The sequence below is a fragment of the Melopsittacus undulatus genome, chromosome 7 (assembly GCF_012275295.1).
Source record: "Melopsittacus undulatus isolate bMelUnd1 chromosome 7, bMelUnd1.mat.Z, whole genome shotgun sequence".
In the NCBI taxonomy this organism is placed as follows: Eukaryota; Metazoa; Chordata; class Aves; order Psittaciformes; family Psittaculidae; genus Melopsittacus; species Melopsittacus undulatus.
In genome coordinates, this window is record NC_047533.1 from 38,037,214 (window position 1) to 38,109,302 (window position 72,089).

At 37.1% G+C, this 72,089-nt stretch overlaps 2 protein-coding genes across 5 annotated transcripts; one reads left to right on the forward strand and one right to left on the reverse strand.

The window, feature by feature from the left end:
• Positions 1-14,803: 14,803 nt before the first annotated feature.
• CEP44 (centrosomal protein 44) lies at positions 14,804-29,817 on the reverse strand. Of its 3 annotated transcripts, none has more exons than XM_031045806.1 (11): positions 29,801-29,817; positions 26,708-26,848; positions 25,957-26,104; positions 24,847-24,993; positions 23,896-24,003; positions 22,325-22,456; positions 21,734-21,943; positions 18,255-18,324; positions 16,119-16,246; positions 15,804-15,841; positions 14,804-15,007 (listed from the first exon to the last, which is right to left on the reverse strand). In XM_031045806.1, the coding sequence occupies exons 2-11, from the start codon at positions 26,794-26,796 to the stop codon at positions 14,950-14,952; spliced, it is 1,128 nt and encodes a 375-aa protein (XP_030901666.1). In that variant the 5' UTR covers positions 26,797-26,848; positions 29,801-29,817; the 3' UTR covers positions 14,804-14,949. The 3 variants fall into 3 exon arrangements, with proteins under 3 accessions (XP_030901666.1, XP_030901667.1, XP_012983593.1); XM_031045807.2 differs by having other exon boundaries at positions 16,119-16,240; positions 29,669-29,817; XM_013128139.3 differs by having other exon boundaries at positions 29,669-29,817.
• Positions 29,818-29,877: 60 nt separating this feature from the next.
• On the forward strand, positions 29,878-48,808 carry FBXO8 (F-box protein 8). 2 transcript variants are annotated; one of them, XM_031045792.2, is made up of 6 exons: positions 29,878-30,061; positions 35,372-35,708; positions 37,943-38,069; positions 45,520-45,638; positions 47,180-47,376; positions 48,172-48,808. In XM_031045792.2, the coding sequence occupies exons 2-6, from the start codon at positions 35,383-35,385 to the stop codon at positions 48,357-48,359; spliced, it is 957 nt and encodes a 318-aa protein (XP_030901652.1). In that variant the 5' UTR covers positions 29,878-30,061; positions 35,372-35,382; the 3' UTR covers positions 48,360-48,808. The 2 variants fall into 2 exon arrangements, with proteins under 2 accessions (XP_030901652.1, XP_005145582.1); XM_005145525.2 differs by having other exon boundaries at positions 29,929-30,061; positions 35,375-35,708.
• The last annotated feature ends 23,281 nt before the right edge of the window (positions 48,809-72,089 follow it).

Here is a 72,089-nt window from a genome sequence, read left to right on the forward strand (position 1 = left end):
AGCTTAGCTGAGGGTTAGACCCTCAAGTCTCTGCTGACAGATGTTTCAGTAATACTTTATTTGTTTGCTTTTGCAAGAAAGGGCTGAAATTGCTGACAGGAATCTTAAGAGTAACTTGAATTTGCAATGGTACCTGTTTCTCGCAGGTCATCTGATGCAATTTTATCTATATAAGTAAGTAGCTCTGAGTCTTCCTGAATTTCATGAGTAGCCTTGAGGTCTCACACAGACAATTTGTTAAAGCTTACTACCAGACAGAGGGCCTCAAAAACCCAAAAGAAAGAAGATAAAATGCATAAAGTTTTTCTACTGAACTGACACCACTGTTAAGCGACCTGAGTGATCAGTTTAAATGTGTTTATCTTTTTAATGGGACTTTAAATGTAAAATAATTACCCCTAAATTGAAGTTGTTATTAAGTACCAAAGAGCAAGTTATGTTACACTACTCACAGTATGAAATTAAGTTCCCTTTGAAGGGTGCTGCACTCAGTTCACAGTTGTGGTTTCTGCAATTATGTGAGAGGAATGTTCATTCATTAGAATCCATCAAGTTTATCTATATTGTCTTCTTGCACTTTTCTGTGACAAATGTCTAACTTTAAGTCCTATAAACATTAGGTATGCAATATCCTCAAGGGTCTCAAAAGGAGAAGCAGAAGCCTTTTTAAGCATCTTAATTTTAAAGAGAGATTTAGGTGAGAATTTCTGTTTAATACTATACTTTCATTATTCCCCATTAAGGCTCACAGTTCATACAGAGCTAACATGCCAAAAGAACCCAATATTTGTCCTAAGAAATATAAAAAGAAAGTGAAAAGGTAAAACTGTTTCACCTGGGTAAATCAAGGGAACAGTTAGAAAAACTGAAATATAGGGATCTACAAGGCTGTAATTTGGAAAAAGCTCTGAATAGACATTCCTGAATTTTTCTTTCAGACAATTATCTGAAATTTCTAGAGTGACACTTTGTTAAGGGTCAGACAACGAAAAGGTGAAGCAAGCTGTCAGGACAAAGACTTTCTGAAATGCAAGGCATAAATGAAAGTACTGGCAAGCAAAATATATATTCACCTGGTACTGTGGTAAACACCATTAATAGTTTACCTTTTGCTTACTGAAGGAGAGAAAAAGGTATCAGCTTAAGTGCAGTGTTATTCAGAAAAGTTAAAGGGCTTAAAGTAACAGGTATGCTCAAAACCATGTTAGAATAATACAGCTGGAAACAGTATTTTTTAACATTTCTTAAAGATCCTGGGTTTGGATCCTTTTTCTTTCAAATAATCATAGAGTAAATTCTGTTTATCCTAAGATATAGGCAGTGTTGATCTTTCTCTTTTTTCATTTTCAACAACAGGAAATATGAAGACAAAACTAGAAAGGAGAATCAGCTGTAGTACTGGTAGCAAAAGCAATGAATTATTTTTTCCTCTCTTCTCCCAGATAGGTACTCCAGATATTAAATGCAAGAAGCAGTTTCTGGAAACAGAAAAGCACAGCTTCAACTTGTAAAGAAGGAAAACATTAGCAGGCTGAGTATGGGAAAAGTAAAGGAGAAGAGAGGGGAGTAAGACTCCCTTTCAGCTACAAAAATAGTTCTAACTGAACTTATCGTAAGGACTATGTAACGTAATTGCTAATAACAACAGTAAGAGAGCTAGAACTAAGTGGGCCTATCCACCATTATGTGCAATAATTCGTCATTGCCACCAGGAAAATATTTCTTATTGAGGGAGTAGACAGGCATTTAGAAATGCAAGAAATAAACAAGCAATTTCTACAGAGATTTTTGAGAAAGCACTCTTGGGCATCTTCTCTTAAAAGTTAAAAGATATTAAATATCTGCAGCTCAGGGTCAGTATTATAAATAAGGGCCCACATGAACAGTAAAGAGTGAACATAAAATTTACCTGAAAAAAACTCCACAATTTTGAAATATTCTCTATATTGCAGAACAGTTTAAGCTTAAGCTTTTTATAATAACTTGTATAATTTAACATGTTTATCTGAAGGTGATATTTCTAAGCTTCTGAAGATTTTTACATGGAAAAAGAGCTGATTTTGTCAGCTTGTTTGGGAAGTTCTTTAGTTTTTAATCTTCCCGAACACAGAGACCTTGCTGCAAGCTCACATGGTCGTTTCATTATTCAAAGCTGTTCTTACCTTCTCTATGACTTAGAAAACTGCAGCTAATCATTTTCCTGATAAGACAACCTTGGCTGCTGTTGTTTGGAAAAAGCAGCAAATGCTGATCTTTTATAAAGAAAATGTAGCTTCAAGACTAAACTGTTCATATCACCATAAGTCTGTCTACCTTTGCCAATAAACTACACTGAAATAGAAAACATGTATCATAATTTGTGATTTATTTAGACGAAGATGCTATAGGTTCTATGTGCAATAAGAGTCAACTTTTAATTCTATATAATGACTAACACCAGAGCAACAAAAAAAATAACAATCCTTTAGTAAATTATCTGACTTAATGTTCAGATTAAAAAGCATTATTTGAGCATTATTAATTGGCTTACTTTACATGGAACAACATATTATTCCTTAAATCACTCCAAATACAAAATCAATTTTCAACAGGATTGCACTGAGCCCATTTAAAAATAAAAATCTTGAGTTCAGATAAGCTCAGGCAAGTTCAGGCTTGGTAAAAACTTATTAGTTTTAAGGTGTTATGAAAAAGCTCAAAAGATTATTTCTTACCTTATTTTGTAATTTCTGGAAAAACCTAATATTAACCAAGTTATGTTTTTGATCTTTTTATTCATATTTTAAAATGTATTTTTCCCTTCAGTTCCTGTAGTGAAGCAAAAATATACATATAACAACAATCATTGTGGGATGCATGGGATATTACAACTGCGTAACATGAACTACTGAGAATATCATTTAACTTCAGATCCCCTATTCAGTTAATAATATACATGCTTCTGTCCCAGTTAAGACTGGAGTTATCAAACTAGCCAGGTTATCAGCAAGAGGACAGTTACACCAACAGAGATTAGCATGCTCTGGCCAACAGACTTCCTGCGTCTTGTGGGCTGTGATGACCTCAACATTACAAGTCAGTAATTGCAACAAGTCAGGACCCGAGCTCCTTAATTTACTGATAACTCAGGTATGCTTACATATGCTACAGTTACAGTTTTATTTAGATAAACTTAAGAGTGAAAAGACTAAAGACTATCTAGGCCAGCTTAATGTTGCTTGCTGAGTATACTTAGGGTTTAAGTGTCCACATTAAAGCTAGTCCAGGCATACAATAAACCTTCCCCCCCCCCCCAAACATTCTCCTCCCCTGTCCAATATTAAATAACAGAAATACATACTGTTAGCATACCTGATGGACTCATACTCTGAGATAAATGCAGAAGACACTACAATCGAAGAAAGTGCGAAATGAGTAATCAAGACAACTGAGGTGGATTTCTTTTAAGTTATCTATGTGCTAAAGTGTGCTGCTGAGGGTCAACACAGGTCTTACAGGTCTATGACCCAAAGTCCAGAAATGCCCTCTGACACCTGTGCAGTTTTAAATAACCTGCCAAATTAACTTGTCTCCTCTCATTCACACGTCTGTGACGTGTGCAACATTCAAGATACCAACTGTCATATTCAATCCTCACACAGATTAAAAGTCTATGAAATCATTTGCTGAAGCAGTATTACTGTCCTACTACTGAGACAGTATGTGTTACATAACCTGTAGCACTTTAAAAGCCTGCAAGAAAATACAAGAACAGACTTGCACAGTAGGTAATGTTGGTGTAGAATAAAGCATACAAACACCACCATATGATCAGAAGACACACAACAGGTTCCCTGAGAAGATGCAGTGATGTAGTCTGACTATCTAGTAAGCCAATCTGGTCCTGGTCCTGCTGCTTTTCTCAGGGAACTCCTGCCATCCTTGCATAGGTGCTCAGCTGTAATGGTTTCCTGCAGGGACAAAGCACCCGTTTCAATGACAAAACATGGAACTCTGGAAGAGTTCTCTTGAGGTGACAAAAGGCTTAGGAGAGAGAGTGAAACCTTGCAGCCAACTGTGGGAAAAGGACTAGGATCTTTAAGGAGTATGCATCTGTTACATCAGTTCAACAACAAGCACCTAAATAATGGATAGCTGGAATTCATTTTGCTGTATTTCAAAGGCTTGAAGCTAATTCATTTTGTGTACTAATCACTGTTTTAGCATTGAGTTTCTCACTTTGCTAGTGTTTGGTTTACCTTAACAATTTATTTCACCTTTTCTAGCCCATTACAAAATGAAATAGTTTAGAAAACATTAGAAGGTGTTTAAAAATTAATGAAAGTTAAGTGAATGTTAACTAATTCACTGATCAAAGGAGAGTGTTTTGTGTGTTTTATAGAGCTAGGAACAATGACCATATTTACTATTATGCTTACTACTCCTATGTTTCATTATTACACAGCTATGTAGTCATGGCCATCATCTTAAGACAGGAAAATATAGACATATACTGTGACACACAACTCCAGCTGTCTAGCAACACCTAAAAAAAATCCCCCCAAAATCAAGAACAATGCTTTAGTTTTCACTGTATTCAAGGTGACTGTGATATCTGTGACACTAGACCTGACGTCATATAGATCCTAAAATGCTACATCACTCAAAAAAAAAATCACATCAGACCAAAAGAAGGTTCAGAAGAGCCTCTCTGAGGAGGTACTATAATAGGAGACCAAAGTACAAGAGTATTCACTCACCTCATAAGTCATAAAAAGGACAAATTAACCTGTGCAAGCAACCTAGTAACAAGAAGTAGTAGTAAAGGGATGTTTAATCCCTAGGAAACTGAGTATGATGTGCAATAAATATAGTAATGCAACAATATCACAGTTTGTTGCTGCCAACGAGGGTACACACCCCCAGCTTGATTGGGTGCCCCACAACTGCTTACTCCTGCCTTCTAGCTCTGGTGTTATTTGACTTTGTGCTTAGCCAATTCAGTTTCCTGAAATCTCTTTCCCTCTCCAGCAATGAACTGGCCCAGTTTGCACTGTTCCATGCACAGTTTCCTGATATATAAAATGATACTGGAATGATAGAATGGTTGGGGTTGTAAGGGACCCTGAAGTTCACCTACTCCAAGCCCCCTGCCATGGGCGTGGGACACATTTCACTAGAACAAGTTGATCAGAGCCCCATCCAACCTGGCCTTGAACACTGCCAGGGACCGGGCAGCTACAGCTTCTCTGGGAAACCTGCTCAGTGTATCAGCACCAATTAGCAGAGATATGCCCCAAAAAAAGCTAGAAAGCAAAAATCAACTTCATGAAGCAGAGAAAGTAATATATATATATATATATATATATATATATATATATATATATATAAAATAAAAAGAAAATATACTCAAGATCTTTGACACTCCATCTGCAAGTCAGAGGGGACCCTGAAGAGCTGTCCATATGGCTGTCAGCAAAGGATGAAAAACATGCCAAGGAAAAAAATTGCACTAAAATTTCCATGAAATTTATATTCAGGTATTTGCTAATGCTAATTTATGCTATGAATATTGGACCATATATTTTTTAAACAAACAAAAACCCCATTCCATCCCACAAAAGCCCTTAATACACCTTACCAATCATGCGTGAACTGGACACAAACTCCTCCTTGACCTTGAAGACTATGTTCTAAAGCATGAGGTTTTGATATTTTTGTTTTAGAGAGTTAAGTATTCTGATGAAAACATGGAGAATGTGGAGGGGATAACTAAAATCCTGGAAACAGAGCAAGAGATAAAAGCTTTGAGCACAAACACTAGTTCAGATTCCAAGTCTAATCACCTCCCACCAAAGGGATACAGCCTCATTTTTTTTTTGTGCTCCTCAGACACAAAACAGAATTATGTCAAACATTTTCATTTTTACACCATTGCTCACCACTCTTCCAGCTTCAGAGGTGTTCCTAGGTGGAAAGCTTGCTGATCTTCTGAAGAGTCTAGGAGTCTGAACTTTCTTCTCTCTACCCATACATTACCTTTGAAGATTATATTGTAATTCTCATGTCACGGGGAAAGATATGTTCCATTGTATTTTCAGTATGACGATCATCCTATAGTGTATTTGGCCCACTCATTTGTACAATTTTCAGATGGTTCTCAAAATTATTGTATTTCAGGTTGCTTGTCAGACACATTACGTTATGAACCTAACTTCTTACACATTATTTTTAAAAAATGTGTCCTGCTGGCACCTGCTTTTAGTTCACCCAAAGCCATTTTCCTGTTTTGCTTACAGTTCCATTTTTATTTGAGAGAGCATGCAGCAGGCTCACTTCCCTGGACTTCAAGAGAGCAGACTTCCGCCTTTTCAGGAACCTGCTTAGTAAGGTTCCATGGGATGTAGCCCTAGAGGGCAGGGGGGCCCAAGACTCTTGGTTGATATTCAAGGATCACCTACTACAAGCTCAGCAGTGTTGCATCCCAACTAGAAGGAAATGCAGCAGGAGGGCCAGGAGACCTCCTTGGATGGATAAGGAGCTGCTGAGGAAACTTCAAATGAAAAAAGAGGTTTATAAAAGGTGGAAGCAAGGACAAGCAGCCGGGGAAGGATACAGGGATGTTGTCTGGGAAGCTAGGGACCATGTTAGGAAAGCTAAGGCCCAGTTAGAATTCAACTTTCCTAGGGATGTTAAAGATAACAGGAAGAGATTCTTTAGGTACATTGCAAATAAAACACAGATGAGGGACAACATCGGCCCTCTCCAGAAGCTATCAGGAGAACTGGCTACCCTGAATTTGGAAAAGTCTGAGGTTCTGAATGACTTCTTTACCTCGGTCTTCGCTGGCAAAGGCTCTGACCGCACCACCCAAGTCTTGGAAGGCAGACACAGGGACTCTGGAAATGAAGACCTTGGGCCCACTGTAGGAGATCTGGTTCGAGACCATCTTAAGAACCTGAATGTACACAAGTCCATGGGACCTGATGAAATCCTGAAGGAGTCCTGAAGGAGCTGGCAAATGGAGTTGCTAAGCCACTGTCCAGCATATTTGAAAAATCATGGCAGTCAGGGGAAGTTCCTGATAACTGGAAAAAGAGAAATATAACCCCCATTTTCAAGAAGGGGAAAATGGATGACCCAGGGAATTACAGACCAGTCAGTCTCACCTCTGTGCCTGGCAAAATCTTGGAGCAGATTCACCTGGAAGGCATGCTAAGGCACATGAAAAACAACAAGATGGTTGGTGACAGCCAGCCTGGCTTCAGTAAGGGGAAATCCTGCCTGACCTATTTGGTGGCCTTCTATGATGGGCTACAAAAGTGATGGACAGGGGTGGAGCAGTTGACGTCATCTACCTGGACTTGTGCAAAGCATTTAACACTGTCCCACATGACATCCTTGTCTCTAAATTGGAGAGACATCAACTTGCTAGGTGGACCACTCAGTGGATAAAGAACTGGCTGGATGGCCACACTCAAAATTGAGTTGTGGTCAATGGCTCAATGTCTGGCTGGAGACCAGTCATGAGTGGTGTCCCTCACGGGTTGGTGTTGGGACTGGTTTTGTTCAACATTGTTGTCAGTGACATGGACAGTGGGACTGAGTGTGGCCTCAGCAAGTTTGCCGATGACACCAAGCTGTGTGGTTCCGTTGATATGCTACAGGGAAGGAATGCCATTCAGAGGAACCTTGACACGCTTGTGAGGTGGGCTGATGACAACCTCATGAAGTTTAAACATGCCAAGTGCAAGGTCCTACACCTGAGTTGGAGCAATCCCAGGCACAGCTACAGGTTGGGCTGAGATTCAGTGCAGCCCTGCAGAGAAGGACTTGGGGTTGTTGGTCGATGAGAAACTCAACATCAGCCAGCTTCAGTGTTCACTTACAGCCCAGAAAGCCAAATGTATCCTGGGCTGCGTCAAAAGGAGCATAACCAGAAGGTCAAAGGAGGTGGTCCTGCCCCCCTGCTCTGCTCTCGTGAGACCTCACTTGGATGATTGTATGCAGTTCTGGGGTCCTCAACATAAAAAGGACATGGAACTGTTGGAACAAGTCCAGAGGAGGGCCACGAGGATCATCAGGGGACTGGAGCATCTCCCATATGAAGACAGGCTGAGAAAGTTGGGGCTGTTCAGTCTGGAGAAGAGAAGGCTGCATGGAGACCTCATAGCAGCCTTCCAGTATCCGACGGGGGCCTGTAAGGATGCTGGGGATGGACTCTTCATTAGGTACTGTAGTGATAGGACAAGGGGTAACAGGTTAAAAATTAAACAGGGAAGTTTAGATCGGATGTAAGGAAGAAATTCTTTTCTGTAAGGTTGGTGAGGCACTGGAATTGGTTGCCCAGGGAAGTTGTAAATGCTCCAACCCTGGCGGTGTTCAAGGCCAGGTTGGACAGAGCCGTTAGTGATATGGTTTAGTGGCAGGTGTTCCTGTGCATGGCAGGGGGGTTGGTACTAGATGATCTTAAGGTCCTTTCCAACCCTAATTCTTATGATTCTATAATTCATGTGTCATGACTTGTCTTATTTGTTAACACAGTAATACTGTACCTGTACAGCAAATCTCACAAACCTTACCAGAACACCATTGCAGCTTCTTGTAATTCTAGATCAGAATTAGTTACTACATATTTATGTCAGTCTTTTAAGTTGGGGTCAAGGCCATCACAAAACTCACTAAATCAAACATCCAACGTTATATCAAAACCATGCCTGTAACAAAAATACTTTCACTCAAGGCTAAATCTGTGAAATCAACAATGCAGTAACTAAAGAGATCAGATCTCTTTCAGTGCCCTCACAGTCACTAGAACAATTGCTGGGGTTTTTTTCATGCTTAAATAATAAAACAATTGTGCCCCCTCTCTAGAGATAAGAAGGTATTTCACATTGAAGACAATTTATAAGTGCATCAAAGCAGTATTATACAAATAGAAGTCAGCTTCAAGTTGACATTCAATCACAAAATACTTAGAGCAATAAATGTTTGCTAGTACATTCTCATGAAAAAAGGCTGCAGGTAATATAGAGAATACAGAAATGTTGCAACAGTCAAGGGTAAAAGACCTTACAGGAAACTTGAGTAAATGGTCTTAAGTCATATCACAGCTTAAAAAAGGAATTTGATAAAGTATTTAGGCCAGCAATCTTCCACCAAATCAGCACCTATTTTTCTGTAGTTCACACAAAGCACAACTACTTTATCTGAAATTATCACAGCTGTCAACTACTTTTAAAACTACAAGTAGCTGGAGCTTAAGTTACTACTAATACATAAGCTCAAGTAAGTTCATGAACTCACCCTTTAGTTCATTCTATAGGTTCAAATGGTTGGAATGGTTTCAATTAAGAGAACTCTTACTACCCCAGTACAGTTTTTTGCATTAGCTTTCCCCTCTGTAATTCTTAAAGTGGGCATACACAATGAACCAAGCCACATAATACTCTCAGGAGGAAAACAAGAGTAATCACCTAATTTTATAGTTGGAGAAAGCAGACAAAGAAGTTACTATAAATTACTTGTGCAATGATTTAGGGATAAAAACTCTGTGTAATCCCAGACCATAAGTCAGGACTACAGGAAAGGCATTCAACTTGATCACCTATAAAATAAATAAGCATGCATGGATAAAAACCACACAAAAGAAAAAAAAAACAAACACCTCACAACAAAAAACAAACACCCCCAAAACACAACCAATATTTTCAGAAGAGTATACTTAGGTAACAGCAGTTACAAAATGCAGCTCATAGAATAATCAGATGGGAATGAGGAGCAGTGGGAGGAAATCCCTTAAACCGCCAAAAACTTCAGCTTTGTGAAACTATTCTCAGAATACACAGAACATATTCAAGGCTCTCTAACTGCAGCTCTCTTAATCCCAGTTCATATTTCAACATGCACTCAATGAAGCGCAGCAACATCAGGTAAGATGAGAACTGACATACAAGTGTGAAAGCTTATGAAGACCTTGCAGTATTGTTTCTGAAATATAGTAGTATCTTTGATTAAAATACCCTGAGGCATAATATTCTTTGATATAGCTTATGCTAAAAATGAATAATTATAAATCTAACACTGGCAAAATGATGCTGCTGTCATCAGAAGTTACTTTGCTTTATGGCATATGAAGCTTCCTTTACAATAACTGGAAAGATAATGGGTAGGGGAAACCAACACACATAGCTGTACTGAACACCAGTGCTCCACACTGTTGTGCACTATTATGCACCTATAAGTAGAGCAGTTTTCTCCCAGATAGTAAAAAGTGTTACTACTTGCAAATCAGCTCTGGACAGAGTCTACAAAGGATAAGTTTTGTAACCAGTCACATCACATAAACAGAGCTACTAAGCTTACTACACCTCATGAAATAAACTGCAAGATGCTTGAGGGAAGGAATATCACTGTTTTAGTGTGATGACTTCTCCACGTTTGGCACTCAAGTGAGAAGTGTTTTAACCACTGTCCTTGTATCAACTGCTCAAATGACATAACTGATGGACTGCATCATCGTAAGTATCCTATATAGAACACAACAGAGATCTCTGTCACACAGAAATCTGCCTAAATAACACAGAAGCAACATATTATCATTAAATAATTTTGCAGATTTAATATCTTTCCTGAAGAAGCATTTTTTCCTGCCTGAGGATTGTAAGTGAACAGCTGAGACTTGTCACCACAGAGTTAAAAAAAAAAAAAAAAGAAATCAAAGAGGAATTATAGGTAGTATAAAGTGCTTGGAAAGATAAACGTAACGCCAAATAAATAATTTTAAGGTGGAATATGTTACAACTGTTTAAACTGATGACGAACTTCAATGTCAAAACAAACAGCTGACAGAAAAATCTGTTTTAACCCCTGTTCACCAATGATTATTAAAGAATGTTAAGCATTTAAAAAAAAAAAGTAACTAAGTAAATTCCACAAATATTAGCAGTTTCTCATCTATTTTGATAAGCTTACTTTTCTCTTTTTCCAGAAAAGCTAACTTACACAAGACAAGAATGAAGTTCTCAAACTCCAGTGTGTCAATCCTTAATGTTAGCTCTTCATTACTATAATAAAATAAAAATAGATACAACAGATCAAACAAAAAAGCCAGTGAGCAAAGGAAGGGAAAACAGCAAAATAGCCACTAGGAAAAAAATTTGGCTTAGCATGAGCAATAGGTTTATGTGCTGATTCTAACCATAGGTCGTAATAGCAACTTCAACAACACATAAAATTTGCTGTGAAGTCATATGGGCACCAGACACCTACCTCTACAACTCAACTCATACTGTAGTTTAAGGAATTATAAAATATAGCTCATTTGAAAGAACTATCACCTACTTGATCTTCCACAGGGAGAAAACTGCCATTCTCCTCAGGTATATATAAACTCAAGTCACAACACCACATGCTACCAGCAGCTAAAGCCAACAAAAAAAAAAAAAAACCAAAACCACATGCAATATTTTTCACATTGGTATATTTCTCTGAAACTCTATAATAAGTATACCACATCACCAGGGGAAAAAAAATAAAAAAAAAATGGGCAACAAAATTATTTTTATATTACAGCTCAAACAAGTTGGTTCTACTAATCACTGACAGATTGATAGTGCAGGAAATACAAGGAACCTCCCTCTCCATAGAGTCTAGATGTCAGTTCTGCAAATTCCATAAGAGGACCTGATTTCAAGACAAGTACTCTGTATCAGGCAAATTTAAAAGAAAGTAAAACATTTTCAGGCCAGGTTTCTTCTGCACCATTGCTATTGAACTAGAAACTGAATTGAGCCTGACATGAGATACGAGACTAAAGCAGGGCAGAAACACATGAAAGAACTCCAAGGATAAGAATAAGCATAAGAAAATCAGATATACTTATAAAAAAATAAAACACAGCAATTAAGGCTTTGAGCTTTGGCTATGTTTCTGATGATGCCAGCAAATTCCAAGTTAGGCATAAACACCACAACATAACTGAATTTGGCCTGTCTCATATTTAGGTAAAAAAAAAAAAGACTTGAGTGATCTACAATACAATTTAAGTATCAAATCTTAAACACCAAAAGTAACATCATAAAGAATATATTCTTATTTATAATTGCAATAATTTTCTTAATATTTATGACTCTGAGCACTAGAATTCCACAACACATGGCAGTATATACACAAACTGAAAACATAACTGGAAGAGGTTATCAGACTGCTTTTCAATATTACAGATTTGGGGTGAGAAGATTCTTATGCTTTCTACAGCATGTTGTAATTCCAGTAAACTAATTAAAGTACATACTGACATTACATAAAGCAGAAAGCAAAAATAAAAAATCTGTATGGGAATCCTGTAAGTTTTATTAGATTTAGAATCTTGCTACAAAAATTAAGTATATAGTCACAGAAGCTTCAGTTTTAGCATTCTACTTTAATGCAATGATGTTTCATTATCCCACATAATACAGAAATACTTTCAGTAATATAAAGTGTAATTATCCTATTGATGTTAAAGGAAAGTTGTCTAAACAATTTTTCACTACAAAATTTGAGATTTTTAAACTAATAAACTCAGTAACTTTAAGAAACCATGGTAATTCACTTACTGATTTAAAATCACAGAACATACATCTTGAACAACAGGAATTTTTCCAGTCACTGGAGAAAGCTAGACATGATAGAAACTGTAGTGAGGAATATTCTCTACATTTATGTAATTTGTGTTTCAGAAGGTAACTAACATTTGCCTGTCATTCAGCCAGATCCACCCATGCAACTGTTTGCACATACAGAATGTCAGCTCTTTGTTGTGGCAATGCTCAAAGTAGTATTGCATAAGTAGTTATTAAAATACTGTTGCTATTTTCAGTCTTGTCATGGTGAAGTTTCGGGTGAAGTTTTACTGTGACATATAACATTACAAGTACTAACTGTTTCCAATGATAGAACTGAATAATTGAATATTTATATATATAACTCAAAAATACAAAGAAGGTTTGAATGCATTATGAATATTTCTTCTTCAGAAAATGGTACTACCTTCCACAAATTTAATTTTTAAAAAGGATCAAATGTCAGAAAACCAGCAGCTGCCCTAACAGTAAGAAACCCTTGGCTTCAGTTTGATCAAAGTGAGCTCCTGTTTGGTCTTGAAAACAGAAGCAAAGCCATTAATTACACAGGCTAAATCCCACTGTGGGGTACTGAATTTAAGCTTCTGGAGGAATAAAATAGTTGAACTCTGGATATTCAGTTTAGGCGTACCAAAGAGAGATTGTATTAAATTGCACACTTACAGAAAGACTTTTTTTTTAATACTTTCTCATCACTGCATTCAGTGTTAAATCCCTGTAACCTGAATCATTTGTATCAACTAATACTTCTCATCTTTGCCATAACATAGACAAACAACAGAATTATTGTCTGGTTCATTATCAAATATAATACAATATAACTACCTTGCTTAACATAAATCCTATTTGATTCCAATGCAAACAGGTAAAAATAAAGGCAGGTAATATTTTAAAATATTTGATCATTACTAGTTTAAAGCAATAACTTAAAAAAAATAACCATATAGGAATACACTTTTTTCCTCCTTTGGCAATTACTCTGTATGAAGACTTCCACAAGATGGTGCTACAGTCCTATTTTTGAAAATATCACATATTTCCAATGAATTAGCCTAACACTCAGGAGAAAACCTCACTTCATAGTTAGGAAAATGAACAGCAATATGCAAGGCCTATTTTCAATCAAGGAGCATAACATGTTCTTATTCTGTAACTTTCCAAATTATTTTTTTTAAACAACAGGAAAAGTTCTATTGCTAAAGTCCCAAAACTCTCATCTAAAGTTTATGTAACATAATGGATCACTGTACGTTTTTCTGTTTGTATGCACAATAAAGTCAATTTATATTCCATATGGTTATAGAAAAAAAAATCATAATTATTGTTAAAACATATAGATCACTTTACAGCATAATGTCAAACAGCTGCTTTTGTCTTCATTTGCAAACCACCAAAAACAAATAAAATCCACTGGTTTTGTGATATCAAAGTCCAAAAATCCTTTTAAATGAAGTGAGCATTATAGCACAAAGAAACCTTGATATGGTAGGCTACCAATTTACAAGGACTAATACACATATGAATAAATCTTACCAGACCTTGCACATCTTTGGTATGATTACATGATGTTTATGCAAGTCTTATATCTACTTATATCTTTAAAAAGAAATTCTAAAACGGCTCTAAATAATAAAAATGTTTCGTATCTTTGTGTACTGGATGGTCTCCATCTGTGCTGCTGGTCTTAAAATGTGTTGGGTAAGAGCACTAAAACACTCAACACATCTCTCTGCAGTCAAAGCCTGTAGACTTACTTGCATATTTTAGTGTTTAGGATCAAACTGACCCTCGCTTTGTCAGTGTTAATGGAAGCCATAATGTGCTGGTACTCTCCAGCTCAGCATGAAAACTTATATTAAAAAAAAAAAGCCAAAAAAACAGCAAAAAGTACATATTTGAAATTGTGTATTTAAGTTTTCATTAAGACTTATTCAGCAGTACAGATGGTAAGATGGTATGCAAGAATGCCTCTTGGGTGTAATACGCAAGTTCCAGCTGGAACGTTTCCAACAGGATGTAAACCATAGTCCTCAAGCCTGCACTTTAAAAAACATATTACTTAGCACACTGCTAACAAATGTCAACACAAAAATACACTGCTATAATGACTTCACTTTACAAAAGAGGGAGGGGTAGATATTTGAACGGTTTTTAGAAAACCAAAATTGAGGCTGAAGAAAGGGAAACCAATACACAGATGCATTAGACAAATATTTATTCAAAGGAATAAAAGCACTGGTGATCATTACAAATTTGACATATTAAAAATTCAGTGCTGTACAAACATACATATTAAGTCTGATATCCATAAGTCCACAGACACCAGGTCTGAAAACCTGTGCTTTCAGGTCTTCCCAGAGGTGTTGCTTGATGTTTTCAACAATTCTGAGGTTTCTTCAATTCTGAAAATAAATTTTGTTTACACACACACACACTTACTAAAATATGGTAAGAAATAACTGACTTGCCTTTAACTTTCTAATGTACCCAAAATATTAACAAGCGTAATGAAACCTTGTTTCCACTCATCCCCACTTTTCCTCTGGAACTGGTCTGTATTTTAAATGCCTACCACATATCTATAAATCTTAACTGTACATAAAGTAAGCTACACAGTAAAATTAAATAACAAAAAAAAGGCTACAGCGTTTTTGAGACCAGGCCCTTATCAAACAGAAAATCTCTCACTAAAGAAATATTAGACAGCAATGCATTTCTCTGCAAGTATAATGAAAATATTTCTTACGAAAAGAAATTCATAACAGATCTCAGGACTAGGACCAAATACACCTTAGAGTTATCACAATGCTTAAGCTGACACTGGTTTTACTTTACTTAAATAACAAAAACAGAGTTAAAGTAATGGAAAAAAAGTTGCAAGTACCTGGGATTTCCTATCAGAAGATAAATAATATTTCAATTCCTTGTCAACTATATTCTAAACACCCTTTAATCTCTTTAATCTCTGGTTAATACTATTAAGAATGTTTTCTACTGCTTTTTAGAAACCAAAACAGTGACTCATCCCACAAATACAGAACTGTAAGTGGATTTATTATCCAGTGGAGTCATAAGGAAATGCCACACCTGATGTAGAGACCTTTGAGGTTTGGAACACATGTACATTCTCTATATGCCTCAGTCCCGTACAACTCCCTACTGGGAAATGAAATCCTGCTGCCCTTTCCTATTACTTACATTTTACTTATCCTTTCCATTCTTTGTCTTGTTGTCTCCTGCAATTTAAAAGCAACAAAGTTAGTGAATTCTTCAAAGCTAACATTCTTCAGATGGACTTTCAACCTAAAAATTCATAGAGAAAATGTGACTTTAAGCCCTGCTTGCTAAAGAAACATTAGAAAACACACCAAAAAGATTTTTATGAGACAGACCTAGATACAGTTTTGCAGTTTCCCTGTTTTTCACTAGTAGTATATACAACTAAAACTAATGCTTACTTGTTCTTTTGATCTAGGAAAAGAAACCAACTAAGCATTTGACAGCTTTACTTACCTTCGAAATGTCTGTCAGATCATGAGAATTACTGGTCACAGCTTTGGGAGATGGGTCTGTGCATAATAGTGAACTGTATCCAGATAACTGATGAAGACACTCTGGCATCTCTTCCTTCCTCTCTGTATCTATGCAGAAACAGTTGGGTTTGAGTCACCTTTTCCTTTTGCTCTCTTATTGCAAGGTCAGCTATCAAATAAGCTTGATTTACAGTATGCAATAACAGAAGAGAATGCATTGTTTAGAGACGGAAAAAGAAAAGCTAGTGGTGAGAGTCTAAAATAGGTTTCTCATTTGCTTAAAATAAGATAAATGCTGTATAGTATGTATAACACATATAAGGCAAATTCCAAGATTACTAGGTATGCTAACTTTATCCTGATTATAATAAAATCAACACTTACAGTGTAATTACTAGGTCAAACATTTAATAGTAACTTAAAATAGGTTATGTTCTTTTTATTGTAAACTGCCTGTTCAAACATGTCACTAATTTGTGCTAAGTAACCTGTCTTATAAGCAGCAGAAATAAAAAGATAATACAACCTTCTTGCTTAAAGTTGGATGAAGGTCTGGCTGTTTCCCTAGTTCTTTTCCTGTTTGGATAAGTTTAGCATCCATTTAGCAGAAAGAGACTTCTCTTTTTACATTGGGAAGGCTCTGATACTGTTTGCAATTTTGGAATACTATTGCTGGAGAACAGAATTTAGCATTTGGAAAAAAAGTGATCCCTTGCTCTTCTTCTAGTAGAGCCACCATCTATGGATCATACCCTTAGAACTTTTCTAGCTTTATTATCCTGTATTTAAAATAATATTATATTACTTCTAATTTATTAAAATTAAAAACTGTTTCTTCTGTACAACTGTTACTCCTGGAGAACACTACAACCAAAATGAACATGATAGCATTTCAAGTACTGCACATCTCAGAAGACTTAGAACTGGACATGTAACTTGTATGCCTAAAATTTCCTGAATCATATTTTAGAAAAGCAGGAATAATAGGAATTCAGAGAATTCCAGAAGTATGAAAAAATTAAAATTCTTTTTTAAATACCATCAGCCTGCTTGCTGATTACAAAGACCTCAACTGTCAGTAACATACCACTAAAGTTATGAAAGGAAGTAAAGATGATGCAACTTTTCAAGGTCTGTAAAAAGGTCCTATTTCTAAGACTTGAAAATTTAAATGAATTTTGCCATAACCAAGAAACTGCCTTCCTAATTTTCATGAAAACTTAATTACTGAGATTCCCTTTCAGTTTAAGTGTAACAGCCCACCAGTGGACAAAAACACCTAATAAGTGAGAATGGGAAAGAGAGTAGCTTCCTTACTAGTGTTTGTAGGCATAACAGCTGCCATGAAGGAAACAGGAGAAATTAATAAAGAGAATGATGCAGAGTAAGGGCTAAAGAGCTACCACTGAGGCAGACAGAAGAATTAAATACATTCTCCAGGCCATAAGTAATTTCTCACTTCAGGCTGTTTCATTTACTACTTGTATATTAGCAAAAAGTTAGAAAGGAAGAAAAGATTTTGTCTTGCTCTTCAAAATAAGAGTTCAACAAAAATGATACTTGGATAGCGAACTCTTTCAAAAGGGATGAAACTATAGAGAATATTCAGCATTGAGTTGGAAAACACCACAGACTGCGAAAGAAACGGCTCTGATTTGTCCCAAGCCATTATAAAAGCAAAAAACATAATCAAAATAGTGTCACATTTATGATGACAACAAAGCTGTGGCAGCAAATATCATTCATGTTTATGAACAGCTTACCTTAAAAACATCATTACAAGTCCTTTAAAGAGCAGACAACATTGTTTTTCACAGCTTTAACTATAGCACCTTAATTAAATTTGCATCTTTATGATTTTTAATAGTTATTTGTAACCGTTAATTACTACATGTTTTCAATAATGCTTTAAAAACTATTTCAGTAAGTACAGCTGCTAAAGAATAAATTACAAACATGAAACAACTGACAGGTTAGCTTGTAGTTTGCAGCATCCATTTAAATTCAGAGGTCACTAAATTGCAATTGTCTCCTTAAAAAAAGCCACTTTTAGTTAAGGTCAGCAAAAAATGTTTAGCATATGATGTTAATTAAAAATATAATCATTAATACTCACCAGGGGAAACTGGAACCCTACTAGGAGAACATTCTTGACTTATATTGCTTAACTCTGTGGGTAACTCTCTCTGAAATACAAATTTACTACATTTTAGCCATACACTTTATTTAACTCATCCTTTGAACAAACAAAAGTATATTTAAGTACTTTGTAATTTAGTACTTAATTACTAAAATTAAGTAATTTAAGTACTAATGCATGCATCTGCTACACCATCCAGATATGCTGGGACTGCACAGATGTCTTTACAGGACTGAAAAAAAATCCAACATTTCCATACATACATTGCACTTGAAAAGTAGACTACTGCTGTTTATAAACAGTTCAAAACCAAGTGCAAATATAGTGAGATAGCTTAGGCATTAGCAGAATGAACAATCAGACCATTCTTGGTCTGTGCTAACAATTACATCTTGACACTGTCTGCTGTTACCTTAACAAAATAAGCTTACCTTCTACTTTCAGTTGATATTCAGAAACGCAGCTCCTCAGTCCTACAAAAATTAGCCTATACATGAGCTGAAATTCATACCATGTAAGTGTTTAGGGCTCAAAAGTATATTTTAAGTTAGTCTCCCAGGCTCCTAATTGAGAGAGGGCTCTTTTAAGAGAGGTTCCAAATTTAACTCAATCTAGCTTAGAAAAGGTTGTTGAAGGAAGAAAAAATCATACTAACAATAAATATTCTGCAGTGCAATTTTCTAATTTCAAATTTAAAAAAAACCAACCCAACACTCACACAACATCTGGATTTTTTTTCATGAGTGAGTTATTATTTGAAATCTCATAAAGTGTATCACTTCATATGCTGCAGTAACTACATCAGTTAACAGGGGAATATTACACCCAAATAAGTGAATGAGGTTGAAATACTAGCTATTGTATGAGAAGAACCTGGAAAAAAAGACTGTAATAATGGATATATTTGAGAGATCTGCACTGACTACTTCTGCTCAATTCTTTCCATCGAAATTGATTTGGTAGCTTTCAGACCTTGTCAGAGCTAAATGCACAGCTGCAGCTACTTTGGCAGCAATGCAAGACAGATCTTAGTGCTCCTGCTACACTGGCTAGATACCAAAAATTCCCTGAAAAAAAGTTAAAAAAAAAAAAATAAAATGCAAGAGTAAGAAGAAAGAAGCAATTCTGAATTGTTTCTCTATATGTGAAACACAACTTGGATGGAATTTCATGAAACAAAGAAGCAGCAATTCCCTGGGCCAAAGGATTATTTCTTGGCAGTTTTCAAATGCCTATTGCAAAAAAGTTAGGTTTTGAAGACATTTTTTTTTTAACATATAAAAGCCATCTTATTTTGCTTTGAAAAAAGGACAAGAAACAATGCCACACAAATTACATTCAAAACTCTTTCAGCAGTGACTTCTTTCAGTAACATGCAGTAAAGAAATACAATTATCTTATTGGAATTTTTAAAGTGGTATTAAAGTTAAGTATTTTCTAAATATTTTCCAAATGCTATTCCAAACCTTTGAACAACTGAAATAAACTGTTACTGAAGTAATAATAAACCAAATTTACAGAAAATAACAAGCCTAGTCTGAAACAGACTTTCCTGTGCTCCTACCTCATAAAAGCAACACGTATCTCTGGAGAATACACTTCTACCCAAGAGTAAAACTATGGCTATTCAGCTGAAGGCCTTTTGAGATTGCTGACATACAAAAGTCTTACCACTGGTGCTGTTATTTGGACTTATATCCACTGATAATTAAATTACAATATCCATACAAAATTGATTTTAAATTGTAAATCACTTTAGCTGTTACCAACAAACTGTGTTTAAAACATAAGTGATTGAGAATGTCAATCCTTATGAGTACAGCCTTTAGAATAATCTAGTGACCAGTCTGAACACTTCGTCATTTTGAGACCTTACACAACTAGCACACCTGCAAGGCACACAGAAAAAAACGGTGTCTTGTATACACATATTAGCAACACTCTGAAATCTGCAGGGCCAGCAACATACACAGAGCTTCTGGTTACAAGTAAATTCAACAATTTTTACAATTACAGAGACAAATGCAATACTGATCAAGTATTTTCTACAAGGGTTTTCAACTTCTGGAAAGCACCTGACAGCATATGAAGGATATACATGAGATACCTAAGCAAATACACTTTGAAATTAAGCATGTGAGCACAAAATTGATGCTATGGCTCACTGCATTTCAGAATATCTACCTGTGCACATACATAAAATTATATAATGCACATACAACTACTTTATCACTCTCTACAACTACCTGAACGGAGGATGAAGTGAGGAGGCGACTGGTCTGTTCTCCTAAGTAACAAGTGATAAGAGGTAACAGCCTTAAGATGCACCAGGGTAAGTTTAGACTGGATACTATGAAAGGGTAAAGGGCCAGGTATTGGAATAGGCTTCCCAGGGAAGTGGTAGAATCTCTGTCCCTGGAAGTGTTCAAAATCTGTGTAGACGAGGCCCTCAGTGACATGGTTTAGTGGTGGACTTGGCAGTCCTGAGGTAAAGGTAGGACTTGGTGACAGACTCACAGACAGAACCAATTAGGTTGTAAAAAAAAAAAAAAATCTTTAAGATCATAAAGTCCAGCCTCTAGATCTTATAGGTGTTTTCCAAACTAGTTGATTCTATGATTCTACAGGGACCTTTCAACAATGCGAAAAACAACAGAGCCTTAATGCAACAACTACTTGCTTTCACAAATATGCCCAACGTAGCCACATCACAACTGTAGCACTTTCACATGTTTAAAAATGTAACAAATACCATGACAAGGAATAGGAAGGGGAAGGAGGAGGGTGAAAAAAAAAAAAAGAAAAATCATCGGGTTTGGGCTAGAAATTTCAGAGCCACAAACTAATAGGACTAAAATAAGAACTTTTCCATTAACCTTGTATTTTCCATTAAGCATACCATCTATTTTTGTCAACATTAGTTATAGAGAATGAAGACTTAATCTTCCAAAGAGAGTATCTGTATCTGATTAGTTTGGAGAATTAAAAAAAAATTATTTTTAACAGCAACATTTGCTATACAGTATAAGAAATTGAGAAATATGCATACCAAAACAAGAAAAACCTTAAACGTATCACTAGCATGACAAAATTCTCTACAGAAATACTGAGCTTTCAAAGACAGCATAAGTCTTTTAAAAAGCTTCCTTCTATAAATTCACGAGGAGATAAAACACACAGAGTCATTGCTGCTGAAAATAGGCTTCACTATACCTGCTGTTCCTGCAAGGAAACAATTTCCAATGGAGAGCTTTGCTATACAAAGCATAAGAAAACAGTAAAACTTAACAATTAAGAAAAAAATACAACCAACTCCATAAACAGCAAGTCCATTCAGATCATGCTTTTAAAAATAGCAAAAAAAGCATATACAAGAGGCAGAAAGAACAGAAACAAGCCAACAACATTGTGTCTGGGCCATTTTTGTTATAGAAACAAAACAGAAGTTAACATACCTTTTTGGATTGCAACAACAGTTCTGTTTCAAGAAGCAAAACTCGACTCAACAAGTTATTCCAGTCCTTCTCGTCTATGATCACCTTTCCTTCCAGTTTCTCTTCTAAAACACGCAATTTATCTTCCATCCAATCCAGCTTATGAAGCTTTTCCTGGCAATCATCAAGCTGACTCTTCACGGCCTCAATCTGAGAATTATCTTCTATGATCTGAAAATATGGACAAGAACATGTCCTCTGATTACAAAACAGACATAACTCATCAATTGATCAATGAAGTCAAGTGGAACCTTCCTCAAGTTTAGTAATCAGATTCTGCTACATTAGAAAATTCTTTCTTTTGCAGTTGTCATAATATTCCTATTCATGGAAATCAGCTTTTAAAAGAAACTGTTGACAGAGCTGGCTCTTGAAAGGACAGTACAATTTAATTGACACTTTTCAACTTTCTCAAGATATTTGTTATATACATCTATTAGTTACATTTAAGGAGGATCCAGCTACCATGTTAAAAACTTTATCCCTTTAGAAAAGTTCCGTAAGAAAAGTTAAGAATACATGCTGACAGCATCTTAAAATAGAAATTCTTACTTGTTCACAGTTAACTTTGACAACATCACGATCTAGGCACAATTCTCCTTCATTACCTCCTTGTGCTGGAAGGGGTAATGGATGAAGGTCACCACTAATTTCATTTCCTGAGTGCCGTTCCACTAAAGGCATCTTTTGAACATAAAGAAAAAAAAAAAAAAGAACATTTCAATTCATCAGCCAAGCAACTGTACAACCCTAAAAGACCAATCATTTTCATATTTATTTGAATCTGAAAAATCTTATCCCAACTGGTCGCAAAACAGACAGCAACAGCAGAGAGATTTTTTATTTTAAAAAAATCATATAGAAATGAAAAACTGTAAAATAAGCATACACTTTACTGTATGGACTGTGTACTTCAGTTTTCTTCCATAAACAGTAATTAAAGCATTAATGTCCACTCCTATTGTAAAAGCTGTTAGATTTCCAAGTGTGAACTGAGAGGTATGAATCTTATCGTATATATTAACGTATGTATAGACAGGTCAAACGTCAACATTGCCACTCAAATGTTCAAAACCAGAAAAGTTTAAGTAGTTTAAGATTAGAAATCTCTCTTTTCCCTGACAAGTGTCAGCAAAATAACACTACTAACCACATGTCATTTGCTTTGAATGCTTCCTTTGGAGAAAGAAAAATAAGAGACAAATTCTGCTTTCTTTCCAGGTGGATCAAGTCTCATTATTGCTATCTGCCATAAAATAAAACAGATTATCTAATGATTAAGAACTCACAAATTACTAGTTTTGTACAACATATTAAGACTTAGATTCCTAGATGTTTTATTGAAACTGAAACTCTCCTCTTCTAGGGAGCTCTTAATACACTCACACATACCCCCATTCAGTTCAGCCATTCAACAACCAGAAAATAAATCATTCCAGATATTTCCTTTGTTAAGTTTTCCTCATGCCTGAAAGCCGCATTTTCCTTCTAAATAGAAATAATCCACAGTTAAATGGGCAGATTCCGAAAAGTTTTGTACAATTTTACCTTGCACCCTTTTAGCATTAAAAACTAGGAAAGTGGTCTGCTCCAAAGCCCAAGAGTACCATAACACATAAGATCAAACATTACTCTTGTAAAACCAAATCCAAGCAGAAGATTACATTAAGAAATCTTTGCTTAAAAGATTCAGACAAAAGAGCAAAAAGTGTTTTGAAAGCTGCACTGAAAACACGGCAATGTTAGACAAAACACACTTCAATCTCCAAATAGGATTTTTTTTCCAACTGCATTTTCATTCCTGTCCTTCCATGTGATTTAATTTAAACAGCAAACAATAGTACTACATCATTACCACCAAGACTTTAAGATCAACTAGTCAGTACAAGAGAGAAGCAATACCCACTATATTTCAGCTATAATTTCAGTCAACCACACTTCTTCAAGAAAAGGAAAAAAAAACCAAATAAAGAACAAATACAGCCAACAAAAAAAAAGCAAAAAAAACCCTACTAGTCTGATTAAGCATTAGAACTTAAATGAAAGCACATCTCCCAGAAAGAGCCCAACTTGCTACAAATGATACTAACCTTTGATATACAACATAAAAATTATTTTCATACCTGTTTGGAGTTCAGAGTACGATCACTAGTATCAGTAATGACATTATCACAGTCTGCCCTTATTTCAGATTTAAACAATCTGGGTTTTTTCCTTGTTTGGGATTTAGCCTTCAAAGTAAAGAGGAGAAAATATTAGACTTTTAACACAGGAACACAGAAATATTTTTCTGGAGTGCAGGGAGGCAATACAGACACATGGACACAACCCATGACAACACTCAAATTTACAGAGAAAATGGATCTGGAAGTAAATGCCGCATTCATACAGTCAATGCCTATATGAGGTTGCATCAAAGCTGGTGATAAACAGAAAACAATTTGCTCCAGAGTTGAAAAACAAGCAAATACAAAAAAGGTAGTTATGCCCCAAAAAGTGACAAATTAAGTATATGGCAAGTGTAAGTAACAGTCCTGAAGACTGTTACAAACTCAAATGGAACAAAATCCTGTAAAATATGAGGACAGAAAATTCCTTTTATTAAAGAAGACTGATACACAGCCTACACCCACAAAAATGACTTAATAATGCAAAACAAATATGATGAAAATAATCAGATTTGAGATGTATTTGCATTTCAGTGGTATACAAGTGTCATGTTTAAATTAAATATTACCAGAACTTTAGCATATTTGATGGCTTTGCTTTGTTTTTAAATGAACTAGCAAAGTCTAATTATACATTCGCTATGTCAAGAAGAATAAAATAAATCACTTCTATTACAGAGTACTGGTTTTATCTTTATTCTTTTACTGTTTAAACTACAATGCATTACCAGCTTCATGTCTTTCATATACTTGATAGGGCTCAAGCATCTGACAATAGAACTTCATACTAATTTTTCCCCCTATTTTGATCACCAGCAATGCTGCATCTAAAAGGTGTTCAGCTTCTACCTACAGCATCAAGCATGTTAAAAGAAACTTATAATAAAGTTACCATTTAATCAGTACCTTATTCGAGTCACTTAATTCCTTATGTTTTTTTACCACACAGTTGATAATGTCACAAACAATCTGCATTTTTCTTTCTGCAAAGCCAAACTGAAGAAACTGCTGTTTTGTTAAAATTGGTTTATATTGAAATTGATCTCGAAGAAGCTGCAACAAAATAAGAGTCTGCTTCACTTTCAAAATCACCATGCAATCTGTTGTAGAAATGGCATGCTCAGAGGTTCTTATTTTTCTACAGTCTTTTGTTTCATTCTGCACTTTAGCAGTTAAACCTTTTAACATTTGGTTATTTATATATTCTCAGCAGTGTCTTCTAACTAGACTTTAAACATACCTCCTCCAAAACATTTCATTCATAACGCTCTTGTAAAGATTAAGTCACATTCTTAAGATTCATAAAATAAATTATTTTAGACATTAATATTTTAAAAGTCAAACAGAAACTTCTCAAAGTGAATGCACGATAAGAAGTTGTATTAATCTCAGCAAATACATCAGAGGGCTAAGTAAGGCTCCCACAGAGCTTCTTTGTAAAGGAGTCTCTGTCCTCTGTGGGGAGCAAACTAGTCTGAATAAGCTAATATAGTTAATGCGCTTATGGATATTTTTAAGAGGAGTTAAATTATTTTCATTCAGTTATGAATTTTATCCCAATTTTTAAATTGTTAAATGTTGGACATTATATATTAACACAGTGTGGTGTTTTGAAATACCTATATTTCTTAACATCGTTTTCATTATAATAATTGAAGTTTGATGTGATTTTTTGCGGATTATGATTTCTTCTAAGGTCATTTCTATGAAACTTATTGTGTATTAAATATTTCAGTATTATTCACAACTAACATACACAAATAGTGTTACTGTTTCTGCCATTGTCTCAACACTGAGATTTGGCTAACAACATCCATCTTTATTTTCATAAAAATTTATATAAAGAGTTACCACACAGTGACTTACTACACATCTTAAATCCTAACAGAATTACTGTTTACATTCATTGCAAAAAAAGCCCTTTATTTTCTAGTAAAATTTATAGTAGATGTTTTAAGTTTTACAAGGGCATACTCAAACCTATGTTTCTTCTGTGAAGAATATAAAGACAGATACCTTGTAAATAGCTTCAATAAAACGCAAGTCACTTTTTGCTGTGAGTTCCACATCACACTTTACCAAAAGCTCTGCTATGTAAGTTGAAAAAGATGTAAATGAATAGCTGATGATAGGTAAAAATGCAGCTGGATCACCTTTTACTAGCCTATTGAGAAACAAAAGTACTTTACACAGCAGAAGACAACAAAGCCTTTCATTATATGAATTCACACATTCAGTTTGAAAGGTGTTTTAATATAGACAGCATGTTATGTCCAAGTATCTCCTTAATTTCTTTCTTTTTTTCCCCACAAGCCCTTTACTGTTATCCGTAAAATGCTCAAAACAACATTTTTGTGACTCGTAATTTTAACATTGTCTAGTCTAAAGCCCTTCAGACTGCCATCTTGACATTCAACACTTTTTTCTTCAATATTTGCAAGATGAAATTTGCTAGCAACTACAGAGAAATTATAAAGGTGAGAGATTAATCAAAGAAAATAGGAAAACAGAGAAGAAAAAATGGGCAAGACAGCAATATACTTCAGTGTATACTGAAGATACACTTCATGATTACTATGAGGATTCTCAGAACAGCAAAACTACATCCTTTCATCTTCCAGTTCGCATGTAGCAAACCCCCCAGATTCCCACACACATATGCTTGGCTTATTCATCACTGGGTACAATGCCAATATTTATACATATCTTGTTTACACATCTTGCTATCATCATGTATTAGCATAAATTTATTTACACTACCACTTACACTGTATAATCCACATCTCTTGGATAATTTATCAAGCGAAGTCCTTGCTCTATTTTTCTTATACTTCCTTTTAGGTCTCCTGTTGCCATTATTCCAAATACTATTCTTCTCTCAGATTATGAAAGAAATGCAATTCTCCTCCTTAAATAAAAAAACAAACCAAAAAACAAAAACCCCACAAATTATTAAATACAATAGAGTTATCATGGAAATTCAAAGGGTTTTGCTCCTCTTTTCTAGACATGACCATTTCCAAAGTGCTACAGTACAACACAGAGCTACAGCTCAATACCAACTAATATCAGTCATCATCATTAAGTCTAAATAGGATCAATTATTAATCCTCAACCCAATCAACTATCAAAGATCTTTAAAGATATCTGAAAGCATTTAAAGAATTTAGTGCCAATTAAATCCACTGAAACTGAGTGAAAACAAGTTTCTTCTCTGTTTTAATGGAGCAGAAAGCCCACAAGCATTGAAAAGCTTTTGCAGAATGAGAATCAGCAAAGCATAAAATCACCATCATCCAAACCAGATTTTACATCTATCAAAGGGATACATAAGTACAGGAAGCTCCTACTTTTAACATATTATACCAAACAAAACTGATTAGTAAATTCTCAAATGGAACAGGAGACTGTAGAATACCTGCAACTCTACCTGGCTGGCAGACAGTAAAATTAAACACCTGCAGCAGTACCTTCAAATATCAGTACTAATAATTATCTTAAAGAACCCTGTTCTCACTCCATTGCTTCAAAATACACTTATATTTAGAGACAGCCTATGAGTACTATGTAATCTTGCAACCATTTGTTTATAAGCAGCCAATATTAAATAGCTCTCCTCCAATACAAGGCTTTAAAAGCACAGACTGGGTGACTGCCCAGCTCTTAAATCACAATTGAAAACAAAGAGCTTGCATTATAGTAATCTGGACAGGCTGATAGGACTTCAGAAAGTCTACTAGCAAATTGCCAAACTCTGTTCTTTCGATGGTTTAGAGAAAAAACAAGGGTGGGGGAGGGAGAGAGAACATTAGTGAAAGTACAGAAGTACAAATTGACACTTCACAGAAACAGCTCTCCTTCCTCACAACCTTGAGATCTGCTTGTGACTGGCTTAATCCACTACCTTACTTTCCCCAAAAGCCTCAGTAATGGTTTCAGCTATAAAGCCTTAGAACAGAAATTTAATGCTCAATTTTCTCCTTAGAACCTGGGAGATAATTGCCTGCCACTGTCTACACTGAATTTCTTTTGTTGACACAAAACATATACTTTAAGCCTACCAATCCAAGCAGTAAAGAGGCATTACCAGAAAGCATGGAAGAGATATCCTTCCAAATGTATGTCCATAGACATACAACATTTTATATAATTTTTCTTGCTGACACCTGAGATTCAGACCAAACACTACAAAGAAGTTATAGTAACTCTGACAGGTACTCCAGTTTGCAGCCTTGTTATTTGGTGATACACATTAAAGCAATGGGTCTTCCTGAAAGGAACTTTCTGACCACACACATCTACTTATGGGGGAGGGGGGAAGTTAACCAAACAACCCCAAAGAAAATAAATGTCAACAAAACCCACAATGGCAACAAACAGTTAAACCTTGCACTCACAATGGTATGGGTTTGTTTGGGGGGGGTTGCCTTTCTCTCCCCAGCCCCTCTTCTTGAGTCTCCATGATGCTTAAATCAACAATCATCAAGAAGATGAAGGAAGATCTTCACACATGTTCTGCCCTTTTTAAAGTATTTTCTTCCTATTTACTTATCAAGTTCTTGCTATTTAATCATGAGGTTCATGACAAATATAACTACACAATACTGTTTTTAAAGGCTAGGGACAACTGAACCTCAAGCATTTGGAAACTGAGGCAGCTGTTCTTCTCACCTCACCTTACACAGTGATTCACCCTGTGGTTTTGCCAACCTAACCAAGACAAACCTCAAAGAGCTTGCTGTAAAACTGAAGCACTAATCTGCAACACAAATACTCACAGAAGACACTCTCACAGGAATTCATCTAACCATACAGGCTGTTTCCCAAAAGTATCAACAATCCTTTCTACATCATGCCTCTAGATATAAAAACTGGCAACTGCCATTGCTACAAACTATATAGCTCAGGAGATCATACAAGTAACAGTTAAGTTGGTAGAAAAATACTTTGGGAAAGTGTACACTGTAAAAACTGGCATACAAATTTTGCCGAATTCATGACAGAACAGTTACAGAACACTGGCTACCTAGAGCAAAATCAGGTATAACAAAGTTTTAACATAGAACCACATATAGTTTAAAGAACAACTCTCAAAATTGCTTACAATATTCAAAGAGGCAATGAATGTCAAAAAAAAAAAAACACACACAAAAAAACCCACCCAACCCACACCAAAAAGCCCAACATGCAAATTACCAAATATTTTAGAGTTGCAAACACTGAAATGCCTAAAGAAAAATGTTTGGTTTTGTTATTCAGATGATCGTTAAGGTCCCTTCCAACGTAGTTTACGACGATTTTGTGACTCTTCTGTTACATGGGGAGGGGAGGTGCAGGGGAACACCTTTATGCCCTAATGCAAAATCATCAAACAGTGGACTTCGCCAGCGTGCCAACTACTGCAGGCACACCATGTTTGCACACGAATGAACCGCACAAGGAACTGCACGTCGCAAGCCGGTTGCCCAGGGCTCCATCAAAACACCGGCGGAAAAAAAAAAAAAATCGTGTCCCAGCCGCGGGCAAGGCCGGCCGCGGTCCTGGAGCCCCGCCAGCGCATCGAGCTGCACTCGCAGGAGCGGAGTGGGCTCCCCAGCTGCCACTGCTCAACCCTAGACCCGCGGAGGACAGGCCTCCCTTCTCCGCCCCAGCGCTCACAGTCCATGAGGAGAGGGAGTCCTCTGGGCTCGGAGCCAGCCCCTGCTCCAAGAGCGATCCCGACGCTCACCCGCGCCCACTGCCGCCCCTGCTGCTGGACCCCGTCTCCCGCCAGGCCGCTGCTCCGAAAAGCGGCTACTCCGCTGCCTCTCCTCAAGACTGCAGCTGCTGCCAACAGGTGTCGGGCACAGACCGAATCTACCGCCGCAACACCCAACAGCCGCTTCCGCTTCCTGCGCGTCCCGCCGGGGTGACGTCACTTCCAGCAACAACAGCAAACGTCAAACTTGGCAGGCAAGGAGACGGGGCGGCGGTGGTGTTTGTGCTTGCCGAGGGGCCTCCGCTGCTCCCACCGCCTCCCGCGCACGCCGGGGGCTGCTCAGCCACCTCCTGCCCGGCGAGGCTCACGCACGGACTCGGGCCGGGCTCGTCGCGGCGGCGGTTGGGACCCGAACTGGCACAGGTACGGACCCTGCGGCTTTCCCTCGGGGGATGGCGACTGCGGATGGACGGGCGGCGCACCCAATCGAGAGCCGGGGCCATTGGGACGGCCCAATGGCACGAGGGGGCGGCACCCGCAGGGCTAGGTTTGCTGGTGCCCGGTGGCTGGGGATCTGCTGTGTCTCGGCCTGCGGCAGCTGAAGTCTTAGTGCCTGTCTGTGGGAGGCGGTTTCGGGGTTCCTCTGGGCAGCCGCGGCCCTCAGCGAGAGGGGTGGTTCCTAGCGTCCCTCTGTCAGCTGGGGCTGCCCTGAGCGTGAGGGACTTGCTGTGCCCCTAATGCTGACGCGTAGTTGCCTTGAGTTGGGTTTGAAAGGCTCTTCCGTCAAGGTATCGCAGGCCTCGGTTAGCAGTGCAGCTACGATGAACGAAGCTTCAGGTTCCGTAACATCGGAGGAAGAAACATTTGCCTATTCGGATAGCTGCGGTAGCCAAGAGGCAGCTATAGGGCTCAATTGCCATGAGATGGAGGGTGTTTATATCGAGTGTCAGGTTTTATTTCATAAAGTAGAAACCAGTACCAACACAGCATTAATCTAGGATGCATTTAGCTTTTAGTATCCTTCAACATTACAAAAGAATGTATTGTACACTAACAAACCGACATGCAGAAGACATGATTAAAATTGAAAGCAGACTGACAGATAACAGACAGAGCCAGAGAAGATCAGCAATCTGTAAGCAAGCTTGTTATTTTTACTGTGACAGTTATTACAGCCAAGCTGTCAAAAGGTCCCTGTTAAATAAAGTTACATAACTGGAATTTCTGAGACATTTGAGAAACGTACATTTGAGTGGAGAGAATGGAGATTGAAAGCGTATGTTCAAAATAATTTAAAACTATAGTTCTAGACACCTTACTTAAAAGGCTTTGTAATAACAGCTAATTAACACATGTTTCATGAATGAGTTCTCAGAGGATTAATCCTGGATTCCTACAAAGTTTATGGGGAAAACAAGATGTGATCTAACAAATGGCATATAAACTGGCGTATATAGCTACACACATACAAAAGCTTGTGAATTTCCAGCACCTGGTTCTTGAATGGTTTAAATTATGTCTCATTTTGTTTCTTCTCTGAAATTTATTCAGTTGGTACTTTAAAGAGCTAATTACATTTTTTATCATTTTTTAACATTAAAGATACCTTTAAAATTATTTCTGCAGTAGTATGTTCTGTATAAGTATGTGAGTGCATTTTAAAAAGGCCGGTTTATTGAATGACACAGAATGGGGTTTATTTTCTGTCTTGGAGACATTTCTAGTGTCAAATAATTTGGAAGCGATTATTTTGTCGGTGATGTATAGCAATTAGCTTTTGTGTGGGGAGAAAAACCCTGTGAGCCCTGACAGGAGCTGTTGATAATCTTTTTAGCTCAGTATTCATTAATGGAAGGTATTTTGTGAACAAGAACTTCTAGCTGAATATTGCAATAAAGGTATTACACTAGCAACTTTGGTTTTGGATATCTGGATATTTTATTCTGGTCCTTTGTGACAACTACCAAATTCTTTACAAGTACTGTGTATCGCACACAAAGATAATCTGACTTTGAAGAGGTTTAAAAGCTGTAATAAGATTGCCAGATGCTTACCTGGTAGCATAAATTCACTTGATAATTGACTGGGCACAGCCCTTCTGTGGACTGTTTATGGTAATGCTGCTGGTCATCTTCTCTCATCTTCCTGGTGTATTATGATTATGAATCTTGTCACAGTATAATTCTTAAACCATCTTCAGATCCTTGAGTTTCCTGTTACTACTTTTTTTTCTTTTTTTTCTTTTCTTTTTCTATTATAAATAATTAGTATTTTCAGAAGATTTTTAACAGTTGGGAGATAACAAATGTGTATAGAAATATGATTTTATTGTAATAATATCAAATTATGTGAGAAAAGGTAGAAAAATATTACTAGCAAAATAACTAATCTGTCTTACAAAAAGCTATCTCAGCTGACAGATTTATGCTTTTAGCAGAATGTTCCTTTCTCTCTACTTGACTTACATTGTTTGCAAGGAATAGGTTCTCTCATTTCATCTTTTGTGAAATGTAAGGTTTAATACTGCAGTGTCATATTTCTTCTGGCTGATTTCCATTGTCTTAAGGTTAAGGACTTGAAATAATAAAAAAGGATTATAAAGCATCGCTCTTGGTTCTCTCTGTCCCTGAAACTAGTATTTTGGTCTTAGCTATTTTATTATTTATAGTCAGTGCTATATTTTCAGGCAGATTTTGTTTTCATGAAAAGCTGCACTGAGAAAGTGTGCAGATTATATTGGAGTTACACCTACATGTGTATGTATACATTTACCTCTTTCAAAACTTACGTAATTGAATTGAAAGGTCATTATTATTCAGTCCTTCAGATCATCTGATATCTTCTGAGAGTGAACACAGCCTCTGAATTTGACATGTGCGTATTTGAAAGTAAAATGCATTGTTGTCAGTGTTCAGTTTACTCATGGGGCGAAGATCAAGAATTGGTTGAAGCCTCCCAAGATGTTTAGTTTCCTTTAGATACACAGTACTGCTTACCAAGTACTGTACTTGAGTAACTAGGAAGCTCAGATACAATGACTTGCAAAATAGGAGCTTTATCTTAATTGAATCCTCTAGCACAGTGATAGTAGCCCTTTCTGAAATGTTGTACATGCTCAGAAATACTGTATTCCTTGTCTGCTCTTTTTATCCTTTGGGAAAGTTACCTCCTTCCAGCCCTTGGGTGTTACCACCTACCCCCACAAGTTGGTATTTAGCTTGGTTCTTCACTGCTCATCACTGTATCCTCTGCCAGTTTAGCACGGGCAATAGCAGCAACAGTTGGAGATGGAGCAGACCTGATGAGTTTATGCTTGTAGTCCCGAATGCCAATTATGGCACACCTACCTTTGATTCATTTAATAGCTCTTGATTTTATTCTAACAGCAGTTGGTGATCCTACTTTGGGATGAAAGTTAGTAACTTCCTTCTCCTTAGAGTGATGTGGTTGTTCAAAACCAGAAAAAGGTGGCACTGAGCAACTGCATCACTTTTAGAAAAGTTGCTACCTTTTATTTTAATATAGCTAGGCAATGAAAAATAAAGGCAGAGTTCTTGTGACAAAATATGTTTTATGTACAGCTGAAACTTTCATAATGCTGTTCTCAAGAAAATGAGAATACCTTCTTTATGCATACATTCTTGCAGCCAGTGGTATATCCTACTTATGGTTGCAACTCAGTAAGCCTTACTTTTAATTGCCTGATATTTATAGCAGTTGGTCATGGTTTAGTCTGTCTCTGTATAATAAAAAAAAAATAAGCCAAATATCTGTACAAGAAATACGAATAACAATAATGATGAATTTATGTAAAGTCTTGCATATTAATAAATTGAATATAATACATATGACTATAGTTTCTTCACAACCTTGGCCTTATATAGGAATGAATTCTTAAACTTTCCCTGAATGGATGGTTATGTAGATAACTGCTTCACTGCTTCACTATCCAGATGAACCTGTCTTGTGTTGACTTCCCTCTTGATTGTGGTGGGGTTTTTTTTCCCTGTACTTTATCTAATTTCTCCATTTTCTCCCATAGTTACTCATTGCATTCATGGCTTGTTTCTTTCACTTTATGTGGAACAGTTTCCATTCATGTGTTAAAACCCTGTTTTTAATTTCCCATGCTAAAAAATATGTGTAATTTCAGATACATGTGAGATCTTAGCAGACCAGGCCATCAGTGTTTCTTTTTTGAAAATCAGCATTGGGAACCTACAGATTACTGATATGATTACTTTAGTGATCTGTCATCATAATAAAGGTTGAAAAGTTATCTCCATATATATACTACTTGTGACAGGGTTATGATAACTTTACCATACTGAATTAGTAAAATTTAATCATACTATTTTTCCCTCTTGGTAAATATAGGTGCTTACTGAAATTTGAGTTATGGCATTCAAAAATCTTGACAACTGACTAACATTCAGGATCTGTTGTCTTTATTCTCATCTGCAGCAAAGTTTGACGAAAAATACCCCACATTGATAAGTAAAATATAGAAGTCTTATCCTGAAGTTTTTATGCTACTGTGCAGGAAAGCTTGAAAAGATATTTTGGTTGCTGTCGTGGTTTAAGCCCAGCCTGTAACTCAGAACCACGCAGCCACTCACGCCCCCTATCTTTCTCCCCCCACTCCCAGAGGGATAGGGAAGAGAATCAAAAGAGTGTAAATCCCACTGGTTGAGATACATGCAGTCCAGTAACTAAAGTGTAACACAAAACCACTACTGCTGCCACCAATAATAATAATAGTAATAATGATAAGGGAAATAACAAGGGGAGAGAATATAAAACTAAAAGGGGAAAAGGAAAAGAAAACAATAAACACTAGTGGTGCACAATACAATTGCTCACCACCCGCTGACCAATACCCAGCCGAACCCTAGCAGCGATCTGGGCCTTCCGGGTAACTCCCCCCAATTTATATAGTGGGCATGATGTGCTGTGGTATGGAATACCATTTTGGCTAGTTTGAGTCAGGTGTCCTGTCTTTGCTTCCTCCCAGCTTCCCATGCACCTTCTCACTGGCAGAGCATGAGAGACTGAAAAGTCCTTGATTGGAGTAAACACTAAACTAAATGTTTATAGCAACAACTAAAAACATTATTGTGTTATCAGTGTTGTTCTCAGACTAAAGTTGAAAACACAGCACTGCACCAGCTATTAAGAAGGAGAAAAATAGCTGCTACAGCTGAACCCAGGAGAGTTGCTCAGAAACAAGAAACAATGAATCCTTAATTCATTATCAGTTTTTAAACTTTGTATTAATGTCAGTCACAGCCTAATTTTGTGTGCTTCTCACTATTCAGGACATTGTTATATCTTCTTACATTTTATAGCACTTCACTGACTCTACATAAGCTATTTTTATTACATTTTAAAGGAAGTTTGAAGATAATAAATCCAAATGTTCTGAAGGTTAACGCTTCTTAACTTGCATAGGACATAGATACTGTTTGTTACTATTCGCAGAAGCTTAGTATTAATTTTATAACTCTTCAAGCAGAAAAGCTTTTGTAAAAATACCAGTTTTTATGGGTTTATTTTCAGTATTTATTCAGTTGCTCCACTGAAGACAGATTATATTGTCAGCATAACTTTGACAAAACTCACTTTTTTCCTATTTGAATCAATCCTACAGTTTTATTTTTCCAGTGTGTGCTGAGTCTGTCTTGCAAATATTCATATATAGCTGGCAACATTTAATTTGGATTTTATGTCCAGCAGGCTCGCAGATGGGTCAGGGACTCTGGAGAGTTGCTAGGAACCAGCAACTGCAACACCAAGGATACAGTGGACAAGGCTATTTTACAAGAGAGCATGGTAGGAGGATAGCTGCCAACAGTGTTTCCAATACAAGCCATCGCAAACAAGCCCAAGGAGGCATTGATATCTACCACCTGTTGAAGACCAGAAAAACTAAACAAGAAGGATTCATTAACCTGGAAATGCTGCCACCAGAACTTAGTTTTACCATTTTGTCATACCTGAATGCAACTGATCTCTGTCTAGCTTCATGCGTCTGGCAGGATCTTGCTAATGATGAGCTTCTTTGGCAAGGGTAAGCAAAATAAGTAAATAAATTTAAAAAAATCACCTAGGCATAAATATAAATAATTATCAGATTTTAAATTTGTCTCAATATGTGCTTTTTGTCACAGTAACCTCAGCAAAGGTTTGCTAAGTTAAATAAAATTTGACACAGGGGAAATATGAATATAGTTTAAAATGTCTTATTCTGGATTTCTAATTACTGTCAGGTAGTAACGGAGATTATTAGATACATAAGTGTGCTTGGTACAAGTATACATGTGTATTACTGCACACTCATTGTTTGATATATCATGAGGGAAAAAAACAAGAACTTCACTTTTGTATTAGCTCAAAGCACATCTCAAATGTGTGTATTATTACTTCTCTGAACTTCAAACAAATACCTGGCTTGAGCAAACAGACCTATTCAGCAGGAAATCCAGGTAGAAAGGGATTCTAACTCCTCTAATACTCTTGTCTTAGTGCAACTGAAGTATATATATGTTTTTTTGGAAGATGGTGATAGAATGGGGAAAGAAAAGGTCAGTTCTGCACATGTGTCAGGTGGAATTTCTGCAGTCTAATGGAAGAAACACATTTATATACATACAGAGAGTTTGTATGTCCAGGAAACAAATAAAGGAATGCTCTATCAAATAGTATAAGATCAAAATTTAATTAAAACTATTTTCTGTGATATTTGATGTTTTACAACACTGGGAAAGACTCATGAAATCATACTTAGTTTTAGAGTAGATGGTCAGCAGAACTTGTATCTTTTTTCACAATATATTCTTGCCCTTTAACTCAACAGACAGGAAAAGTATTACTGCTGAGTTGTTGTTCAGGTCCTGTTTAATTCCCTTTCATTATGTTCTACATTTCTTCTTTAATCTATTTCTTTGCCTCTCTACATTTGACTTAAGCAGCTTTCCTTATCATGCTTTATGAACTCAGCAATATGGTTAATGCAATTATAACTTCTGAGTCACAATTGTTCTGCTGTTAGGGACTGTTTTCTTGGTAGGAAACAGGAATTCTAGTTAAGATCCTGCTAAGCTTCTAAGTTGATTTCAGTATCCATTGTATTTTACTCAGTTCTTGGTATAAAAAACCCACACTAAATAAAAATAAATTCCCTGGACCAAAGATAGGAGAGATTCTTAGTTGTATGTAGTATATATTCTTAAAATACAAGGAAAAAAAATACATATTTTCCACAGATTTCATCCTGGGAAATAGCTCAATCATTTTTAGTAAAATTTTCCCAAATAGTACTCAGTTCAGAGTACACACTTTGTTAGTGAAAATGTGTCCTGATTTAGCAAATTGATAAAGATGTTAATTTGAATAATCTCTATAGTTATCTTAGTTTTCAACATTGCGTATGCATTGGATATGTTTGTTTTCAGTTCAGGAACCTGGGTCTAATTTGGACTGAACTCAGAACTGCAGCCACAGGACTTGCCAAAGCCTAAAATCAAAGTCACTCCCATGTCCTCAGTGGCTGCCTGCTGGGTCCTAAACATTGTGCCTAATTATTTACAAAACAGATGCGTTGAAGCAAAACTACCAATTCAGTAAGGAATCTAGATAACAAGTGGGTTGCCCAGGAAGTGGAAGTTCAAGACAATTTTAGATGATGTCATCAAAGAGACTGAGATGAACATAAACTGATGAAACTAAGATATGGAGTCAGGGTGTGATAAGAGGGAAAGAAGCTGAGAAGTAATGGAAGATATAAAGGGATGGGGCTGCACTGAAGAATTAGGACTGGTCAAACTGGAAAGAGGCCAGGTGGGTGGAAAAGGACAGTCAAGGAAAGTGATATAAGTTAATGGCATAATTTTGTGCAGATGTGGAGTCCCACTCACTGTACAGCTGGGGCACAAGAAAAGAAGCACAATTTTTTAATCTGTCATACTGCTGCAGAGCAACTTGTGACAGTTACCCACTGTTCAAATACTGGAAGTGACAGAAGTCTCAGCTATGTGAATGTCGTTATGATGCCACCTACTGGGTTATGTTTTGAGATTGCATTCAAATACACCAAAAGCTGTGAGAAGAAAATTATAATCATATAATTGGAAAATTTCAGCAACATACATATAAAAGCATGAACAGCTAAGTGTAACAAGCAACTTCTTTCTAACTTTTCATATAATTTGAGTATTTGACTTTGCAGTCTTGATTACATTTTGCTTCTGTAAAATACATGAAATACAGAAAGGAATTTTAATAACAGACATTCTATTTTCATAGGTTGTGCAAATCCACTTGGGGTCACTGTTCTATATACAATAAGAATCCACCTCTAGGATTTTCTTTTAGAAAATTGTATATGCAGCTAGATGAGGGCAGTCTCACCTTTAATGCCAACCCTGATGAGGTAAGTGAACTCTTATTGATAGTAGTAAACAGTTAAATAATTGTGATTGCTGTTTTATAATCATAGCTAGATTAAAAGCTAAGTTTTAATAGTTGTTTTGGTGGGTTTTTTGTTGGTTTTTTTTAACATAGGAGTGGTTAATAGTAAGTTACAGCCCTATCCTGATCATTTTTGCAGATGGTACCTGTGCACATCATTAACATGGCTTGCTTCTTAAGCGCTCTGTACAGCGGTCTAACCTATGAATTCCAGAAATTCAGAAATACTGACTTAGAAATGAGACAGGTATCCTATACTGTGGAGACAATGGTGAATTTAAAATTAATAATAATAGGCCTGCAGAGTTAGTTTGATCCCACATCAGTTATAGTAGGGTGAGGTATAAAGTAACACAAATTACTTCTATGAAATTTATGGCTTCTTTTAAGAGATTTTTTAAGTATTTTCACTGTCAAGGAGCAAATCTTGAAATATTATGAAGATGACATTATGAACTATTCTAAAGATCAGTTTGATTTTATTTCTGTGGATGTTTCTTATGCATAGATATAATCTTTCTTTATAGTACGTAACAACGTAGTTATTTTCAAAAAATACCCCATGTCAATCTAGAAGGTTTCCATATATTGATTCATGAAACTAACTGGGAAAGTCAGTTTCTGCTTTCACTCTGTCACCTTTCAGAGAAGAAAAGAGTTTGAAAGTAGACAGCTTTTGCCTGGGAGATATGCAATTAATGCCCAAGTGACAAAGAGAGTCTTTTGTTTAGAAAACCAGACTCCTGCTTCATGTTTCCTAGGAAAAGGTGGTACATAGTACTGAACAAAAAGTAATGTTAACTTCCTGAATGTATTTGCACATACGGAAGGAAGTGGTAATTGAATAAATCCAAAGTAGGAAGAGGATTAAGAGACATGAAAAGGTACACTTCTAGGAGCAAATAGTTCATTCTGCTGATATACAGAAAACACAAATGTGTAACCGCAGGGTGAAATACATAAAACAGTTTCATCGTTACAGTAATGTCATGTTGTTTAAATTCTTGCTTTATCTCATATTCTGCTTGATAATCACTACTCTTATCAGTCACAAATTACAATATTTTGTAATTTCTCTGTTAAAGCTCTGCCTTGAACTGTGATACACAGTGCCACTTGAGTGATTAGCATTGATTTTCAGCAGGATTTTAGTGAACTTAGTAGTAAATGTAAAGTTTTATAAATGAAACACGATATTTAGGTAACTTAAATGTTTTTTAAGAATATACCAAGTTTTAGTTGGTAACAGCTTTGTCTCCCCAAATTTCTCTTTGTCTTTCAATTTGTTTTAATATATATTTTTTTACACTTATATCTTCATTTATAGTATGCTGTTGTATTCCAAACTAATTTAAAGTAATCTTGGCAGGTTTAAAGCATTTGGTGTCTTCACAAAAGGCACTGGATAAAAAAAAATCATTTTTTTCCAAGATCTGCAAGTTAGAGCTACCTTGTAGTATACCTAAATCAGTTATTAAATCTATTATCCTACTCTTACTTTTTCTGGCTTCATTATGGTATATTGTACAATAGTAGTACAAATGACCTGCTTCAGTCCTAATGAGAGACAAGAGCTTCAGTATATCTCCTAAGGGCTTCTGTTCCTCTCTCCCTGTGGAGCACCATAGCCTGGTAGGAATCATTCAGGGCCTGAGTTTCAGGAGAATTCACAAATACTATTGCTTGTATTGTTCACGACTGTGGTATTGGCAGCATTATGATTGTAAGGACACTGTGACTGGAATATATGATATGACATGACATTCCACTATTACAAATTGCATCTCCGAATTTCCTACCAAACTCTGCTTTACATTTGATAACAGACCTGATCAAATTACTATAAAAATAGGAATACTTACAGCCACAGGAGCAAGATTCTCCAAAGGACACCGCCCATGTCATGAAAATGGGTAACCAGGCTCCACAGCAACAGCTCCAGAGCTAGCGGTGGCTCACGGGGTAGGGAAGAGCATCTACACACTTTGTGGTAGGATTCTCTGGTTAGCCATTGTTGTGTGCATGGTGTTGTGGTATCTGCTGTAATTTAATGTACTGATTGTGTGCATGAGCTTGCATAATACATAGCAGGTGTTCACATTCTGCTGAAAGGATGTGCCTAATCACATTACACATAATCTAAACCAAAAAAGCTAAAAAACTCCAGTGCATGTTTGGTTTCTCTTTTTTTGTTTGTTTGTTGGTTTTGGTTTTAGGTTTGGGTTTTTTTGGTTTAGTGTTTGGTTTGTTTTTTTCATATTGGCAGCACTATTGTAGCCAAGATTTTGGAGCTTGGTTTTTGTTTCTTGGGGAGGAGGGATGGTTTAGTGTTAGTATTAACACTTGAATATGAACATTATGTTGTTCAATCTGCCTACATGGTCTCTGCTGTATTTTATTCTAAAGAGTGTATGGTGTATGTGAAGTGTTTCTCATGCAGCGCTCATTTCATACCTCACATGCTTATGACTTGGAATTTGTAAGCAAACAGAAGTTATTTCTCACTGTTTTGTATATGTTTCTAATTCCCTACAAGATATTTTGTCAAGTTTATTATATAGAGCTATGTAACATAGTTAAAATTGGAACTGAAGGTGGAAGGATTGGTCAGGAAAGATTTTTGTTTGGGTTTTTGTTTTGTTTTACATAATGATAATGATTCTAACTGATGCTGTTTAATAGCATTTGTTTTTATGGATCTGTTGGAATCTGGACTGTACTGAAATCTCAGACTTAAATGAGGTCAGGATTTCATTTATGTAGCATAATTACAATAAAGTACAGTAAGACAGTGCTTATACTAAACCTGGCTTTCCACTCTTCCAATTGTCTTTTTTGTTACCAACTGCCCTTAGTTTTTGTTAGGGAGGTCAGTTTTCTGACCTCTGCTTGATTATAAAGGTATTGTTAGCCACATACATAAAGCTACCTTACCTGATTTTTAATTATAGTCTGCAGATGATGGAATATTTACTGTACTGTATATTTCTAGCCCAGTTTTTTTAAAACTTACCCTATTTCATAGGGATCTACTAAGTGAGCCAATTTTGAGATGCACTGATTTATTGAATATTAAAAGTATGTGTATGTCATAGAGGGAGGATGTTCTTCTGTGTGATTCATTTGAAAAGGTGGAATAAACCACCTTTTGAAAACCTTTTGAAAACTCTACATTAAAGTCAGAAAACTTTAATCTTGTAAATTATTAGCTATGGATTCCATGTAACATGAGAAATATTTCTACCTATGATTTCTGCCATCATAACTGCATATCACTGAGACTATTTTAAAGACATACAGTGAAAGAGACACTGTTTGTAATGTGATATTCTATATGGTGTCCACATTTGTCAACAACTTGATTTGTAACTTAGGAACTAAGAATCACAAAAATTTCTGTTGGAAAATATTACATCAGTACTGTGTCTTTTGTTACAGAAAATGCACCATGAAATGTATTAAGATATTGCGTTTCCTTAGAAAAATGGGATTACTAATACCATACATGTCTAATGGGAGTAGTAATACCATACATGTCTAATCAGTATTTACTAGTAATGCTAGTGTTACCTAGTTAGCAGTTGAGGCCCTACTATGCCAGACACATACTAGCCCTAAATAATTTATCTAAATAATTAAGCTAGTATATCAACTTGAATTCCTGTTTCCTGAGCTTTTACTTAATAATGTTTTAATTTTGTTGGTGATCAAAATAGTCTTTTTGTTAATACAATAGAGATTAGAAAGAAATCAGCATCTTATGTTGATATCTGTTATCCTACCAAAATGTAAAAACATATAATCTGCAGAATTATAAATTGCCTAAGAATATTAATATACTTTCTAGTGATTTCCTTAGTCACCTCTTAAAACTTTTTAAACTAAATAAATTGAGCATGTGTACAACCATTTATGTGAAATTTGTTGCTGTAGACAAATGTATGTGTCATATTTTCTTGCACTACTTTTAAATAGGCATTGGGTAAAAAGCTTCAGTGTCTCTCAACTTGAACTTTGCAACAATTCAATTTAAATATTAAAAAGAGAAATCATGTATATGGGTAGAAAAATGCTGATTCCAAAATTTCTATGCAAATATTTTTTTGGTTTAGTGTTTGGTTGGTTTGTTTCATATTAGCAGCACTATTGTAGCCAAGATTTTGGAGCTTGGTTTTTGTTTCTTGGGGAGGAGGGATGGTTTAGTGTTAGTATTAACACTTGAATATGAACATTATTATGAACATATCTAAACAGAGGTGGCAAAAGCAACTACAAAAATTTTAATACTGACTGCTGTATTAAAATATTCTGAAAGTACTCTTAGCAGAGAATAAAATCAATGCAGAAATGAAACCAACTCTGAAAAAGAAAACTTTTTTAGTTTATATATCCTGCATAGATATAAATGAATGGAAAACTTCTTGAGAACAGGTAGAAAGTAAGCAAGGATTGTCAATCCTGTAGCAGAACAGGTTGGTAAAACAACCATTGTGTGATTGGGCACACAATGAGCAACTGTAAAAATAACATTGAAATACAACAAATGGCTTTTTTGGTTGCTATTAGTCTATAGTTATGTTGTTATTTGCATATGATAATTTAAATTGGCACTTTAATACATTGCAGTTTTATCTAGAGCTGTCTGAAATTCAGTGGTAACATTCTTGCCACAAAGGCAAGGTATCCTTAAGGTGTCTTTCCTAATTCTCCAATGTTAAGAACATTACAGTGACAAGCAGGCTCCTCATGTAAGTTAGGCAGACATAGATATACTGGAAATCTTGGCTGTTATACTATTCACCTAATTACTCTTCCATTACATCAGAATTAGAAGAGCATGCCATGTGTGTGCTCATTCCCAAGTGTTAAAAAGACCTCTTCGGACCTGGTAGAAAGTGTCACAGATCTGCCAACCTGACTTCAGTCACATGTATCCTAAGAGAATCACCAGATGACTGATAATCTTAGCATTGATTTTAAAATGTGTAGAACTACTTATTTCAGCTAGCATACCTGCCACAAGCGAGCATTTTGGCCACCAGAAGTGATTTATTTGAAGTGAAGGTTCTGAGAGGAGTTCAAGGCAGTGTTTACAGTGTTACAAAAAGCTGATTTGATGACATGCCATAAATCTTGTAAATGAATTTCATTTGCTGTGAGCCAAACTTTAAGGACTTTAAAGAGAAATCAGGTTTCTATTGTTGCAGAGTGTTTGTGGTTGTTGAGGAAGAAATAAAAAGGTGCCTAAAAATGATGGCACATGCTGAAGTATATTTTATTTATGCCCTGTTCATTTGTGAAGAAGATGAGGAAAATGAATAACGAGACTACATTCACAGAGAAAGATACTGTTAAGCATTATATGTGGTGGGGGGAGATACTGAGAATTAGAGACAGGGAATAAAAGTGCTTTGCAAAGACGTGGTTTGCCTATCAGGTGAAGATTGCACATTGAGATGAAATCTAATGCATGAAATAAATTACTTATGGCATTTACTGTCACAGTGAAACCAACTCACTGTATGTCTTAAAGAAGGTGTTATTTTTATCCTGCCTCATGTATGACATTCCAGGTATTTTCTGGATATGTTGCTGAGGTGTTTGTTAAATAATTGTAGCAGGAATATTACTGAGACTCCCTTTCCAGGCTTCAGTTTGTATTACCTTAAGCAAATACTTATTACTGAAGCAAACGCGTAAGTCACATTAAGTGAGGATATATGTAAAGGGTATATATGTATGTTCTGCTGCTAGTCTTGTATAAATTGCTAAAATATTTGAGGAGTTAATGCACAGTTGATGTTCATTTTGATCTCCCATTTTAGTTTACTCTTTAGCTCTAATTCAAGAAAGCACTTTACCTTATGTTGACCATCCATATTATAGACAAAATTAAATATGATGTAGTTTGAACTTAAATGTAAGCTTGCAATGAAATACATGTTTCATTACAGTCCTAAATGGAGATTCTTCTTAAAATCTGTGCCTAAAATTACTAGGATTTTTCTTTTTTTGGTCTTGCCTATATAATTTTTTTTCCATACCATTCTCTTTAAAAAAAAAAAAAAAAAGCGCTAATTAACTTCTATTTTCTATAAATATAATTTATTTTTTGCTTGATAAAACTGAGACTTTGCTTTACTAACCAGTTTCATAAAACAACTTTCCAAACCTGCGCTCAGTCCTTTATTTCTTTTTTAAGCAAAATTGAAGAGCACTGGGAAGTGACAGGTTGCCACTACATCTTTATAGATGTAGTGTAAACTGAAAGGGCAGCCTTGCAAAATATTGTGAAGTCTGATATCAGAAGATTTATGAAAAAATATCTTAGAAGTATTTTAAAGGTGATTTAGGTTGTGGCCTTGGTGCATTATCCTATGCAGAAATTCACTGCCCTACACATTTTGCATTATTTCAACACTGTGGTATAGTCAAGAGATATTGTAGTTAAGTATTGTAACAATTCTTTGTAACAAATGCTCAAAACCACTCCGAGCCCCTGCCAAATTGAATTGAAACTAGTTGGTTAGTTATTCTCAGATTTAGATTTTTGTTGTTAAAAAATGTGAACATGTTAAAAATAAGTTGGTTTTGATTTCTGATACCATAAGGGAAATAGTTTTATGCTTTGGGATATTTCAATGAAAAGAAAGAATCCAGAATATCACTGGAATATTTTTAAATTAGATTTGGCATGTGTATTCCGTGAGAAATGTGTGCTTGGCAAAGTGTGGAAAATTCTGGAAATCATAATATCAATACAAAGTATACACAGTTCTATCTTTTTAAACTTTTTTTTTGTTTGTTAGGCACAGTGTTCTTTTTTTCTGTGTACGCATATTTATATATGTTGATATTTACCTATGCTTTGAAATCCGCGTGCTTGTGTTTATTTGCATTATTGCACATTTAAACAAATGCATTTAATGCATCTATTTGAATGTGATATGTTGTATACATGCAAGAACATTAATGTTTTAATGAAAGGTACTAAAGGCTGAACACATTATGGCTAAGATTTTTTTTATTTACAAAAGTTAAGAAATTAAAAGTTGTGGACCCTGCATCATTGTATATGCAATTACGAAAGTATGAAAACCAAAATACTAGCCTACACTGTAAAGAAATTAATAAAGAACTGACATGCTTGCTGTAGGGTTCATAATTTTAAATTTCTTATCATGAGTATACGTAAAATCTCAACCATAACAATAGATTTTTTCTTTGCATTTGATTTATAATTTTAGACTATATTGTGCATGTTGAAATGTGATTCTGAGAAAGAAGAATCATTCCAAAAAACAAATCAACTAATTAGTAGGATTAAGTTCATACACTGCCAAGCACAATACTTGTTCCTAAACATATTATGAAGATTATGCATGTTTATACATACGTGTGTTTTATCTCAGGGAGTCAACTACTTTATGTCCAAGGGCATACTAGATGATTCGCCAAAAGAAATAGCTAAGTTTATCTTTTGCACAAGAACACTAAATTGGAAGAAGCTGAGAATCTACCTTGATGAAAGGTAATCTGAATTTCTCTTGAGACATTTCCTATTCACTTTCAATGTACTGCACCATTCAACAATATTTTGCTTGTGTTGATATAATTTTATAGATACGTAAATGCAACTAAGTAATGCTGCTGCTAAATCTGAATAGTTACTCAGTTCGAATATTTATTAACTATAACATTTTATAAGAACCCCTGAAAATACCACCTATAACAAGTAAATATCACATCTTGTACTTTTTCTGCATTTTTGCAGTTCTGGACATTAATTGTTTTGAAGTTATAGTCAGCATTTAAACTGCACAGGATAATCTTTGTGCTGTATTACATTCAGATTTTATAGATATTTTGCTGCACTTTACCAAGAGGTAGTAGCTTTTTAACTAATGTTGAATCATCTATTATTTGGGTGTCTTGTATTTCTTGAAGGAAGTTAACACCCACCAATTGAGCATCCTTTTGGAGACAGCATGAACTGCAGTAGGGAACACTCTTCCTACTGTAGCATGCTCTTCTACTTCCACAATGCTTTCTCTTGCCCTCCAGGATACCCTCAGGGTGGGGTAGTGCAGTGTCAGGAGACTGGAGCATCAACACATTTTAAGAAAAGTTGAAAGAGGAGGAGAATAATAACTGGACATAAAAAGGAAGAGCAGAGGGACAGGAGTGCTTCCAGCAGGAATCCTCTTCTGCTTTTCATCCTCCTCAGCCTGAACAACTGAAGGAATAAAAGGAGTCATTCTGTAGTGGTATCACCACTGACAGTCCTGTGCTGTGAAGCTTAGATTATCAGTTTTTGTTGGCAATAGAAAAAATACAAGCCCGTTTAACAGATGAGATTGTAAGTTAATATTAGCAACCCATACTGCCATTCATCTTCCCTTCATAAACAGAGTGTAATCAGGCCCTAAAAATAAAACTGGGTTTCTAAATGTTGAAACTCCCCTCCTAGTACTGAAATGTTTAACAGAAAGGATAAACATATGAGAATATCCTTTGGTTCACTTGAAATTTATGTCCAAATTTCCTTCAGATGTCTTTTGCACATCTGTTCATGTAGGCTAGTCTGAATCCCTTAGATGTTTCTGTGTTCAATGGAAAACGCTTGAGAGCATTGCACCCTGATGGACTTAGACTTTAAGGGGTTTTGTGACCAAATTTTGTCAAACTTAAGCCTGGTTTTAACGAGATACTCCTGTAACAGCTTCTACTTAGGCACCAAAATATGTGACATACATGAATCTATTCCTTTTACTTTCTTTTTTAATGGCTTTGTCAGTTTAAAGGAGGTGAAGCTTCTATGTAGACTGTGATTGAATATGCATATAAAGAAACTTGGAATTCTGATTAATGTGTATTTCTATTGTATTGGGTTACTACTGTATCTGAAAAATGGGTTTGTATTGGCCTGTACTGTTATTGATAATTTTGTTTGCAAAAGTCAATGGTCATAAGCTATTCTAAAGCTTTCATATTTATTTTTTTAAATACATGTTTTCATATTTAAACAGTTAAAAGAAAATTCTCTAATTATGTGGGATTTTATTCTACTAGGCGAGATGTTTTGGATGACCTTGTGACACTGCATAACTTCAGAAATCAGTTCTTGCCGAATGCACTGAGAGAGTTCTTCAGACACATTCATGCTCCTGAGGAGCGTGGGGAGTACCTTGAGACTCTCATAACAAAGTTCTCTCACCGATTCTGTGCTTGTAACCCTGATTTGATGAGAGAGCTTGGCCTTAGCCCTGGTAAGGAAAAAAAATTTGATTCAGTGGATCAGTGTTTGTATTTCTGGATGTTGTTACTATTTATGATAGTTTTTAAATCAGCACCTAAACAAGTATTTCTGAAAGTACAAACATGGTTTGGGAGGCTTCAGTATACAGGCATCATCCCACTTGAGATAAAAAAAGACCAAAAACCACCCATACAGATGCTCTTCTTAGGGCTAGCTGATAAGTGGGGTTTATTTTCTTGTTATCTTTCCTCCATTTTTTTCTGTGCTCAAGCTCTGTACTATCTTGAAGTTCCCTCTTGCAAAGTCTTACACACTTAACATTTTGCCTTGTGGATAATCTCACAGAAATGAGAAGGAATTTTGGGCCTCACTGAAGTTAACAAGTATTTATAATTAGTTTGGGAGGAGCCATTTTTCAGCAGTGGGACTGCTTACATATTTAAAGATAAGCTTTAGCAAGATGTTGACCCTAGTTTGCAAAAACTTCAAGAATCTGTTTAAATGAATGTGCACAAAGCCCTTAGTAACTTTTGGATAACATAGAAATATTAAGAGATTTGTAAATGCTAATTTGGCAATGTGCTGACATTATTACTTTGAAAATTGCCATATTAAATTTTATTTCACTGGGATAACCTTTTGAGGTGTTATATAAGTGTGGGTATACGTGTGTGTGTGTGTGTGTGTGTATATATATAATTTTAAGCCCAGATGATGAAGACTATAAGGTACATGGACAGGGAGCAATATTTTAATGATCACAGTTTCCTTTCAGCTTTTTTATAATTTATTCTCTCTTGTCTAGATGCAGTTTACGTACTGTGTTACTCTTTGATTCTACTTTCCATTGACCTAACAAGCCCTCACGTGAAGAACAAAATGTCAAAAAGGGAATTCATCCGAAATACACGGCGAGCTGCACAGAATATCAGTGAAGATTTTGTAGGGCACCTTTATGACAACATCTACCTTATTGGCCACGTGGCTGCCTAAAAGCACAATTTCCTAGCACTTAAAATTTGTAATTTTCAAAAGCTACATCAGTTCAAGAAATTATTTTGTAGAGATGGGGGTTATTTTAGTGCTGGTCATTCTAACCTCTGTATGCAATCAGAGTTTGTGTGTGTAAGTGTGTGTATGTGTAAACTACCTTTTCTATCTATTTACCATGGAAATAGAAAGATTTGGAGATCTGTTTTTCATAATTTTTTTAGTTTTGCACAAAACCACAGCCTGACACGGCCATTTATGAATGTTAAACTGACATTACGGTCTAAGCTGACAAAGTGGTGGATTTGTGCATTAGATCTGCTTGAAACTTTAATAAGTTCATTCTTTTTAGAATACCATGTAATGTGTATATATTTAACTAAAGAGATTTATAATCATAATTATTTTATTGTAAAATATTTTAACTAAAATTTCTTCTTTTATCTCTTAAATGTTGTACTTCTTTCTTTTGAATTTTTTTACAGTGTTGACTACCTCAGTTATGTAATTTAGAGAAGTATTGGTCTGAATACTGCAATGAAGTTTACTCTAGGAGATAGCAGAACACTTGTTAAAGATGATATACTGCATTGACTAACTTAAATTAGCATATTGCCAACCTGCTATTCACTCAATTTTAAAGAAGATTATAACCGCTATTTTAAATGAATCCTGATGTCATACAGGGACAGCCTAGGGAAATCATGCAGTTTACCTGGAGAGTTTACCTAACCTATATTGTAGATGCTAGTTACTGGGGACACAGGACAACTAAAATTATCTATTCAGCATGGTGAGAAAGGAAAAATCTCAGCAGGGAAAGTGGTAGGGGCAGCTAACATGCTTCTACTTTCAACTGCTTCCCTCAGTCTAGAAGTGTCAATGATGGAAATGCCTAGACAAATATATACCAGATGACTTGTTGCTAAAGCTGTTAAAAACTGACTGTGCAAGATCACAGCAGTGACTGTGCAGGACTGGAGAGGCGACTTGGACTCAGATCCTGAATTACACTAAGTCTGAGATGTAGCTAGGTTTTAAATAGTTATTGATTTATGAAAATATTTCAGATATGGTCTCGGTCAGGTTGTGTTTCACATTTTCTGAAGTGTGTAGAATAGCGCAACTGCTGTGCGTGTGCAGGAACTGAATAAGGATTTGCCTGGTTTTTGTTCAGATATCTCATAGAGCAGTGCTTTTCTTAAATAGTCATACTACGTAGTTGAAATCAGCTGTTCCTGATTATGTTTGTTTACATAATATTCAGCTATCGCTAGCATCTGGATTCATCATGGTAACAAGTAGATTTATCCTTTTTCCCTATCACACCATGAGGTGAAGTACGAAGATACACTTAGTTCTGTTTTACAGATTAATCTGATTTTTTTTGTGTGTATGTAGAAAGCCTGTGGCAGAGCGAAGGATTGGATGCAAGTCATACTCCTCATAGGCACGCACTTTGCCCACACTGCTGCTTTCCATTTGGCACCTAGGGAGTGTTACATTTGTCTTGGATACCAGAAGGATGACAATGACAGCCCTCATAAGGGCTACATAAAGGACAGGGAGGAAACAATGTAGCTACTGCTGCGATTTCAAGTGTGTAATACATTTTGGTTATAGCTCTGGTCCACATGCAAAAATGCACCCAGAAAATGTTGTGGGGTTTTTATTACTTTACTTTTAATCAAGAGAAAATGCTATTTGTATTTGTAGCATAGACAGCAAAAGCCAGGAGCCAGCAGCAGCACAGCTATTTTCCAGACAGCTTTACAGTGTTCCTCCTCTCTCTTGGGATAACTTCATCCTGTATCATTTCATATATTTCAGGAAGCCCAAGGATGCATTCTGCAGTGGTCAATTAGTATCCAGCACAAATAAAGATTATATGGTACAGTGGGGAGCATTGTTTAAGGCACAGGTGTCTGGTCCTGTTAAAACACAAAAACAAAACAAAAACCAAAACAAGCTGGAAAACTTTTAACATGATCTGTAAAAACAGTGATAAAGGATAAATATCTCTGTGCTCCTTAATGTGATCTTACAGAAGCTGTAGAATATGGCTTTCTAGAAAACACTCCTCAGAAGTTACACACTTAACAAAAAGAATTCAGTGAATTTTGAAATTACAACTAATCTTATCAGGAGATGTTTTCTTCTCAAACCACAAATGCAGAGTGAGAGTCTCTTCTGAGTAACATTTATGTTAACATTAGTGACACAGATTTTGATTTTCCATTGATACAAGGGTATGAATTGCTAATTTGTATTTCTCTTAATTTCCAGTTACTCTCAGTTCCCATTCTCAAACAGATAGAGAACAAAGCCTCCAGGCAGACAGAATGTGTTTTTTCTGGAATATCTGAGTACATCTATTAACAAGGTTTAGAAAGCTTCAGGGCCAGTGTAACAGCCAAGAAAATAAATTGGAAGCAGGATTATATGGTTAGTTTCCATAAGACACAAGTCCAGGGGAAGAGAAAAAAAACAAAACCCTAATCACATACAGATAACAGCATCTGATGTTCACAATAGGATTTTGAACTGTTAGATGGTTAGCACCCAACTCATGGTGTATGTTATGTTACTAACTCAGAGTGGAACAGAAAACAGTAAACACAACATGCCAAGTGTGAATTCCCATAGGGGTAACCAAGAAACAAAAAATTACAAGAGACATGTCTTCTGTCATCTTTTTAAATTTATGGCTTTCTTGTGGCAGAGAAGTAGGTTTTCTTCATTTTAAGAATGTAGATTTTGCATGACGTTAGGCCATTTTCTGTCTTAAAAGAAACAAAAAAAATAAGCAAGTGTAACAATACTCCCATAAAGTGAGAAAGATAAAGTCTGAATTCTCTTAGTCATCCTCTAAAACCCCTCTAGCAACCCAAGTTTTGGGCTGTGTCTTCTTCAATGAACTATTAGTACCTCCACATACATTGAAAAGAAAACAGATACTTCATTGATCCAGGTGTCACTAGATTATGTGATGTGGGAATAGCTAATTAATAAAACACATCAGAAGACATAGGATACAGGATCCCAAGCATAATTACATGAGCAGGATCATACACATAGCTGTGAAGTGATTCCTGAGCTATTGTGATTCTATCACTGCTTGTCCTTTGAACTTTGGCCATGGGATGTTGCCTTCATGCTGATTGTACACAGCACTGAAGGAAGAAATGAGCCTGCAGCCCATCCCCCTGCAAACACTAGTTATTCTGGTGCTAAAAGACACCAAAGTTGTACACTGAATGGCTGTTTCTGAAATTTTGCTAAGTTTAGTGTATCCAGATGTGACAGAAGGACAACAGTTCTTTGTTCATGTAGGGGGAGTGAATGTACCTGTGTCCATGTACAATGTCACATATTACAGATCATTTTTGCCTGTATTGAATTCTTAGACTCATTGCATTTATTCAAGGAATACAGCATATATTACATATTCACATTGTTTAGTTATAGATAGCGTCTCATACTCTTCATTTTCTCAAAACTTTTTCTGTCTTAAATACTTTCCATACTCTAAACAGATTTATTCAGCTTGGCTTTTTAAAATAAATCAAAGCTGCTTCAACGTACAAAAGCCCAAACAATTGTACGTCAGAGACATGTTTGTCAATTTTGAAGTGGGCAAGAAATTTGCATTCAGGGGAAAAAAAAAAAAAAGTCAGTTTGTTCTCTTAAACCTTTCCCTCCCACCCCCCACACTGGAAAAAGAAAAATTAGAAACAGTTTCAAAATACAGATTTAGGAAAATAAACTGTCTAGCTGGGTAAATAAATGTTACTATTTCCTCATCAGTATACACCAGTTTATTGATGTTCTTTACATAAATTTATCAACAGGAATTGCTCTTTTTTGAAATAGTTTTGTTCTCTCTGTAAGGCTGTCATTGTGCAATCTGATATTTTTGTAGTTTGGGTTTTAGAAAACAACTATTAAGTTATTTTAAGTACTTAAGCAAAATTGAGATATACCTACTTGATCATGTTAAAATGTCAAAATAACAGCATTAAGTATTTAGAAAAGCCAGATTTAGTTGTGTTCCATTGGATTGGGATTTTTTTTCCTTTCACATATTTCATGTAAGTATCAAAACTAATAAACATTAAGGCTGATGACTTGTTCTCTGCCATTGTAAAATCTACTACTCTAATCTCAAAAGCACTATTAAAATGGACAAAGAACAGACTTAAAGGATTTCCTGTGTCTCCCATAGGCACATTATGGTTTCATTTTGCCTTAAAGAGAAATAATATACAAACTCTTATAATCTACATATAATAGTGATTTTAGTAAGATAAAATTTTATGTGAACTTCTAATATTATTTATCAGATGTTAAAAGTTAAGACTTACTATACAATGTGTGTAATTAGATCATAACCAGATAGCTAGTATTAGTTACAGAAATGAACATGTATGTGAAAAGTTTCAGAGAGATCACATTGCTCCTTCATGAGTTGAGTGCTTTTGCTGACAATGATAGTAAATTTGCATTTTCCTTTCTTATTCATATAAACAAGCTTAGAAAAGAGATTGATTAGAGGATATTTACACAGAATACTTCCATTTCCTATGTGAATTTTTCTTGTGTTAAAAATTAACTTTCTGTATTTGCTTTATAATTTTAGAAGGCAAAAAAAATGCAATTAATTGAAAGACGGAAGAGGCTCTTATTTTCATATGTGGTTCACTTGTAGCACCTCATGCAGAAAACAAGCAAAAAGCACTTTTCAGATTCCTAGCAATCCAATGCATTATTTTTAAGCTTAAAAATACTACTTATTGGATATGTGTACATGACAGAAATCAAGCATATTTATGTGAAAGCAACATGGTCAGGATATCAGTTCTTTTCAGAGAAAATACTCATTTGTAAAAGTTAGCTTTCTTCTTGGCAGCATTGGAGAGGAATGTTGGATTTAATTTAAAATGATTAATGAGATTTTGTCAGACTCCCTGCCTTTACCACCACTGCAGTTTGTCAGCACAACAACCTGGGAAACCCGGACGCCACTCTGTCGCCCAAAACAGCTTTCCAGGAAAAAATAAACCTGAGTAACTAGTGCCAGGTACATGTCAATGCTATTGTCTTTCAGCTGTTGAAAGTTTAACTCTTAAGTTCGGACATTTACACATTCTGAGGAAGTGAACCTCATTCATTATTTCAATAGTCTGGTTTTGACAGTAAATGCCAGTATAAAATGTATTTTTCAGAGCAGGCATAGCCTTTATTATTAGCCTTGTGGAAAATCCTATCATACATGCAGATGAGAAATCCTTTAAGAGGAAAAAGAATAGCAGAGCTTGTCCAGGTAAGCTTTTTCTGGAGAAAGACCTTTCTCATTTTTGGCTGCATTCCATTAAGAGAATCTCATTGTCCAAGCCATACACCCATGGGTAGGCTGCAGATTGGCAAGGAATGCTCTGTTGGACTGGAGGTGAACACATCTGTGTGCACACATATGCTAATAGCCAACCCCCAAGAAATTCACAATACTTTACATATGTAACAGTAACATGAGAAAATGAGCAATTCTTTTGAAACGTAAGGTAGATACTGAAAATTATTTACAATTTGTCTGTTTCACTTTCCTTGTGGGATTTTATTTTGTTGGGCTACAGCTTGAGCATTGTGTTCTTCTGACGCATGAAATACACAAAAAAAATAAGACTTTCATTTCAAAAGGAGCCTTCCCCTTCCAGGGAAACATATGTCTTCCTAGGCTGTGCAGGTCTTTCTGCAGTCACATAACCCTGTATCAACAAACTGACCTTTCCTTCACTCCCGTAGACCCATTTACACATAGTTTTATCCACAAAGTCAGCCGGCCGAGAATCCTGTGAGGCTTCACAGGGATATACGTGGTGAAAAGGACTTTGTACTGGTTTGCTGCACCATGCAAACCAGTCCTCATGGGGCATGATGACACAGGTATCATGATTTTGCATGACTTCTTTTATCTTTCTTACATGTGAAAAGTATTTTCACAACTGCTGTTTCCCCATCTTCACTCCATAATTCAGTCTAATTGCCATAATTACATGTAACACAATTGAATCGAAATATATTTTTATAACTGGAGACCTTAAGCTTGCTTGCCTTCTGAAGCATTAATCACCTGCATGACAAAACAAACAAGGAAATCACAGAACTGCTTTAAGAGTGCTAGAGAAGTGCATCTCTCAGTGTGCTGCTTGGTGACAATCAAGATCCTGCATTTTTTCTTATTTCCACTTAGGAATTTGTAACAATAAATGTATTTGTTACTGTTCTTTTCTGTCTAAAGTCTGACAGTATCTTTTCTGATTTGTACTAGAAAAAGATAGTTTTGTTGGTCTGCTGGGTTTGAGGATTTTTTCCCCCTCTGACATAACCGCAAAATTTGCAGTACATACACAACATTCAGGTAGCACAGTAAAAATGTGGTTTAAAAATACTTTTTTCCCCTATATATAAAGTTTGGATGTAGTAAAATACAGAACTAACATGATTAGTAATCAGCTTTTGTTAAAACTTTTTTTCAGCTTTATTAAAAGTAAATCTATTCATATATTATTTATTTTTCTTGATATTAATTGTTTACAATGTACATTGTGCTGTGTAATGCATACTGAAAATCACAGCATAAAGGCCTAATTTGAAGATTTAAATGATACTTTGTGCTGAATTCCTGTATAAAGTAGAATTTACTTAAAATCATAAAGTCCCTGAAGTGCCTTGAGAATTCTTTTGAATAAGTAATATTTGGTAATATTAAATTAAAATAATAAAATTTATGGTCTGGGTAAAAAGACACAAATTAGTAAAAGGGGGAGAAAGCCAAAGGAAGACATTTTCTTTGGTAAGACTTTTCATTAAAGTCTTCATTAAAATTAAAATTTTGTTAGTTTTGATGCAGATTGAGACAGAAGTTTTCAAGTGGCGAGATCAGCAGTTTCTGTAAGTTGATACCTGGTCCCAGTCATATTTGTACCTTATCTTCCCTCTTTCCTAAAGCAGTAACGTAACAGCCTTCCTGCCCTGCCCAGCAAGTCTGCTCTTCAACACAGCAGTCTGCTTTGAAGCTGAGCAGTCTTCCCTTGATGCCTACTCTTCTCTTCCCCCTAATTAGAAAATGGACTGTGTGTAATCTTGTTACTGTTAAAATATAGTGTTCTCTGTAACTTCTTAACACTGGTTAAATAACAGAAATAAAATATATTAGTTGTTAGGATGTACTCTCAGTGAGTGCTGGGATCTTTTAAGTACAGTCAGTTGTTCTATTATACAAAAGACAGAAAAGGAAGCCCACATTGCAAATTATACAGCATCATGTCAATAACTTCAATCTATCTCATGATTTTTCCAAACTTATCCTTAAATTAATTTTGCAAATGTTGATTAATGATCTTTAGTCTATTTTAGAAGCTGTTTGCTACACACTTGAACTAAGCAGAGTTTTACATAGAGAATGAGAGTACACTTGAAGAGACTTGTCTGCATTATCCTTACAACACACCTAACAAGACATAGCCTAGTAAAATTCTGGCCCCATCACTGTCAAAAGCAAATCTGTAATTCAGAGAAGTAGGGTTGGATGTCATTATGGTTTGGAACAAGCAAAAGATTAGGAGTATGTTTAATGCCTCACCCTATGACAGCCCCCTCTTAAGCTGATAGCACTGTGGTATCAATTCCTACATAGCAGTATTCTCAAATATTTTGATAACCTGTTCTCAGTAGGAAGAGAAACAAAAGCAGGCTGAATTTCTGGAGGCTTTATGCTTACTACAAATAGTGAAAGTGATACTTAATACAAATGATGCTTTAGTCAAAAAGCATTTAACCTCAGAGAAAAAAGAAATAGTAAATAAACAAATAAATATGTCCATGATGCATAGGAGATCTGTAAAATAAATTTTTATTTATAGTACAGAGTTGCACATGTACAGGCATAGAAGAATATTGGTCTAAAAGAAGAGGTGTGTCAGTTTCAGTAGATTATGATCTAATTTTCTCAAGCAGAGAATAAAGTGCCTTTTTGATTTTGCCCGCTTTGTAGCTATGTCTCAGGTTATCAGTGTACCACATAATCCAGCAAAGGAGAATTTGTGTGTTCATAGGCTGATGAAAAGTAATCTGTTTTCTCTGGCTGGCACTTCTCACAAACAGCCTTTGCTGAGTCAGTAGCAGTGTTTGTAGAAGCAAGATCTTCCAGGAGGAGATGTGGCACCTGCCAGCATCACAAGGTTTAGAAGGTGTGCTCAAAGGCTGAAGAGAGCCAGGTTGGGTGTAGTTTTTATCATATCAGTCAGGTATCTCTATTGTGTACTTCTCAACCCCTGTTCTCCTTTTTCACTTTCTTCATTTCCAAAAAGGCTTGTTTATGGAATTCTTAACAATCATTTACTGGGGGGGGGGGAGAGGGGGGTGAGGCCAGAGAAGGGTTGGGGCAGGGAAGGAGAGGAAGACTGTGAATCTTTGGGGTAAAAAAATTGTGTGAAATTTCAGAGATTTTCTGTAACATTAAAATATTATTCCTGTGGTTAACAAAAATCTTTGTGAATAAAAATTGTGAACTTCACATGAGCCCAAACTGATCCACTGACACCTGAGAGTGGAAGAGTCACATTACAATTACTACCACAGAAAGTTAAAATGTGGAGTTAGTGTTTGCTCACAAAAACAGCAATCAAAGGTAATAAATAGTTATAGAATCTTCATCTATTATTTTACTGTTACTTATTTCATGTACAATTTTAACTGGAAACTGTCAATTAATACTTTTATCCCTCATTGTGTCAGGCTCAGCTACTACAGATCAAGAAAAGTTTCTGTGAAGGGTTTCTATAATACATTGCTATGGAAAATAGTACATCAGGTTCACAAGAATAAAGCTTTGACCAGTGAAGCTCTCACTTAAATGGTGTTAAATATAAATTGTTGTATAAAAATGAAAAGTGACCAGTGATCCAATCCATTTTAAACACAAGTCCTCCCATTGAAGGTCTTAGATGTAAACAGATGAATAACCCAATCCCTATTCTGCTGAGATTACACATCTTTAAATACATGCCTTTAAATTGCAGAGAAGCCAATGAAACCAATTTCCCATACTATTTATGTCTGTAAGACCCAGCCATCTTGGAAGAGCAGCACTAAAAGCTGCTCTCCTGACATGAGTAGTATTTGTCTCAGTCTTCCTATATGACTTGTTTTAACAGATGACAACCATGAAGGGAAAGTGAGTTTAATACCGAGTTTAATCTTGACAGGAAAACTTCCAGAACAAATGCATGACAATGGCTCCATACAGGCACTGCAGCAACAAGATCTTTCCTAAACAAAACCATCACTCCAGTCCTCAGTTCTACAAGCCTGTTTGCCAGGTTTCACCAGTTGGGAAAAGCTCACTTTGGTATTCCCTCCCAGAGCACAGCTGCTGCTCCCTGGCATCATTCCCCCACCAGGCCAAAGGAGTCCAGGCCTTTACTTCGTACGCACTATCCAGAAGGGGCCACAGTTTCAGGTTACAGCAACATAAAAACAACAACCCACCATTTCTGCAGCACCACTTCCCTGTTTCAGTGAAACTCGTAATTTACACCAGCTCAGAATATGCCCTTCTGTTTTAAGTCCTGAAGCTTGCTTTCCTCCTACCTTGCTATCTATTTTCTCTGCATTACTTGGAGGTTTAAGATCTGCTGTGCTCCTTGCGGTATGGATTCCTTGTTCACACATGTCCTCCTGCAAGCAAAAGACTCAGTGTCAGAAAGAGAAGGCACAAACCCCATGCTGGGCAGAGCTCTTATTATCAAAAGAGCACTAAATAAATAAATAAATAAATAAATACAGTGCATTTGCAAGGACCTATCCCTGGATACAAATATGTTTCAAATTAAAGCAAGACTAAATATGGCTGCAACATGAAGAATACTTTGCCAAGTAGAAAATCTGGTAAACTTATGTCTTTTCCAGATATATCTATTGCACTGTACTTTAAAATTACCAGGTTTCATGTTTTTCAGCCACATATTCTTGAAATTGTGTCCCTGACTGTTAGTATAATAGGGGTTTTAAATTTTTTTTAAGTCTTCAGCTTGCTTAGACACTTTTTTTCCCTTTCTCTCTTCTAACATCTCCCTTGCTGGTATTAAAACATACAACATAACCTAACTTCCTAACAAGACTGCCTGCTTCTTCACTGTGATTTCATTACTTCGTCAGGACCTTTATAGATACAGCTTCTCCTAGAAAGGTTTGGGGAGGGAGAGGGAAGGAGAGGAGAGGTGTCAATACTACAAAGTTGACAGGGTTTATATGTATATATTTATGCCTTGTATATATCCTAGGCTCCTGGTTTGCTTGCTTGCCAGTATAATTGATTGACTGCATCCCAAAAGATGTTTGTAACAACCTGCAAGTCCCGTATTTGTGCAGATCTGCAAATCCCCGAAGAAAACCAGGGACCCGGTGATCTCCCTGTTGGCTCCGTTCCTGCAGCCGCAGATAGGAGCATTATTCCGGCGGTGCTTATGACCAACGCCGCCAATGAGCTGCCCTTTTTCCTTCGTCCCCACCCCTCCCTGATCTTCATGACAGCCCACGCAGCCGAGGGTATTTGCGCGGCCGCGGCACAACTAAGCGGTTCTCGGGGATTACTGGGCCGAGCCGGGAAAACTAATCAGCGTGTCTATGCCCCTGCTCCAGTGACAGCGGGGTCCTGGCTTTCCTCTCTGTTTCAGGGGCGTTCCCTGTCCTCACAGGGTGACAGCCTGGTCACTTTGCAGACACGCCACTGGGAGATAGTAGAATATGAAATAAAGTAAAGTAAAATGAAATCCGCACACAGATTAAGAGCTTTACTCCAAAGTACCAGGCTGGATTTTGCTCCACCTGCCAGGGCTCAGGGCTGAGAGGATCCCTCTGCCTTTAACCCTCCCCGCTCCCGAGGGTCTTTTGCATGTGGATCCCATTATCATCATTTGCTCCTAGTATAAAGGGGATTAAAGAGATTAGAAAGAAAACAATTAAATGGTCTTTCCATTTACCTTTTCATGACGGTTGCAAGCGGAAAAGGAGACGGGCTTTTACTTGAAGTAACAGAGATAAGGTTTGTGATTCCTTTTAGAGGGGGTTTATTTATAAAGGAAAGGAAGGAAAGGGGGGGGACTCTCGCAACTGTCAAGTGTTTTCCAAACACTATATTAATGCTGGCCAGACCTTTGTCGTAACTTGACCTTACTGTTTTCCAACCTGTACTCGTTTGTTAAGTCTCAGCGTTGAATACTGAAAGCAAAACAAAATCCCAAAATTCTCAGGTGCTCTGGAGTGGTTTTTGTGTTCTGGAGTGGAAAGGCGGAGAAAAAGGTTTGGGGGCTGTTTGGTTGGCAGGGAGGGATGGCTTTGGTTTTTTTCCTACGACAAGCAAAATCCCTGTATTTCAGCATTGGAACAAAGCCATAATCCTGACGAAAGGATTTAAACATTTTAAAATAACAGACGGATTTTAATCTGATGATGGGGATAACCTTTCTTCAGCCTCTTTTCCTTTCCAAAGGAAAGTACTCTGAACGAGCGGCAGTCCCCCTTGTACCCATACTCTCCCACTCGCGCTACAGCCAAGCGTTCATGTAAATATCTTTATGAACCCGTATTTCAGTCTTTGCTGTTTTCGTTTGCACGGAGCCAAGGAAAGAGCTTAGAACCATGTCCACGGAAAGGTAACATTTCTAAAGGTTAATCACCCACGCCACAAGCGCCTTCGCTTTCTTTTTCTTTCCTTTTTATTTTTAAGTCACGTTAACATTAAAGGGAGTATGAACCTACAAGGGCCCACCCGGGAAATTCGCGCGGTGGATTTACAATTGCAGGGATGGAGCTTCCCCAGGGACTACGGCCGCTGCGCCCATTATTCCCCCCACCACACGCCGGTGGTGCCCCCCATTCCCGGGTCCCCGCCCCGCCGTCGGGGCGGGCTGGGGGCGGTGGGACCGACAGAGCCGGCACCGCCTCCCGCTCCAGTTTCGCTCCGGTCCGCTCTGCCGCTGCCCGCAAACCCGGAGTCACCGAAAACACTCTGCGAGCTCTGAATGGGCACAGTCAGCGGCATAACCCTCCCCTTCACGCTTCACAACTGAGTGACACAGACCTAAACTCAAGTGTTACCCCCCCGAAATCTCCAGTGGTGGTAGTGGAGGAGGAAGATGAGCCGGAGACATTCAGAAAGTGCTGAGTGTACAGCTGTAATGCCTCTGCTACCTGAAGTCACAACGCCAGAGCGGATAATTCCGTAAGATAATCACTCCGTTTGATAACAAGCAGATAAAGAGAATTTCGTAGGAAGAACGTCAGGATCTGCAGGGGGGAGAAAACATTTCTGTGCTCTCTACACATGCGAAAACCCCGACAGCAATGGTGGGGGTGCTCGACTTCCAGTGGCTCCGGGGGTGCCGGCTGCCCACGGGCACACCTCGGCTTGGTCGGCTTCAAAAGTTTCTTCTAAAGCTGAAAAATTCCTGTTATTTAAAATAGTAGATCTTTCAGGGTGAAAATGAAGTATAAAAGTTCCTTTGATTCAATGAGGAGGGCAAATCCCGTTTGTTGTCAGAAGTTAATTTTCAGCTACTAGAGAAGTTACTGACTCTAAATATTTTTCTTTCCTCTATAAAAGTTATTGCCCTGCTTTCATAGTTATTAGAAAGTTTATTCTGCAAACCGAAGCCTAAATCCCGGCATTCATGTGGCAGTAACTCTTTTACTAAATACTTGTCACTATCGCGCAGTGCCCATTGCCCGTGGGTCCCCTCCACAAGCCACGCAGTGTGATTTCTACCCGCCGAAGGGATCATTAATACCAAACCCGCGAGTGCGAGCCGTGCCTCCATCACCAATAAAATCTTTACAGCCGCGAAAAGTGCTCCTAGAGTGTCTTTGCAGAGCCTGCTTTTCCGCGGGCGGTGCCTAAGCGCGGTTTTCTCTAATGCCCCCTTTCCTGATCTTGTTACCTGGTTTACAGTTTATGGACACTAAAAGCTCCCGCATGTGGGGAGGGGAGAGGCAGGATGCGGAGCAGGTGGTGCTCCGCGCAATTTTAATTTTTCTCCCCTTTAATGCAAAATACACAAACCCTCGGCTTTACTCCCACCTTCCCAGCCCTTCCATTTCTTCGTGGAAGAAGCACAAGGACGGCCGGAGGAGCAGTGCCTTCCCCTGTGGCACCGGTCAGCAAAGGGTCCGCTTGGCTATACAGCGTTCCTTCTCTCCCGCCAGCATCTCCGCCGGCGCGCAGCGGCCGCGGGGCTGGCACGAAGCTGCGCGGAGAGAGAGAGTAAAGCGGGGAGAGGGGGCTGCTGGATGAGGCGCTTGACGGCTCCGCGTTGTCCTGCGCCACGCCCGCGGGCGCGGAGCCGGCTGTGGCCACCACCCGGCGCAGAGCAGGCAGCTGCCGGGGACAGGGCAGCCAACGTGAGGAAAGGCTGAGATAGAGCGGAAAGGAGAAAGAGGGGAAGAAATAACCGAAGCAAACCATCAGACCTCAAACCACCACCGACAAAACCCGCAGCCTACAGCGGCCAAATCAGGTTTACCTTTCGCTGCCGGGGGGATGCCATAGCTCTCCCCTCTGTCGGGACGGGCTCCCCTCAGAGGTCCGCCGTCCCCTCCGGTAGCCTCTCCGTCTGCCACCTAGAACGACACACCAGCGCGGTAACATGCCGCAGCTCCCCCACGGCCTGGGCACGGCGCCTCACAGCCGTGCCCATGGCGGGGGACACCACCACCCCTCCCTCCATATAAGGCTCTCCGGGAAAGCCCTGGAGGACCGGCCGGTGCCTAGCATAGTCCTCGCCGCTTCGGGCCACCCCACCCCGACTTACACGAGGAAATCCTCCTTCTCCAACAATAATACCCTGGAGGTTTCGGTGGGTTTGGTTTTATTTCTGAGGGGATGTTCTTAGGCTCAGACCCTCCAACGTGCTGGGAAAAAGCCGTCCACTCATCGGGGGCTCCCCGGGCACTGGGGCGGCGGTCAGCCCCTCGGCCGCAACCCTCTCCCGCCCTGACGGCCCGTTAAACCCCGCTCCGCCGCTCGTACGCCTCTCCTAGTAGTCAGGCTGTCCGCAGTCCTCCCTGGTTCGGCCGTTTGGTTTAAAATTGCCTCCGGAGAAACACAAATAAATAACTTATTCGGGAGGAGGGAAAAAAAAAAATGAAACCCCCAAGCTGACAGGAGCTACAGACGCCAAATACGTGTAGGGACGGGAGAAAGAGCAAAAGTAAATAAATCTCCGTTACCTAATTGAAAAGCAGAAGCCAGCCCTTTGTGTACACAGCGCTTCAGGGAGAGAAAAGCCAGAGCAGGGGCGCGGGGGGGAGAGCCGGGGCCGGCCGGGGGTCTGCCGCCGCCTTCAGATCCAGCCCCGCCACTTCCCCCACAGGAGGGAGGAAAGAAGGAAATAGTAATACTAGTAGTAGTAGTAATAATAATAATAATAATTTATTACGATAATAATAACAACAATAATACGAGGAGGAGGAAGAGGAGTCCAATAACATGGAAGAAGGGATGGGGGGCATGGACGGAAAGCTTACCTGGCACTGGGGAGCTGGGGTATCTATTTGAGAGGCTGGAAAGGGCTACGATGGCAGTGCGGGACATGAGAGTGGGCTGCGCCTGAAACACCATCGGGAAACTTGAAGTTGAGGCTGAAAAGGTGCAAATAAAAGCAAATGAGAGGAAATATCAGTTTCTTAATTTTTTAAATTTATTTTTTATCCATCTGCAAGTAGCCTGTGCTGCTCGAGGAGTGCAGTGGGACTACTGAAACAACATGGCCTTTTACCTGTGTAAAAAAGGTTTTTAATGGGGTTTTTGATTTTCTTTTTAAGTAAGTGCTTTGGCAAATGTACTCATACTAATTTTTCTCTGCACAGGAGCCAAAGGATCAAACACAGTCCCCAAAATCAGTTATATCTTGATTATTTGAGGCAAAAAACGAAGCTTTCTAATTCTGCGCTAGTATGATAAAGGACTGCAAATGAATCTCTAGAGGAGGCAATTTAGTGTCTCTCATATACTGACAAGTTTTTTTCTCTGCATTTATCATCATGCCAAATAAATCCCCAAATGCAGGGGATGATGCATGCAACCAAACCCTTTTACTGTGAAGTTATTCACACCATGTATGCTTGAAGAATCAGTCTCTTCTTTTTCAGCTTGAAAGCATGCATAATACCAAAGGACACTCCGAACACGCGCTTTCAGGCTGCAAATCAATCTTATTCCTTCCTGTAATCTTCACAATAATTAGTAACAACTGCAATTAACACTTCAGTTTAATGTTTCATGGTGTTCTCCAAAGGAAAATATACTGATGATCTGCACTTGGCACATCTCAGTGTTACTACCATACGCAGAGCAACTCTCACACGTTTCTTTTCTCAAATGTGACCTTTCAGGCACCCCTCTCCAGGGTATCCAGGGGAGCCTTACCCCACCTGTCCCAAACTGGTTTGCAACAATTCAGCCCCTTCACAAGTCAGCCTCACCCTGGACACTGATTCCAGAATCATTTCCATTAAAACCAGCAGGCTGGTGACGCCAACGGCCATATAACCAGTTCTATTCAGCTGTTTCAGTTAAGAAAAAAAATCAGTGTGTTAACAGACCTGTCCTAAAACTGAATTAATGTGCACATATGCATATTTCTGCCAATTAGGGTAATTTTTCTGACACCTCTCCTGTATATTGTGGATGCAGTCAGCAGTGTCTTTGCAACTAATATGTTATTATATATAATGTTATTACATATGTGTATAATATTCTTGATATGCAAGTGCATATCTGGGTTTACCAGGGACAGAAAGGTTGAAAGGGACCTGTTTAGTATCATCAACACTATCTAGTGTTGTGCATCCACTCCTAATCAGATGGTGCAACTACAGAAGAGCAATGGCCTCTCTTAATTCAGGGCACTGCAAATGTGACTGCAGAAAGACTTATGAAAAATAGCTATCATCTTCATTTACTGTTTTCGTTTCCTACTATCTCAATTTTCCAACTAACAGAAGCAGTGTTTTGAAAATGCAGTTTTACGTAGAAATACAAAGCTGATCAGAAAAAAGTAGTCAGGCTAATTTATTTCTTAAAAAAGTGTAACCAGTCATGAGGTGTGGAAGTGAAAATGTTTGATTGCTTAAAAAATTAAAACAAACTCTCCTTACTCAAATTCTCATTTTCCCAGTTTTAAAAAGAAAGTGTACATTTCATTTACAAGCTCACTTTTAAGGTTTAGTTATGGCAATGTTCTTGAGTTATGGAAATGTTCTTGGCTTACTTGCTGCACAGGCAACTACAGACATTTTAAAAGGAAATTTTGCTCCAAGAGATCCCATTGGTGACTTCCAGTGCTCCTAATGGAGTGCAGCAGCAGTTGCTCAGTAGTTAGCAGCATTAATCAGGATTCTGAGTCCTGCAGTTTAAAGCAGTGAACGGGTAAGGTAAACAGCTATAAATCCTTATGTCCTGGAGAGAAATCCTACATTAGTCTATCATGTGAAAGCGTAAAAAAGAAGGCAAAAAGGGCCTTTTCTGGCTCTGTTGTCAGTATAGAAATTTTCCACAATAGTACAAACACTGGGTGAGAGCGTGGCCAGAGCTCCGGCTGGTTTGGGGGAAAATTCTCTCTTTAGGCAATGGAAAGTGGAAGGGTCAGCAGTTTGCTCACAGGAGAAATGTCATGCCTCAGGAACGAGTCAAGAGAGAAATGACTACTGGTAGGCAATTATAGTATTGTTCTGGCTATTCAAAATACTTTGGTTCTCTTCCTATTTTTCTGAGTCCAGTCAGACAGACCTTGAGTCCCCCCAAGTGGTCTCAGGTGTCACTTACTGCTTTGTGCAGTGCAATGGTGAATAGGACATTCTGGGAGGTTTCCCAAAGGCTCATGCAAAGACAGGAGTGGCGTTTACTGCCTGTGACTCTCTACTGAGGAATTTCTCAGAGAAACCTGCTGCAGTGATCTGATCTGCTTCATCGCTTTCTAGGATAGGACAACTGTGAGTCCTCCTCTTGCATCAGGTCCACTAGAATACACAGAGAAAGAAGGATGGAAATTTTTGAATAAGCATGAAAGCCATTTTCATGGCTGGACATTCTTGTATCAGATTCCTACATTCTTGCTTTTACAGACTTCAGATGTATGTTCTCTGGGTGTTGGCATGAAATGGAAGGTGAGTGTTACCCAAAGGAGCGTATAAGGAGCCGGGGCTCCTGAAGAACTGTCCTGGTACTGAACAAAGAAGAGCTGGGAGGATTGTGCAGAGTAATGTTAGCTCGTTTGTGCAATCAGCACGGATATCCAGAAGCAGTGTGTCTCCATTTGCGTGAGCCAAGAACCCTGACAAATACCTCATGAGCCCTATGGTGGAAGTAGCATTCAGGCAAGGATTATTAATTTGACTAACTTGCAAATTGTGGCTAACCTGTTTTTAGGAAGTCTATGTGCCTGTCAAGAATAGAAAGAAAAAGAGAAATGCAGATACAGAATTGCACAATTGTATGCTGAGCTTTATTTATTTTCATCCCTGAGGAACAGCTCAGTGTATACAAATGTAGGAATATATCTCTGATGGTGAGGTGACATTTGGTCAAAACAGAGCACATGTGAAATGGAGTTAAACTTTAAAGAATTGGGTTTCTTTCTGTGTGTCTGTTGTGGACTTTTTTTTTTTAATTTTTTTTTTTTTTAGGAAAAGAGCCCTACTGCCAAAACCTAGATACTTCCTTGTTACAAATTCATAAACACTGCGAAAGTTAATCCATATTTTAAAAAGTCTCAGTTTTTTTTCAACTCTGTTTTACTTAAAAAATGACTGATATGAGATTGATATGAGAGTCTATGTGCCAAAGTCCTGCCTTGAAGTAGATTTACTGTTCATGGCTCTCTAGTCTGTTAAAGAATCAAAAACTCATCCATAGTTCACAGTATTCAAACATTTTAGCTATGCTGAAGATGGCTATTCTTTTTCCTGGGGTAGCTTGACCTTGCCATTTTACCTGACTACCAGAAGACATTGGCATGCAGGTGAGGAAAGAGCAAAGTACTGAACTTTTCCATCAAACCATTATCAGAGTACACTGTATTATTAGAGATGCTCCAGAACACATACAGGTGATAAATAAGCATTTTTTTTCACCTTTCTGAAGCCAGAAAACGACTTGATACAGCACATTCAACCCAGATTCTCAAGGGCTGATTGCTAAGATGTTTACATAAGAATTTACAAAACAACTAAATTTGTGTGATTTGTTTATGACTACTGAAAATTGCCTGTGGCGACAAAACCCAAAACTCACAATTATGGAATTAAGCACAATAAAATTTTTAAGATTTAAGAATCACACTTTTGGACTCATAGATTCAATTCTGCTTTCAGTTTGTGTCCTTATTACTAAAATTCCATAATTGTGTACTTTCTGATTCTGAAGTTTCCTGTGTTCCTTGAATTTGAATCTGAACAACCACAACTGAACCCTGAGCCCACCTAGAACCAAGAAAGTATACATTTCTCCATAGAAATTCCCCAAGGTGCCTCATTCAAAGACATCTTACCGTACTTCCTGGTAATTGCTGAACCAAGTTCCTTATCAACTGCAATTATATAAATTATATATATATATATAACTGTAATTATAAAAAAAGGAACACACAGCTGTGTTATTGTTGCTCAACCTAGTCAAACACTGAGGAAATGGAAGATTCTACTTTTTGTGATTTCTGCTTTTTTGAGGAAAATACACAATTTCTGTATTTATGAGGAATTGAAGAAACGGAGTAAAAGTCAAAGGACACCTTGCCACTCCATGGGGTATTTTGGCTTACGGATCATTAAAAATGGAGCAATTTTGTCCATCCCTAAGGAAGGCAAGTGGAAACAGGTGGGGTTAAGGACACAGCCCTGCCTTCCATGTTTCTGCTGGCCAGTGGGTGTTTTTTCATCATATAACTACACGCCTTCCCTGGACCGTTGCTCTCTGCTCCAAGGGGCAGGCACCAAAATTCTATAGCCAAACCAAGATGCAATTGAATAGCTGCTCATTACCTGACCATCTTGCTGAGAAACCCAGAGGCAGCTGTTACCTATTGAATTGAGAAAAACAGAGTGTTAGGAAGCTGGGCTGTGTACACAGGAGGAGGATTGAGGCACCCTTTTAGCAGTGTGGAGCTGTGTGAAGGCTCAGGCAGCACCAACAGCAGCTGGAGAATCAATCGTGGCCCTACTTTTGGAAAGAAAAGGCAGAGTGCCAGATGGCAGCTGACCAGAGGAGCCAAGGTCTAAACAAAAGCCCCTAAAAAAGGGAAAAAAGAAAGGGAAAAAAAAAAACCAAACCAAAAAAGCCCAAACCCTGAAAGGGAATGAGTCTTTTGGGTCAACACAGATTTTACTGGGAAACATTTAAAAAAAACCCCAAAAGATGTCCATGCTGTGTCTTGCTTTTCCAAACTGCACATTTTCTCAGGTACCTACACCAAAAATATCACAAAACATTACCTGGCTTATTTGTAAGTCAGAAAGCCACTAAGGGGAAAAAAAAAAAAAAAGCTTGCTTTCTTCAATGGGAGTTTGATGTGCTGTTCAGCCTGCTCTGTCATTTTTCTTGTCTCTCTTCATAATCCCTATGTAACCCAGGAATGGCCAGTAAAAAAGAGAGACCCTCTGCTTGTTTAATTACTTCCTGAAAATTTGACAACTACTACTTCGGTCTCATTGGATAATCTACTTTTAAATTGCCTAGTCTTTCAAAGACAGCATAATTATTTGAGTACACTTACTTCCCTAGCTATACATCATGCCTATCAAAATTAAATGCTTCCAACATACCATTGCAGCGTTTTAACATTTCACTTCTGTAGTACATTTAACAGTAAATTGATCCTATACTTCCTTTTTAACAAATTTTCATAATTTTAGTATAAAGCCTGGTTAGAAATTGGATCTTTTTCCTCTGATGAGGGAATAAAGTTATTTAAGGAATGATAGAGACTTACAAAATACAAAGCTTTGTGGCAATGTTTGTGATGTTTAAAAATTATTTCCTTGATTTCTGCTTAAAAAAGGACCATTTAATTAATGCAACTTATTTCTGAACAGACATAACTTCCCGAGTTCACAGGTTTGCTCTAAATATAACCAGAATAATAAATGTTATGTTATGTAAGGAATTAATGTGATTTTCTTCTGAAAATTTGTGAAGATTTTTTTCAAGACAATAAAATGATTTACAAAATATGAAGAATAAACAATTTAATGTACTCATTTAGCAGCCTGTTCCAATGACATTTTAACTTGTCAATATGTCAATTTTTAGAATTTCTTTCCTTGTGATCCATACAATTATTTCTGTTCCTGTATCATCAGAAAACCAAAAATGTTCTTAACAACACGTATTGATTCATCATCAAAATATGCACTAAGCACGTATTTGGGGCACAGTCACTGCACTGTGTGTGTGTTTTCAAAGCTGAAAGACTACCCCACACAGTATTAGGGTTTCTCCTGTAGAGAAACGGGAAGCTACAAGCAGTCACGAACACAGACCTCTCTCCCAAATACTAGGATTGCTTCTGAGCATTCCTTTCTGAGGATATGCTGAATTTGAGGCTGGGTTTTTCATTTGTTTGTAGCGAGACATGCTAATAAGCCACATTTTAAAGAGAGCAGTTTTATTTGCAGGAATGCATGCAGACTCTCATGGTGGATCCTGTTGGTATATGTACCACATGTGCGTGTATGCATGCAAGCCAGAAGACTGTCTACAGCACATGTGCAGGTCAATCCAACATGAGCAAAACCAAAAGCAAAGGAGATAAAGAAACAGCACGTAAAAAAAGGAAAAAGAAAGAACCCCCTCCTTGGTTCTAAATCATCGCAAAGACTGCAATATCCTGTTATCTATTGTAGTAACATAATATACAAAATAAAGAAACAAATGTCACCCGTCTGTGAAGGGAGATAAAAGATTGATTCATTAAAGGTGGGGGGGATGGGGAGGGCGGGGGAGAACAGAGGAGAAATATGCTGGTTTAAGCTATACTCAAGAAAAGCACAGGCTGATACAACTTTTAAGCAACCTAAATTTCTTTATATTGGCTGTTCCTGCTGTCTTATGGAACAGAAAGCATAGACATGAGATGAAAGACAAGCATAAGCCATCAGATGCCTGGTTGTCACAAACCTGTTTCTAAGACATGCTATTGACCTGGTGGAGGCAAGCTTTGTATGCTGATATTCACTTATTTTTTCCTACTGCAGAGGAAGACTGAAAAGCACCAACTGAATATGTTCTGGGAAGTCGACAACAAATTGATTTTACCCTAAAGAGAGAATACTACTCACCAAGGATTAGTATTGATTTAAAACATCTATCCGGAATGCCTCTTTAATTCTGTTATTACAGTAACCTAACGGTAATTAGGTATATATAAGCGAGTCAAAAGTGTCAAGTTCAAACACTAAATGATGAGAAAATAGAAAAGACACCACTTCTGATCCCAGCATTTTTTAATTTAATGTCAAAGAATTAAAATCTGTTACCTAACTGTTTCTAAAATTCTGTTTTCTGATTTTATTGATTTACTAGTTGAAGTTTTGATCACCCTCAAACCCTAAACACATATGTTCAGGAAATACTCAAAGTGGCAAATCTTTTCAGAACTTATGAAACTTTCACAGAAATAACATAAAATAATGGATAATAGGCATAAATAAGTCCTACTTCTTCCCCTACTACACAACCAAGGCAAACAGCATATACAAAGTGAAAACTGGTACATGAGAAAATAGTCAGGTACAATCTATAGAACTCACAAGGATAAGCTTGACTCCAGGAATATTTGCAAGATCTGGAAAGGGTAACAGTAATCAACTATGCATAGATGAAGATATTTTACAGGTTAAAGCTGTTGAACAAAAACATTATAAATATGTGCCCACAGTTGGACTATCAGGATCTCATTTAGCTTGCTAATGATCTGACCAGCAATTCCCAAAAACTAGTGGAAAGTGTCCTGCATTCTGAAAATTGCAATACTTCTTAAGCTGCCTAAGTAAGATATTTGGTTAGACATAAGGCATTTTAAAGGGAGGGAATAACTGTCCATAAACTGACATCTGCAGACACACTTACAGTGTACTTGGTCTGTGACCATGCATAGTTGATGCTATTTTTCCCATGGGTAGCACAGTAACAGTTTTCACTCTTACACAGTGCTCAATGGCACACATAGCTCCTCTCTGTTTCCAAGCTTTTAATTTTACCAGTGGCTTAGATAGAGTAAATGCATAGATTAACCTAAATTGTCATATAAAAACCCCTGAAGCAAAACATGATAGATTATTAGAATTTAGTTAATTTTGCTTGTAGTAAGGTTTTTTTTAATTCTCATAGAATTTGGAAAATAAAGACATCTCAGATTTCTGTAAAGGGGTAAATCTATTTTTTTGGTTATTCAGACAAGTATTCCATAATAGATTTTACTGAGTAATCCATGCTTGCTTAGTATCTCAGGTCAGAATACTCACAATGGAATTAAATCAGTGTTCTGAACAGTCATGTTCATACAGTGATTTATAAAAACAGATTAGACGTTAAAAATCAATCATTCTAAATGAAAAAATTCCAGGTGATATCCCACCTGGAATTAATATTTAATTAAGTACAACAATCTCAAAAGGAAAAAAAAAAACCAACTGCTTCATGACTTATGCACATGTATCTTGGTTTTCCAACTTTTCCTATATAGAAACTGTCATATAGTAGCTGCCACTTAGGAGCTATACTTTTGTTTCCCTCCCCATTTTCAAATTCATATTGCACTGGGTGTTCCTTAAAAATAACAATTAACCGCTCTTAAACTTCTGATCCATTTTTAAAAGGTTGTACTGAAATCAATTTTTAAATAGAAATTAGACTAGAATACCTGAAAAATAAGTTGTTCTGATAATAGTTTATAGCATTAATAAATAAATTTAAAAAAATACTAAAAAATCAGCATTTAATTTCTTTTTTCTAGTTTTGTATGCTCTTGATTTGTTATTAAATTGTTAGAAGTATTGAAGTGTTCCTATCCTCTTCTTTAAGCATTTCTCTAAGGGGGCAATGGTGAACTGCTTCACAACAGCCACACTCCTGACATGCAAATAGTTTTCTTGGTTTGAAATTTGTCCCCGTTACATGCATACGTCTTAGGGCAAGGCCTGGAGGGCTGGTGGGGGGCCATAAGCCTCACTACAGTGAAATCTCTTTCCTGGTTGATCAAGACAGCGACAGTATTTTGTAAGGCAAGTACCTTTGTAAGAGAGACTAAGTTCCTGTGGAGGTAAAGTGCCATGAAAGCAGAAACGACTCAGCTACTATGGTCAGACAAGAATTTCTTTATCTTTAGGAAACCAAAATAAAATGATAAAATAATAATTAAAAAATAAAATAAATAACTTTCTAAATAAATGTAATAAACTCTTTTAATAATTGGTAATTTTTTTGACAATCTGCAACAAAAAGCCCATTGGATCAGATTTATCTTCCCCCTAAGGGATTTCTTTATATATATTTATTTTTGACTTTGAAGAAGGGTAAGAATTATTTCTTTAAACAACTACCCGCAGATTAAAATTAACACTGTATGTTTCAATTATTATCAGCTCATCAGGGAATTGAAAGAGTTGATATCTTTTAAATTA

Coding starts and splice junctions, on each gene's coding strand:
- CEP44 (XM_031045806.1), bottom strand. CDS start 26,796: ATGGCAACAGGAGACCTAAAAGGAAGTATAAGAAAAATAGAGCAAGGA. Junction 24,994..25,956: donor TTATTGAAGCTATTTACAAG/GTATCTGTCTTT, acceptor ATTTTGTTGCAG/CTTCTTCGAGATCAATTTCA. Junction 15,008..15,803: donor ATGGAAAGGATAAGTAAAAT/GTAAGTAATAGG, acceptor ATTTATTTTCAG/AATTGAAGAAACCTCAGAAT.
- FBXO8 (XM_031045792.2), top strand. CDS start 35,383: ATGGGTCAGGGACTCTGGAGAGTTGCTAGGAACCAGCAACTGCAACAC. Junction 45,639..47,179: donor AGAATCTACCTTGATGAAAG/GTAATCTGAATT, acceptor TTATTCTACTAG/GCGAGATGTTTTGGATGACC. Junction 47,377..48,171: donor AGAGCTTGGCCTTAGCCCTG/GTAAGGAAAAAA, acceptor TCTCTTGTCTAG/ATGCAGTTTACGTACTGTGT.